General features: G+C 31.7%; 2 protein-coding genes across 2 annotated transcripts; one reads left to right on the top strand and one right to left on the bottom strand.

The window, feature by feature from the left end:
• Window positions 1-542: 542 nt before the first annotated feature.
• Window positions 543-11,620, bottom strand: LOC123293092 (facilitated trehalose transporter Tret1-like). The gene is made up of 2 exons (XM_044873807.1): window positions 11,452-11,620; window positions 543-1,971 (listed from the first exon to the last, which is right to left on the bottom strand). The coding sequence occupies exons 1-2, from the start codon at window positions 11,501-11,503 to the stop codon at window positions 611-613; spliced, it is 1,413 nt and encodes a 470-aa protein (XP_044729742.1). The 5' UTR covers window positions 11,504-11,620; the 3' UTR covers window positions 543-610.
• Window positions 11,621-26,880: 15,260 nt separating this feature from the next.
• LOC123293091 (zinc finger protein 184-like) lies at window positions 26,881-35,886 on the top strand. The gene is made up of 3 exons (XM_044873806.1): window positions 26,881-27,532; window positions 30,109-30,744; window positions 35,055-35,886. Exons 1-3 carry the CDS (start codon window positions 26,881-26,883, stop codon window positions 35,624-35,626), a joined length of 1,860 nt encoding a protein of 619 aa, XP_044729741.1. The 3' UTR covers window positions 35,627-35,886.
• Window positions 35,887-60,948: the final 25,062 nt, after the last annotated feature.

The raw sequence follows: 60,948 nt of genomic DNA, 5'->3' as shown, positions 1-60,948 counted from the left end.
AAAAAGTTATTTATCAATTTTGGATCTGAGGCCTACTTTGCGAGATAATCAACAAAATAAATTAATATAATATTAATAAAAAGTAAATAACTTTATCGAATCACAGTTCAATAAGATATTCAAGCCTGGTAGGAGGTTGTTTTACATTTTTATTTGCATACATAAAATAAAAACACTCAAGAAATACATAATATTGTATATCTGTATAAATACATATATAAAATAAAACAATACATGTCTGAATCAGTTGACTGAGTCACCATCAGTGGGAATGCTTGTATTTATTATTATTATTATTATTTCTTAGTTTATGTAACAACACAATACCAGCCTTCAATATCTTCTTAAACTGTAATTCGATAAACTTATTTACTTTTTATTAATATTATATTAATTTATTTTGTTAATTATCTCGCAAAGTAGGCCTCAGATCCATAATTAGTAAATAGCTTTTTCTTCGTCTTTATGAGCTTATTCTGTAGGCCTACGTTAGGCCTAGTCAATAACAGAACACCCTGTATAGTGTTAGTGTAAAAGGCGGAGAATATTTTTTTTACCCGGAGCGTCAAAATACCTAGATTGGGCCCTACCTTTAGTTATTGCACAATACCTATAACTTAGAGCTTATAGTGTTCACACCTAAACCATCTAATGCAATGTTTTTATTTTTGGATGTACTTTTATTCATCATTACTTGAATTTCACTTAAAGATTTACAATTTGTTTCTGGTAAAACGAAATAAATATAACATACACCTAAAAGAGTGGCACCACTATAAAACCAAAATACAAAATATAATCCAACAAGATCGACCATTGTTTGATACAATTTATTTGCAATGAATCCAAATAATCCATACGTTAAACAACCCATAGCGGCCCCATATGTTTTAATATAAGTGGGAAAGAGTTCACCTGATAGAATTAAACCAATATCTGCTAATCCCGAATTGAAAAAGAACGAATACAGGTAGATACTTGGTAATGGTATCCAATAAAGTTGCTCTCGATTCTTTTCAAAATAAAAATATATTCCCAAAGAGATTAACGTCAGTATACATCCAAAACACGAAAATAACAATAGTTTTCGGCGCCCAACTTTATCAATAATAAAAACTGATACAATCGATGTAAATAATTGTACGAATGGAAAAATTGTTGCTGTCACTTCAATATTAATATCCAAATTAGTTTCTTCTAAAATTAAATGTAGATAAGATCCAATGGTTTGTCCACCAGAAATTTGTTGAATCATTGTAACAGAAATAATAATGATCAATGCACTACGATTTAATGAATTCGTAAATAATTTATGCCAACTAATCTCATGAGATTTTTGCTCATCTAAATTACGTTTGATAATCTCAAACTCAATATCAATATTTTCTTTACCACGTAATTGTTGAAGAACTTGTTTGCCCTCATCGAAACGATTTTGAAAAATTAAGTAGTAAGGACTTTCTGGTAGTTTAATCATTAGTAACGCGTTAATTAACGGTATTGATAAAGAAATTAAAGCAAATGTTTGTATTGATAATAAGTATCCGAAAAAATAAGAATAAATGGAGCCAGCACAACACATTAAAGGAATCACGCACATTAATGCTCCACGAATATTTGGATTTGATATTTCACTTAAATAAACTGGTATTGATAGAAAATCGAAAACGTCTACGAATCCAACCAGCACACGTGATATGTAAAAATAATAAACGTTAGTTCCAAAAGCAATTAGAAGCCATCCAGTTATCGAAGGAATCACTTGCAAGATACACACAGTTCTTGCACTTATGTATTTTGAGATGTTCACACATATTATGGACGATATTGCTAATGTGACCATTTCAATGGATGCTAGCCAAGATGATTCTGCTTCTGTGATTTGTATTGTGGATTCGTTTGATAGTAATTTTGCTATGGCAGGTGCAGTCCAACCATGTTGAACGCCATATGAGAATATTGAAAATGTTGCTGAAACAAAAAAAAAACACAATTACGAGTTTGTAGGACTTAAGTCAAAATGCTATAAAACTTAATGGTCCAAGAGGCCACTGCAAAATTTCAAGAGTATCTGTTATATTGTTGAAAGTTATCAGGCAGGAATGATAGATGGTATTCATGTTTGTAAAGAATATATACTATGTCATGATTGCTTGGATTCCGTATGACTCCAAGAGCGCTGGAAAATCGGCCAAATGCAAATCAGAGTATGAACTCGCTCATGATCGATACAGTGCAAATCCATAGGCAAAGTACAAAGGATATGTTTACAAAATTATATGGCACCCTTACCAAGATCTTTTACAGTGTATTTGTCCTCGTGGGCAAAGCCGTGGGGCGGACACTAGTAAATTAATAAACCTGTAACATCGTAGTTTGTTCGCTCACAAATTACGAAAGTAAATGTTTGAACAACACAATGTCGTCACATTTAAACTCTAAACTACTGAACAAATTTTGATGAAATTTCTTCAAATTAAATTCTTCTCTACTATACATTTTACATAAAATAATTTTATTTAGGTGCTTACTTATAACAAATTCAAGCTTTTTTTTCACGATATCCAGATGTTTAGAAGAGCTAGCCCGAATATACTTTCCTGGAATTGAGGCATGCAACCAAGATTTTATCCCGCGAAGTACAGAAAACGATCTTTCTGCGATAGTTAGACTCATCGGAAGAGTTATCAATATTTGTAAGAACATTTTTATATTAGGGTACAAATATTGGTCGCATGCTTCGATAAGATGAGCTACCGACTCTGGTACGGCGGAATTGTTTTCACATTCAGTTTTTCATTTGGCCATCCAGAGTCAGTATTCATTCAATAATTGATTCACTACCTATCATTAATGAATCGCCGGTACATCTGAATCACTTTCTTCACTGCCTGTATATCGTGTATATCGATATTCAAGTCTTTGACACCAATATTTGGTTCAGGTAGTAAAACTACAAACTAAAATTGGTCGAATACCTCCGGAGACAATCTTTGCTATTTCGAATTTTCTTACTATTTCGAATAATTTTTGTTTTCATTCATTAATGTGGGAACTCTTTGTAAAAAGATTGTAAAGTCTTGAATCAAATAAAAAATTTATTATTTATTTATTATCTAAAATCCCAACATTTTTTGATAGCTGATATTTTTTACCTAAGCTCACCGTTTTCGAGATATAAGCATTTGGAAAAAAAATGCGGATTTTCGCCGAAAACTCGTTATTGTAGAAAATAAAGATTATTTTCTGGTTTTGGTAAAACTTTAATCTGAAAGCCATTTGAAATTATATTTTGGACAATTGTAAGTAATTTTTGACTTATGACAATTTTCATCAAACCTCACAATTTTCGATTATTTGCGTTAAAAAAAAGACCAAATTTTTGTCGAAAAATCGTTATTGACGAAAATAAAGATTATTTTTTGGCTTTGGTCAAAAATTTGATTTGAAAACTATATGACTTTTTATTTTGAACGATTCTTGTTTTTGACTAGGGTTTCTCATTTCTCGACTTCTTCCATTTCTCGAGGCACGAGAATTCTTGAACCGGATTTCTCGAGTTTCTTGAATATCGCGAAAAATTTTGAAATTTTTAATAAAACGCGAGATTTTTTTCCAATAAGTGCTTCGTTCCAAAATTAGACTGATTACCGAGATCAGTTAATAGTGTAAGCGTACTACTTTTTTTAACAAAAAAATTCGTTACAGGGCAAACTCAACGGGAAAGGATCGATAAAGGGGTTACAAATGTAGGGTAAAAAATCTAATAGCTGAATGTTTGTCGGTGAGGAGAGGTGACGATTTAAAGGTTACATGTAATAGTTCTCCACAATAATAAAATCTAGAACTTTTATTTTTATCATTTTGTAACATAACCTCAAAATTTTCCAGTAAAACGCAAAAAACCTATTTCTTGGTTTTTATTTTTTTTCTGCGAAAAAATGCAATCGTTATGTAATTTGGTACAATTGAGTCTATTTAAATTGCTAATAGCGTGGTTCCTAAAAACATTTTATAAGCTTTTATGCAGTACAAATTACATATTTGATGTAATATTGTGTAGAAGTTCATATCGTTAAAAAAATAAATCTTTTTGAACGACTTTAAAAAAAGGTCTTTTTTACCAATTTCTCAGAAACTACTTAACTTCGAAAAAAAAAATACCAAGCTATTAGGAATTCAAATAGACTCAATTGTACCAAATTACATAACGATTGCATTTTTTTCGCGGAATAAAAAAGAACCAAGGAAATTGTTTTTTGCGTTTTACTCGAAAATTTTGAGGTTATATTAAAACATGATAAAAATAAAATTTCTAGATTTTTTTACTGTCTAGAACTATTACATGTTAATTTTTTTGAAACGAGTATTTACGCCGCAAATCGCAAAAAACCGTTTTCTATCCCTTTAAACCTCCACTCCCCTTCACCGCCAAACATTCAGCTGTTAGTTTTTTTACCCAACATTTGTAACCCCTTTATCGACCCCTTCGTGTTGAGTTTGCCCTGCAACGAAATATTTTGTAAATTGACTACTTGTTCTAGTCGGACGCTTAGTCCAAGTATCAAATGGTAAATTTTTAGATACCATAAATTGAATTTATTAATTAACAAATTAAAAATAAACAATAAATTAAATTACTCGCACAGCTATTATTATGTCTTTAATTTAATAAAAAATAATTAGAAAAATTAAATGAAAAAAAATTCCAATACGCTTATAAATAACTATGTTAATACTTAATAACATCACAGTCTTTCCATTAAACAAATCATAATTCAAAAATTTAAAAAAAAAAAAATATTGGTAAAATTAATCAATAAAATTACTAGTACATATTCAGATAACTATTTGAATAAAATCACAGTATTTCGATGAAATAAACCATAATTCAAGAATTAACTAATTCAAACAAATCAATCAAATGTTAATTCAAAGCTTTTTTCTTATAAACTAGACTTTCAACGAGTAATAGGCGCTCATTCTCCGTTGTTGTTGGCTTAATTGTCATTGCAGTTTTGTATATTTTTTTCTAGAGTAGGCGTTCGTTGCCCAGTATACTGAAATAACTGAAATTCTTTTTTTATTTTAAAGTTATTAATTTTTTTATAAGGAACTTTCAGGCCCGGATTTACCATGCAGGCATTGTAGGCAGTCGTCTTCAGCGGCAAGAATTGAGGGGCGGCAAATTTTAGCGAAAACTTCGAAAACTTGTTCAATTGGCGGGAATTGAATTTCCCGTCTGGTTTGTTGGCACGCGTACGAACATCAAAAGTGGAAAATGTCTGTATCGAGAAAAAAATCGATTTATAAAGTCATCTCGACACTGACTTAATATCGAATATTCGATAAGTTTCTATATAATAATGTTCCGAACTTTTACATTTAAACTTTTGTTCTTTCTCGAATGGTCTACAAGATGGGTAGTTTTTAATTTGATTGAATGAGCAAAAAAGTTCCATTTTAAAATTATCATACCTTGGTCAAGGTTGAAGCTAGAGAGTTGAAAAAAAAAACTTTTTTTTATTTAATGCAAATTTTTTTGTTATTTGTAAAAAACTGATTCAAACTGCCAATTACCCCACAAAAAGGGAGTTGGGTACGCCTTTAAGAGGTCGACTTTTTTGGGAAGTGTTTACACTCTAATAAACAACTGTGGAAAATTTCAAAGATGCATTAATTTTTTATTTTAAATATGTAGTTTAATTATACTTATTTATATTAACTTAATTGATTTCTCGAGTTCTCGAATTATTGAGTTTTCTTCCTGTCTCGACTGAAGACAAATATCTCGAGATTGCTCGATGTGAGAAATATCGAAGAGATACCCTGCTTACCTCACCGTTTTCGATATATAAACGTTTGAACAAATAAATAAAATAATAAAAAAAATATTTTTTTTACGTATAGACGAAATTAAAACTTCAGGGAATATGGTTATGCACTTGAAGAAGGTGGAGCGAGGAGAAGCATCCAATGTATGGAGCTTCTTTGCCACTACCATCTTTAGGAAAAAAAATTTCATCCAGGGAAATTTTAATAATAATTGTCAATCAAGCATAAAAACCCTTTAATATTATGAAAAAAGTTTATATTGCGTGTTAATTGATTTATATTTATTTGATTTTCTTGAAGTCCTTTTTATGATAAACAAGTGAAAACAAACAATTGACTGAGTTAATTGTTGAAATACCATGCATAGTCAGTGTTGATTTCTTTATCACATTACACATACAAACATGTGACACATACATAACTGATAATCAAGTATAGTTCATATTATAAAATTTCCGCCTAATTGGGGCCCTCACGGGTAAACAGTGATGTTTACGAAAAAATGTTTCAAACAAAAGTTGTTTAAATTTTGATAATAAACATTTTTTACATTTAAACTTTTGTTCTATCTCTAACGGACCCAAGACCCAATTGACCCATGATGCTCATTTACGAACTTGACCTCACTTTTTACGACCTGAGTACGCTGTAAAAATTTCAGCTCGATATCTCTTTCGTTTTCGAGTTATCGTGTCCAAAGACGGACGGACGGACGGACAACCGGAAATGGACTAATTAGGTGATTTTGTGAACACCTATGACAAAATTTTTTTCCTAGCATCATTATTTTTAAGCGTTACAAACTTGGGACTAAACTTAATATACTACATTTACATGTGAATGTATGTAAATAAACAAAATAAAGGAATGAATCTTTGTATATCGACAACGGTGAGGTTTGTTGGAAACTGTATTGAATAAAAAATACCTAGAATTGTCCAAAACATATTAACTAATGACTTTCAAATTAAATTTTTGATCGGAAACACAAAATAATCTTAATTTTCAACACAAACGAGTGACTTTAAGTAAGAAATATCAAGAATCAAAAAATGCTGGGAATTGTCCATAATATAAAATACAATAGTTTTTAAAATGTATAAGTAAAATAGGGTATTATCGTTAATCAAAAATAAATCATGAAATTTGAAAAAAGTTTAAATTTATGTAAAAATATACTTAAATATTCTCATTTCGAGTCATAAAAGCACATTTTTCTTTTAAAATAGTAAAATTAAAAATAGTAATTTTTAAACTGTATATCACGTGACCTAAAACCCGGGTAAGCCCTGCTGTGATGTCATATCGGTATGAGCCATAGACCATCAATTAGTTCAGTGTAGACAGTTGGGTATAATATATCCATAGATAATAAATATTTATATTTATTATAATCAGATGTCTATGAATATATCAGTCAAACTTATCTGTGTTATTTCGTGTAGGTAATGATACCGATATTACGTCTTCAAATTGGATGCCCGTGTTTTGGACAGTTTAAAAAAGGTTTAAAATTTAATTTAAGTTTTTGGCAAGAAAGCGTGTGTATTTTTCGGAAATAAATTATTGGTGGCTTTTTATTGGCAAAATCAACATTTTGAAGTACTTTTTCAAAAATAGTAGAATACACTATTTACAAAATTTAAAAAACTTCCGACAAATTTTTTGGGTATGGAACTCAGGAACACTTTTCATTAAATTGCCTTTTCCAAACTGAGTCGATTTGGAAGATAATCACCAATTTTTTTTGGGTGCGGAACCCTAAATTCGCACTGGATAGCTAAGAACACTCTCTATTAAATTACTTTTCAAACAAAACCAAGAAAATCAAAATCGGTTCATTCGTTTAGGCGCTACGATGCTACAGACAGACAGGCAGACAGCCACACATAGCGATCACTTATAACACCCCTTTTTTAGTTCGGGGTTTAAAAATAACGCGAATATGGTGTTTGGAAGTAAGTTACTTCCGTACTTGTGTCCCACCATATGGGTGTTCATCGAGAAAACATAAGTTCGGATAAATATGACTTTGTTTTAAGTACACTCAGACAAACATTTTCAATAAAAATTAGCTTCGATAAAAATATACTAATTAGCAGTCGATTCCTCGATCAAATGCTTCCTTTTCTTTTACTCCAATAATCGAGGAGAAAAAAGACTAAATTTCAAAATTTTAACCTATAGCACCGATGTCGATGAAATTCGCTTTTGTTCACCCTCAACACCAAGTTATTTGATGCCTATAGTGGTGCTTTGTCCAGGGGATGGTAACCACCCCTTCTACGGGATAGAAATATATGTTTAATATGGAAACGGGAATCGATAGAACGATGAAATCTAAGCAAAAAGTAGTCAGAATATTGGCGATTGAAATTCAGAATATTTAACGTTAAATGACTGAAAAATTTGAATTTTTCTTATGAAGGTATATACTTTTGAAAGTACTATAAAAAACCTTGAAATGGAAAAAGTATTAAGTCACGAACAAAAATTAACCGAGTTGTAATGAAAAGTAAATTCTTTTTTCGTACCTTTTTTATGTCTCATTCATCACAAAAACTGATTTCCGTTACCACGGGACCTAAAATTAATGCTTGCCACTTTCCAATTTACTTTATTTATTTAGGTACTGACAACAAGCTCAAAAGTTCTAGCAGTTTCGGATATATACTTTTTGAAATATTGAAATTTGAATGCAAAAATTATTTCGAAAAAAAAAATGTCTTTATTGTTAAACTTACAAAACAAGTTTGTAAGGGAAAATATTCTTCGGAAAAATTTTTTTTTTCTAAACTTTTTTTGTAACTTTATTCGTTTTCGAGTTATTTTACAATAAAGACAATTTTTTCGTTTTTTTCAAAAAAAAATTTTTTTTTATTTAAATTGCAATATTTCGAAAACTATTTATCCGAAACTGTTATATCTTTTTGAGCATGTTTTGAGTATCTTAATACAGTAAATTGGAAATACAGTAATAATACAGTGGCAAGTATTAATTTTAGTTGCCGCGCCGTGGTAAATTCATCAGTTTTTGAGCTGACTAAATGTACGAGAAACTATGAAACTATGTTCATTTTCAAGGTTTTTATAATACTTTCAAAAGTATACGGCATACTTTTTTCAAAAAACGTCAAATTTTTCAGTCATTTAACGTTAACAACTCTGAATTTCAATAGAGTAAGAGCCAGCGAATGCCAGACAAACGTTAAAGTATAAAAGCTGAAATTTTTTTTGCGTATCCTCACTTTTGTATGGAACAATGTTTGGGGGTTACAAACCTTGACTAACGGTGCTTTCGGTAAGTATCAGAGTGTTCAAATGCCAATTCAAAGTCAATATTGAAAAGGCCAAACGTATCCGAAGGGTCTAACACTCCCCCAGATGCGGTAGAAGGTCATATGCACAAAATACACAATCTACATTTTCTTCCATGATTATGAACTTATTTCACTGCAATTTGTCTTCTAAAATTTTCTTTCGAAACACAACCTTCGACTTGTGTTATATTAACTAAATTATTCGAAATCTTTTAGGTTATGTATGTCATGATTATTGAATAATACATATTTATTTATGTTTATTTTATATTATTTTAAAATTACTAATAAATTCAAAAATACTGATAAATATTTATTTCCATTTATTCACGTACATAAGTAACGACCTATCGATGCATTCGACTTTATACCATTAATTAATATTAAGCTAAATTTATTTACTTATTTTAATAAATAAACAATCTAAATTAAATTACTATGTACTCTGATTAAATAATTTTTTTTGCATCAAATTCACTTAACAGTTTTCTCATGCTCTCTCATGTATAGTTCTAGCTAGCCTTTATTCACTAGGGTGTTCAACCTTTCGAACATGTCGGGTTATTTAAAAATTATTATATTTTCTTTAATTATAAAATTTGAACTGCACGAATACTCTCTTAAATGCATTCATGTACCTAAGCAATGCTTCCTCAGAGCATTTGACCTTCTACCGCGTCTGGGGGAGTGTTAGACCCTTCGGATACGTTTGGCCTTTTCAATATTGACTTAATTAGAATGGTCATTTGAACACTCTGTGTAAATTTCAGCTTTTATAATTTAACGCTGCGTCCCTAGATTACCTGATACCTACCGAAGACACCGTTAGTTAAGGTTTGTAACCTCCAAACATTGTTACCTACACCAGTGAGAATACGCAAAAAAATTTTCAGCTTTTATACTTTAACATATGTCTAGTAGGCGCTGGCTCTTAGTCCAAATAGCCAATAACTCAAATATACTTAAATGATACTTCTTGCTTAGATTTCATCGCTTTATCGATTTCCTTTGCACATTTTCTGAGCAAAAGCACCACTAGGTACCATACAACTTTTGATCTAGAAGATGAACAAAAGTTAATCCCAAATTTCCAGGTCAATCGGAGCAATAGGAAAGAATTTAGAGATTTTAGCCTCGTTTACTGGAGTATACAGTAAATGCATATACACGATTTAAAGATAATTATCCGAAAATGTGATTTTTTGGGAACGTCCTTAAGATCAACCCTTTTGGGAAAAATGTAAAAATTTATATTAAACATGTAGTCTTATAAAATAAAATAGAATATCATGGTAATAAAGAAAAAATTAATGCATCTTTGAAATTTTATTTATTATTTGTTTATTAGAGTGTAAAAAAAGTCTCGACCTCTCAGGGGCGCACCTAACCCCCATTGTTGGGGGGTAATCGGGGATTTAATAAAAAAACTATGCATCAAATAAAAAAAAGTTCAATTGAAAGTTCTGGCTAAAGTATTTCTGCAAATTTTCATTTTTTTTGCGACACTCTAGCTTCAAAATTGACCGTGATACGCCAATTTTAAAATGGAATTTTTTTGCTCATTCAATCAAATTAAAAACTATCCATCTTGTAAACCGTTAGAGATAGAACAAAAGTTTAAATGTAAAAGTTATTTTTTATAAAAAAATAAACAACTTTTGTTTGGATTATTTTTTTTTTTTTAAAACTTCCCTTGTTACCCTTGGGGGCGTCTCCAAAATACTTTCAAAAATTTCGAAAATTTCCAAATTTTTGCAAGTACCTATATTCTGGAATTTTTTTGTTTTTTTTTTTGTTTTCTAGATTATTTCACAAAACCACTAGTTGAAGTTAAACGAAAAAAATTCAACACACTTTTTTTATAATTTTGGAGAAAATGAACACTTTGAAGCAAGAAAGTCGCAAAAAAAAAAACGACAATGTTCACAAATACTTCAGCTAGAACTTTTAATTAAAGTTTTTTTTTTATTTGATGCATAGTTTTTTTGTAATTTGTAAAAAAATGATTAAACCCCCAACTACCTCGTAAAAAAGGGGGTTAGGTACACCCGTGAGAGGTCTACTTTTTTTTACGAAGTGTTTACACCCTAATAATCAATTTAGTTATGTGGAAAATTTCAAAGATGCATTAATTTTTTTTCTTTTAGATACTTACTTTACTTGTACTAATATTGAAAGAAATTTTTAAACATAAATAATAAATCGAAATTAATCCTGAATTACTTAGAACTTAGTATAAATTTACAACATCTTATTACTAAAAATTTGTATAAATTAATAAAAATATTTTAAATACCTGCAAACGTTGCATAAAACTGCAATAATTGTCCTTGACAAATTGTAAACATTTTTTTTTTTTAAATAATTAATTATCAAAATTCACTTTGAATTTATTTACGATCATATTTATAGTTGTTTCAACAATTAACTAATCGTCACGTCGCGTCGATCATGACTCTGTAGTAGTAGCTAGCAATGAAGTTCAATTATAAGTGATAACAATGGAATGAGTGACTAGTGATTATGATTTATATAAAATAAAATTTTTGAATTGTTGCAATATTTATCTATATTAAAATATTTACTACATTCAATGTCAATAAATTAACGTTTATATTGTTGTGTAATTTAACTCAATAGCTATATAGCTAAATAAATGTGAACAATTACAGTGTGTTTCATAATTATTTTAATAAATTGTACGCAGACTAGTGATGGGACAAATGTTGAATTTTGTACATGTTAACCTTCAAATGAAGCGCTCACAAATTCTAATATATTTACTGGATTAATTAATCCTTCTATTTTATTTTTCCAGCATATTTTTTTTATGTCCATTTTATGTTTATTTTCCTTATTCCTTCATCAAATTTCATGGTTCACGTCTCATTTTCAAGCTTATCATGTTGGCTTCTGGCGAAGAATATACTCACGAGTAAAATTTTACCGCTTAAGAAAAAACAGTCTAGACAAATAATAAATAAATTTAACGAAAGAATATAGGTATCTCTATAATTTAAATGAGTTGAATAATAAGTGTATCAGGCAAACATGATTCGAATGTAACAATTTTTATAGATGTTTTCCTAATACTGAAGACATTATTAAGAAGTGAATCAGCAACTGTAAAGATATTTCAAATGAAACTATTTTTAAAACATATTCCCCTAATATTAATTTAATAACTTTTGATATTTTCACCACTTTTCTACGAAAGTTGTTGTTTTTTAGTCACAGGTACAGGGTAGCCATTGGTTATGGTAGCCACGGGAAGCGAAATTCCGCACGGATCGAGCTAATACCTATAATTTTTCATTATAATCCAATAATCCTGCATATAATCCGTCGTATAAGTCTATCAAAAGCAATTTTTTTTTATTTGAAGTTAGTTTACTATAATAGGGTATTATCGTTAGTCAAAAATGAATCATAAAATTTGAAAAAAAATAAAATTTATATAAAAATATACGTAAACATTCTGATTTCGAGTGATAAAAGCACTTTTTTCTTTAATAATATTAAAATTAAAAATAGTAATTTTTAAACTGTATATCACGTGACCTAAAGCGCGGGTAAGCCCTGCTGTAATGTCATAGCGGTATAAGTCATAGATCATCAGTTAGTCAAGTGTAGACAGCTGGGTATGATATATATCCATGGATAATAAATATTTATATTATAATCTGATGTCTATGAATATATCTGTCAAAATTATTTGTGTTATTTCGTATAGTGATACCCATATTATGTCATCAAATTGGATGCCAGCGTTTTTGACAGTTTAAAAAAGGTTTAAAATTAAAGGTTTTTAATTTAAGTTTTTGGCAAGAAAGCGTGTGTATTTTTCCGAAAAAAATTTTTGGTGGCTTTTTATTAGCAAAATCAACATTTTGAAGTACTTTTTCAAAAATAGTGGAATACCCTATTGCATTTGTCCAACATTCAAATTTAACAGGATTAAAAAGTGATCTAAAAATATGAGTACAGTACATATTAGTGAAGTTTGGGGTTATTTTGCAATTTATGATACAAAATGGCGATGATTTTTTGTCAAAAGCATTCGCAAAACATTCGCATCATTTTTTGTGAATGTGAATTTTAAAAAATTCGGGAATGCGAACATTCGTCCCATCACTAATGCAGACTACAAAACCACACTGATTTTTATTCTCCAACTAGTAAACGAGGATTAAATCTCTAAATTCTTTCCTATAGCTCTGATTGATTTGAAAATTCAACGGTAAGTAGATAACTAAGAAACAAAAGTAATATACCAACTTGCACATTTCCCCAGCGGGTGGTAGCCACCCCGCCTAGGAGGGTAGAAAAATATACATTTAAAATTACAACGGGAATCGATAGTGAAAAATTCGAAGCAAAAAGTGTGATTGAAACATATTTCGAAAAGTCAATACTGTCCGAGCTATTGGCGATTGAAATTCGAAGTATTTAACGTTAAATAACTGAAAAATTTGACGTTTTTTGAAAAAATATTTCAAACGCTTTTTAAAGTACTATCAAAGTGCTTTGAAAATGAAAAAAACAATTTCTTGTAATTTGCGCACGAAAATTAACGGCGTTATAATGAAAAAAAACTTAATCGTATCTTTTTTTATGTTTTATTCAGCAGAAAAACTGATGAATTTACGACGGGAACTAAAATTATAATTAATAATAATTGCTTGCCGCTGTCCAATAGACTTTATGTAGATACTGAAAACAGTTTTAGATGCTCAAAAATTTTTAGCAGTTTTAGAAATATAGTGTTTAAAATTTTTCAATTTAAATGTAAAAAAAAATTTCTCGAAAAAAACAAAAAAATTTCTTTTTTGTTAAAAAACTTGAAAAATAAGAAAATTACAAAAAAAGTTTAAAGAGCAAAAATTTAGCTCTCATTCCGCAGAATATTTTACTTTCAAAACTGTTTTTTGTTTAACTTTATTATTTTTCGAGTTATTTAACGATAAAGACAATTTTTTCGAAAGTATTTTTTTCATTTAAATTGCAAATTTTCAGAAACTATTTATCCGAAACTGCTAAAACTTTATGAGTGTTGTCAATACCTAAATAAAGTAAATTGGAAAGCGACAAGCATTAGTTCCCGTGGTAAACTTATCAGTTTTTGTGCTGCATAAAACATAAAAAAATGGTACGAGCAACTTCCTTTTCATATTAATTCCGTTAATTTTCGTGCTAATGACTTACAATTTCATTTTCAAGAGTTTTTAGAGTAGGTATTTTCAAAAGTGTTTAAAAAAAATGTCCAATTTTTCAGTTATTTAACGTTAAATACTCCGAATTTCAATCGCCAATAACTCAGAAATTGACTTTTCGAAATATACTTGAGTGACACTTTTTACATAGAATTCATTATTTTATCGATTCTCGTTGAACCGGTGGTTACCACCCCCTGGACCAAAAGTGCTATATGTCAAAATTTAGAGATTTCGTCTTTTTTTCTCCTCGTTTACTGGAGTATTTAGCCTCATTAGAATTATCAATTTTTGGCCAAATCAATTTTTTGAAAAACAAGGGAAAATAATCAATTGACTTAATTAATTGTTGTAATATCCTAGACAGTGTTAAATCCCAGTGTTTACATTATTTTTAATAAATTAGAAAAGTTTAAAAAACCAACACAATTATGGCAGCCTTTCGGCCGTCATTTGTTTCGTTTTTCGAAAATTTTATAGAAATATGTTTCCTGTTATTCCAAAATTATTCACAATGTTAGTTCTCTATTTTTTATAGTTTAGGAGAAGACATCAAAATTTTTTCTCTAATTGGCGCCCTTGCGGGAAAACAATGACATTTACGGAAAACTGTTTCAAACAAAAATTGTTAAATTTTTTATAAGGAACAACTTTTATGTTTAAACTTTTCTTCTATCTGTTACGGTTTACAAGAATGTCTCATGTTGCACATTTATGAACTCTAATTCAGTTTTTACGTCCTGAGAACACTATAAAAATTTCGGGCGACCGGATAAACTGAAATAGACTTAAATTGGTGTTTTTTTTTTTTCGTGTTTATTTAAAGTCGCTCTGACTTAACCCAAGTCCTTGGCGACTGTACTTAAATACAATGTTTGGATGAACTTAGTAGCTCTGTAGGTCTGTTTCGGATTGGGATCCAGAAGATAGGCCGGTTTTTTCAACGGGCGGAAGGTTAAACTCCTCGGTAATTCGGTTTGTTAACTTTGTGAATTTGATTTTGGACCCTCTATTAGGTAAGTTGTTGTAGAGATTAGCCAGCATGGACCTGGTCACGATTGGATCGAGACTGCATTCCTCAAACACCTCCTTTAGAAGAGTCTGCGGTGACACTTTTGTCGAAAAGGTTTTGGAGATGGTCGAAGTCGTATTTGTTGTTGCAGGACTACGATCTCTAGGTGATTTTATGTACATCTATTCCAAAATTTTGTTTGTAGCATCAATATTTCTAAGTGTTACAAACTTGAAAATAACATGATTATACTCTGATATTATTTGGTTTTCTTGGGAATTATGGTTTTAAATTTTTTATTTGGTAACATTTCGACCCAATTGGGTCTTTTCAAGACTCTACAACAAATTTAACAATCAATAATCTGTTTTAATAATTATAACAGATAATAAAATTTAGATTTTTGTTTTAATTTTTTTAAATAAATATATATGTTCTTAAATATTTATTTATGTAATTCATTGTTCAAAGTGTAAACAATCTTTTTAGGTAAGACTTTAAAACAGAAAAAACTTATTGATTGCTAAATTTGTTCTAGAGACTTGAAAAAGAGCCAATTGAGGTCGAAACGTTTAAATAAAAAATTGAAAACCAAATACACTAGTGTCCTACATTACCAAAAAAAAAATTATTACTACTAAAACTAAGGACAAGGACAAGGACAACGTTATTCATACTCTGATATATTTCATAAGAAGGTTTAAAAACTTATTGCTGTATCAATGTATAATACACAGTCGGGAATACCACAGATTATAATTTTTTATTTAAAACAGATGTGCAACTCCCTGAGATATTTGTACTATTTTTAGGTCTAAGAAGGTGCCTTACTCTAGATAGCTCTACAAGATTAAATGATTGGACCATCTATTAGTTTGGAGAATCATTTTCCTATTTAAATGGTTGTTGGGAAAACAATATTTTATATACAGCCGTTTATTATTTTTTTATGCCGTTTTTGTACCATCTAGGCATACAAATATCATTAGTATGACAGAATACATGCGTTATGCAATGCATCTAAGTGAGAGGTATTATATACATATCTTATTATATATTTAAACGAGCAATTCTTGTATATATATATATATATATATATATATATATCAACGATCTTGGAAATGGCTCCAACGATTTTTATGAAAATGAGTATGCAGGGGTTTTTTGGGGCGAAAAGTCGATCTAGCAAGGTTTCATTTTTAAAAAACGTCGTTTTATCCGTCTTTTCATGAAAAACTGAAACCGGCAATGCAAATTATAACTCTTCCTGACATCCATTGGTGTATATCGTAGTTAATGAAATACAATGCAAATTATAACTCTTCCTGACATCTATTGGTGTATATCGTAGTTAATGAAATAAAATACATTACCGGGACATTCAAATTGGTATTTGTGTGGAGACATTTAAAACTGTCTTCTATTAGTGATAAAATTTGTGTCTTTTTAAGAACACCGAGCAAAGCTCGGTCATCCAGATATTGTATATCAATTAATAATACTTGTATGCAACAAAACTCCCACTCTCTGCATGCATACAACAGAAGATCTGTTGTATCGTATTTGTAGAGACAATTACATGCTAAACACAAATATATAATTCCTCTCACTTAGATGCATCGCTTAACGCATGTATTCTGTCATACTAATGATATTGGTATGCCTAGATGGTACAAAAACGGTAGAGTTGCCTATCTATTTATGTAATAAACTATAAGCTCTGGGTAATACCTCCACTTATGCTATCCCGACCAATAAGATAGAGGAGAAAGTCACGTATGTACAGGCACGGATGCCATCTGGTATTTGGCTTCTGTAAATACTAATTACTATATTTACAATATAATCGGTACATATTGTTATTGCGATATTATTGCAAAGAGCAGAATGGCACATTGGAAGCGTGCTGGGATCCATAACCCAGAGGTACTTCGAACGAACGAAGGAACTACGCTCTGCTAATAGAATTTATTTTAAACAAATATGGTGGTGAAAAGTTTATGACTGGACCCAATCTAGCGGCGTTGAAACTCGTATACTCTTTTTTATCATTGCCACCCTGGTGAAAATATTTTCTGCCAATAGTCTAATTTAGTCTTGCAGTGTTCTGAAAAACATTTTCGAAAAAATTTTGAAATATTCTGAAAAAGTGTGAAAAAATCTATGTAATGCTCACTAAGCAGCTTAAAGACTGCATTTTTACGAGTTTTTAGACTTTTCTAGAAGATTTTTTCAGAATTAATCAGAGATTTCATGGAAATTTAGCTAAAGTAAGAGTAAGACTTTTCAGAATTAATAAGATATTTCATGAAAATGTATAACAGAGGCCACCCACATCATTATTTGTTAATCTTTATTTATTTTAACTACATCTATATAATATACATTTACAATTTTGATGTGAATGGAGTCGGTTACTTCGTTCTTATCTAAGCGACAACAATGTGATCAATTCTAACGCCCCCATTAATTTTAATTTTTCCGACTGCCGCTGCCTGAATTCGAACCCGCATCGAAGTCTTAGTAGACGAACGTAGCCTCTTTCATGACAACGTACACAGTTAGCTAAAGTAAATTGATGGTATTTGATAGTTAACAGTTACAATTTAAAACTTTTTCGTTTAAAACTTTTACAAACAACTTATTATCATTTAAAACTTTTAACTCTTAAGTCATAATTTTGGAACAGGCTGTATTCGTAATTCAATTATTCACAGTTGTGACAAGAATCTCACACGATTAGTAGACTCCAAGTTAAATTTGGTTTGAAAAACTGATATAACCTTTGAGAAATTAATTATACGTTAAAATTGCTACTATAATTTCAGAAAATACAGAATATTTCGAAAACCGTTAAGTTATATAGAGTGAGGTAAACCTTAATGAAAAACACATATATTTATTTTGATCGTAAAAAAATACAACTTTGATACATTTCGCGTTTCCGGTCATCCTGTATATTACGAAAATAATTTAAAAATGTACAGCAAGTAACCGTTCATGTATTCCTGAAAGAACAAAATCTAGCCGTTTAGCCTGTCGAATAGCGTGAGCAACCCTGTATATGTCAATGATTTGTTGGATATCAAGTTTTCAAAAATAACCAACTCGTTTCAACAAATTTAAATATTGTCGTGCTCATCAATTTTTTTTCTTTGATAATATCAGGGGCATCGTTAACAATTATTTATTGTAGTGCAGGCTATTTATGTAAAATCAGGGTCGAGTATCTAATTTTTTTGAGAATAGTCTGATTAAAATGTAACGCGGCTTATTTTTTTCGTAATTTAATTTAGAAAAAACCATACTTTTAGAATTTTCCCCATCGACCCCCCTTTCTTTGGAAACCTCCGTTAAGCCTCCGAAATGGTTAGTATTTTGCAAACAGTAAAAAATAGAAAATATATCGAAACCGAGCTCAAAAAAATATGAAAATTCAATATGCGGCTGAAAAATGCCGCTTTTCGCTGAAAATAGTCATTTTTACCACCAAAATGTGGCAGCATTAAATATAAAGATAAAAGAGATTTTGTTATTTTTCAAAGGTAATTTATTGGAGAGTGTTCTTAGCTATGGCTAAATGCGAGTTTATATAGGGTTCTGTACCCGGAAGAACTAAAAAATAAGCTATGATCCTCAAAATCGTTTCAGTTTGGAGAAGGTTCTAAGGAAAAAAGTAATTTAATGGAGACTGTTCTTAGCTATGTTTCAATTGCGAGTTTAGAGTTCCGCACCCGATAAATTTGTCGGAGGTTTCTTAAACTATGTATGTATGTATGGCTGCAGAAAGAAAAAAGTTCATTGTCCAGTAGATTGCATAAATTGCCAAGGAAATTGTTCAAATTACGTACCGATTCCAGAAGCAGCAGAAGAAGAGGAAGGCATTGAATGTAAAGATGAAATTAAAACAAAAAAAATTACTTTACCTATTCCTGCTGAAGAATATAATACAATCTTAACAAAAGATGGAGATAATCCAAAATTTAAAGCTCAAGTGGCAGTGAAAATTTTGTATAATAAATCAATAAATGCTTGAAACAACAACTTGCATACATCGTATAAAATTTTTCACTTTTCCAAATTGTTTTTTTTTTCTGCTCTAATGGATTTACCCATTTTCCGGCTGTAGATTTGAATTCAGTGACCTCGAAAACCTCCTGGTTAGCGTATATTTTGCATCAAATTTTTATTAGAATTAACTATATTATTTTGAAGCATCGACAAGTGCATTTTTGGATAGAAATAAAATTTCCCAGTCATCATTTTAAATGTTCACATTTTTTGACTTAAGATTTGAATTCAGCGACCTCAAAATCCCCTTAAAGGCACTATTTTCTATTAATTTTTCAGCGAAAAACGACATTTTCCGGCTACCTTATTGAATTTTTACAGTTTATTAAGCTTGGGTTTGGATTTAGCGATCCCAAACCGACCTACGTAGGTTTATTTTCTATTTTTATGTTTTACAATAAGTTTTTGGGGGATTTACAATGAAAGGGGGGCCGTAGGGAAAATTCTAAAAGTATGTCCTTTTTTTTAATTAAATTGCGAACAAAATAAGCCGTGTTACATCTTAATCAGACTGTTCTCAAAAAAATTTCGATTTAAAAACTCTATTTACCTGTACTAATAGGCTGTGCTTGTTTATTCATTAACAATATCATGGTGACTAAAATGAACCGGTTATTTGAAAGTCGTCATTCATGGCCAACCACGGGTCAACTTTGTTTTTAAATAAAACTTGATATTTTTTGAAGTTCTTGTTCTATTAGGAACTGACAAATCGAGGCACGCAGTCTGGTGGTAGAAAAAACAAACTATTAATGGGTTACAACTGTCGAGTGAATACATAATGTTTATATTAGCAATAAATTGTTTATAATAAATTATCGATAAATAAAATTAAAATTGGAAGTTGGAATTTTTACAGAACGTGTTAAATAAAAAAATAGAGTAATTTGTGTAGTTAGAGATAGTAAGATAATAAAAATTGCAAAGTAGTTTTCCATAAATTTTCAAAGGCAGGCGATCGTACAGTGTTAAAAGTGTTATTCTTTAAATAATAATAACTTTTAATTAAAATATTATTTATATATCCATTTGTAAAATTTATAAAAATCTTTGTTTTTCCCGTTTATAGACTTCAAACACTTTAATTTGTGATAAGATCATAAAATTATATTTTATTTCGCAACTAATTCTGTCTGCCGCTTCCATAACATTCAATGTGACTGCCAGGTATTATCTGGTTATTGTAATTATTCTGAAGTTGATCGATCTCTGTTTTTGAGTAAACACGCCAGCTTTAAAGCTTTGAGCATAATTTTTACCTAATTTTCATACCTAAGTCCACATTAATTATAAATAAATTTTCACCAACCGACGAATAGAAAAAGAAAAATGTTTTTTTAACTATCACATGCGTTAAACATTTAAAAGTGTAAGTTACTTTCCGGCATGTTTTTTAAGCTACGCCTCCATGTCAGTTCCCAATACCCAAAATAGCTTTTATTTGAAAAAACTTTCTCTAGATTTTCGATACCGTCTGCTAATTTTCGCGATTAAGATATGCAGAAAAATGCTTACGGCGGCGTGATTTAATGGAGTTTTGTTGCAAAACGCAAGTTAGAACGGTATCTTCGACTGGTATTAAAATCTTGAAGCATTGCATCTTTTGTGGAAATAAATCTGTTCCGGAACTCTAGAATCCGAAAGAATATTTTGTTTAAAATTCAGAAAAAGAATATGTGAAGTGAAACCATCTCTGAAAAAGGCTGAAAATATCAAATAAATTATTAATCAATCATTTAATGACAGAAAATGGTAACAGATTGAGACTGTTTAGGAAGAAATATTATATAAGTACTTAATATACAATCATTCTGAGTTCTCTTCAGAGCAAATAAACAAGTCAGAAAAACTCTAAATAATTTCCTGGCGAATTATCATATTCCTTAAGAACTGAGAAGTATTCAATATGATAACACCTAAAGTCATTAATTTATTCGAAAATGTGAAACGTTTAAATTTTTACTGATAAATTCTGAAAAGTCTTACTGTTAGGTACTTTATTTAGCTAACTAAATTTTCACAAAATCTCTAATTAATTCTGGAAAAATTTTCTCTGGCAGACAGAACTGAGAATATTTCTTCCGAAAGAGTCTCAATTTATTACCGCTGCTTAAATGATTGATTAATAATTTAATTCATATTTTCAGACTTTTTCAGAGATAGTTTTACCTCACATTTTTTTTCTGAATTTCAAACTGTGTATTTTGAGTTCCAGAACAGATTTATTTCCACAAGGGATTTCGTACGGATTTTTCCCATGCACTTCGCGGATCGTTACAATTAAATAATTTTTAAATTAAATAAAATTCAAAAAATAAAACCCCAGCTTTTACAAAATCACGCCCTTAAAAGTATAAAAACAAGAAAGTATTTTCATCTAAAATTGTTATGGTAAATAAAATCGTCATTATAGTCGGGGGACCTCTAAGATAAAAAATTTTTCCACGGGGCGAAAAAGAAGTCCCCCGACTGTAATGCTGATTTTACTTATCATAACCATTTCAGATGAAAATATTTTATTGTTTTCATACTTTTAAGAGCGTGATTCTGTAGTCGCCGGAGTTTTAGTTTTTGAACTGTATTTTATTTAAACTATTTTGCAGTTATAATTTCGTGAGAAAGTATACGTCTGTAGGACTCATCTTGTAAACCGTTATAGTTAGAACAAAAGTTTAAATGTAAAAAATGTTCCTTATAAAAAAATAAACAGCTTTTGATAGAAACATTTTTTCGTAAACATCACTGTTTACCCGTGAGAGCGCAAATTAGGTTTAAATAGGTTTGCCACATCTCTTATTACTTTGTGTGTAAGAGTGGCTCTTTCTTAACTTACATGACGTACAAAATAAACGATTGCATAATCAACACTTTTACTACGTGATATTTCAACAATTAACTCAATCAATAGTTTGTTTTCGCTTGTTGAATATTTAAATTGTCAACAAAAAAAAAGCCACACAGTGTTGAAGAACAATAGACACTTCCAGTAAATTTTTTGATGTACCAAAAATACGTCGAATCGATTGTAGAGACCAGAAAAATGATTCCTATAAGAAATATGATATTTACATTTAAGTGTTTTGCAATAAATATACTCGCTTAAAAAAATTGTGACATTAAAACACATCAGAATCGTGCGCCATGATACATGACGCCGTCTGTTATGACAATTCATAGTATACTAAATAGTTTATACAACTAGAGAATGTCAGGGCTTAAAACTTGCGATATGATGAATGAGAAAGAAGACTGCCAGTGAGATCCCCTGTGTCTTTGTCTAATCTATATGTCATTGGCTACATATTGTTTACATTATTAAGTAAATAGTTAAAAAAAGATTCATGGAATATAATTTAATACATTAAAAGTTATTCAAAAAATACAAACGTGAAAAGAAACTTTATTTACAAAACATACACAGTATAAACAGTTGAACTTTTAATAAAATTAACGAAAAGTTTTATTAAGTTTAATTATTATTTAACTTTAAGTGCACTTTCATCTATCAATATTTCAACTATAATATTTGTGAAAAAGAAATTCTGTACTTAGTATGCATATTAAACACTTTTTCATTTTTCAGAAAAAAATAATACAAAACTGTATATAACCTCTTTGTACAAAACAAATATAAGAACAGACACAAAATCTCTAGGCATCATATGATTATGACATATGACTATGACATGGGATAAGGAGAACTCACTTGCACTCTTCTCTCTCATTCATCATATCGCATCCACTTACAGGTTAGCATATCCCTCTAGTTCTCTTTGTATATAAACTCTTTGGATTCAAAACCATACATAAAAGATGTTTATATTACCTTTTGTAAAAATTTGAACATTTACATTAAATTTTTAATTAAATGAATGATTAAAAAACGGTTTCGATAACTTAGATAACATTTTTTGGACTTTATCTAATGAGACAAAAAAAAAGCGGGAAAAATTTTATTTTGGAAATGTCTAGAGTGCTAATTAGAAAAAATTAACAGAAAAAATTTCCGTTTCCAAAAAAAATAAAAAAATAAATGTAAATTTTGATTCTAGGTACTACACCTGCCCCTATAAGTAAATAAAAAAAACAATAATTTAAAATTATTTATATTTATTTTATTTGATGCCTTTTTATTGCATACTTAAACTTATTAGAAACGATTTAAAAATATTTTTCAAATATTAATAATTGTTAAACAAAGTTTAACAACTTTTATTTTATGTAAATAAATAAAACTAATTCACAATTGATTTTTTAATAAACACTTGTTGTTACCATATGTACATTTACAAATATATGTTAAAGCAACACTATACATACAAGTACAGACTCGGTTTATGGCTTGGTACATACTGAGAATCTATATTTGAGATTAATATAAATGAGAAAAATGATGTTGGTACATGATGACATCACCGATATCGAAAATTCTATGTCACAAACATTTATGTAAAAAGTTAGATCGCTGAATTCATGTATTTGAGAACTTTGGTTAAAAATACGTGTTGTTATAAACACAAGCTCGGATCTAGAGAGGGGAAATCGGGGCAATTACACTCTCCAATAAATTATTTTTAAAAAATCCTTAAAAATGCCTCACGTAATTAATGCACGCATCAAAGATACTTTTCTATCTACCAACCCAATAAAAGAATTTTAAAACTGGTCGAAAATATAAGAGATCAACAAAAAATTTACATAAACTTCGCTCCTTTTATATCGTTTTGTCATGACGAAAGTATTGACCTGACTAAATCTATGCGTTTAGCTGTTATTACTCGATATTGCGGAAATACGTCATTATTTAAGGGCACATTAATTTTATTAAAAATTAAACTGTTTACATTGTGTTTGTTATGTAAATAAAGTTTCTTTTGACGTTTCTATAATACTAATAACTTTTAATGTATTAAATAATATTCCATAAGTCGTTTTTTAACTATTTACTTAATAGCAATAATGTAAACAATATGTAGCCAATAGGGCTTTTCATTTACAAAATGAAATTCAATCAAGTAAAGACATATCTTATATCTTCTATCCTTGTCAAAAAGCGCTGCTTGAAAAAGATAAAATATATTTAACTTTCTTAGATTGAATAGTTTTTTGACAATTGTCCGAAACAAAAGCAAATCGATGAAAAGGTCTATGGCATATAAATTAGACACAGGCAAACTCACTGGCAGTCTTCTCTCATTCATCATATCGCAAGTTTTGGGCCTGCGGTGTTCTAGTTGTATAAATTTTTTGGGCTGCGTTCCGATATACACTGCGAGCACTGTCCAGTAGTCTCACTGGAGACAAATTTTTAGGGGTAAGATACTCTCAATGCTTTGGTCACGTGATCAAATTCAAATAATGCCAGTTTTATAATATTTCGCGTCAATTATTAATATATAAATTAATTATTCATTATAAATATAAAATGTTAAGTATAATTGTTTTATTAATAAAAATTATAGACATGTCCAGCATAATAGGTTGGCTGATAAGTCCCCGGTCTGACACATAGATGGCGTCGCTAGTATTAAATGCATATTATTTTTATATAGTACCAACCTTCAAATGATTCGTGTCAAAATTTGACGTCTGTAAGTCAATTAGTTTGTGAGATAGAGCGTCTTTTGTGAAGCAACTTTTGTTATTGTGAAAAAAATGGAAAAAAAGGAATTTCGTGTTTTGATAAAATACTGTTTTCTGAAGGGAAAAAATACAGTGGAAGCAAAAACTTGGCTTGATAATGAGTTTCCGGACTCTGTATTTTTTCCCTTCAGAAAACAGTATTTTATCAAAACACGAAATTCCATTTTTTCCATTTTTTTCACAATAACAAAAGTTGCTTCACAAAAGACGCTCTATCTCACAAACTAATTGACTTACAGACGTCAAATTTTGACACGAATCATTTGAAGGTTGGTACTATATAAAAATAATATGCATTTAATACTAGCGACGCCATCTATGTGTCAGACCGGGGACTTATCAGCCAACCCTAACTGATTTTCAAACTACTCCCATAATAATTAATATATTTTTATACTATGTATATATGAAATATACATAGTATATTAAGTTTAGTCCAAAGTTTGTAACGCCTAAAAATATTCATGCTACGAAAAAAATTTTGGTATAGGTGTTCATAGAATCACCTAGTTAGTCCATTTCCGGTTGTCCGTCCGTCCGACCATCCGTCTGTGGACACGATAACTCAAAAACGAAAAGAGATATCAAGATGAAATTTTTATAGCGTACTCAGGACCTAAAAACTGAGGTCAAGTTCGTAAATGAGCAATATGGGTTAATTGGGTCTTGGGTCTTGGGTCCGTAGGACCCATCTTGTAAACCGTTAGAGATAGAACAAAGAGATTAGAACAAAAGTTTAAATGTAAAAAATGTTCTTTATAAAAAAATAAACAACTTTTGTTTGAAAAATTTTTTTGTAAACTTCACTGTTTACCCACGAGGGCGCTTATTAGGTGCAAATTTTATAGTATGCGTTAATATGGGAATATCAGTGTGTGTGTAGCTATTTAAAAGTGGATATCTTTTTTTATTAACGTGACGTCAAAAAACAAACGATTGCTTCATCAACACTGTCTATACATGGTATTTCAACAATTAACTCAGTCAATTGTTTGTTTTCACTTGTTTAATAATTAATTAGCGACGAAAAAAATAAACATTATATTGATAAACTGAAATTCTAATGTTCGAATATATATAATAAAAACATGATTAATGTTCATGTAATTAATGTTGTAGTTTCATTGTTACGAATGTTGTATTTTGTACGATTCCCAAATGAATGGAAAGGGTAATAATTTTTTGAGGGTATTTTTTGGGATAAAATTTTAATTGTGTGGTTGTGTGTATGTGTGTTTTTATACCATGCATATATGTAATATGCAAGGTATAGTAAGTTTAGTCCCAAGTTTGTAACGCTTTAAAATATTGATGCTACGAACAAAATTTTGCTATAGGTTTTCATAGAGTCACCTAATTAGTCCATTTCCTGTTGTCCGGCCGTCCGTCTGTGGACACGATAAATCAAAAACGAAAAAAGATATCGAGCTACTGTCATTGATGGTTACTTGATGGTGCTGATGCATATGTCTAATAGACATATTATAAATTTATATAAACATTTACATCTCATTGTTTGGAGGAATTAAAAATACAATTGTTTTATTTAATGTTACTAAATATCTATTCTAAATTCTAATTTGTTTGATTATTTTGAATTTAGGGGGTTTTGAAATTGCTTTAGGGGGAAATTTTACCAAACAGTTGGCAACACTGCTGAAACGCTGGACATATTTGCCATCATGCATTGCAGGATTTGAATACCTGTCAACCTGTCTTTTATTATTTTATCTTAAAAAAGCATAGATAAAATAAATAAGTTAGGCTCATAAATAAAAAGGGTAAAATGGAACGGATATTACTTATAGAAGCGGAATTACTAAAGGAAGAAACTGTTTCAATAGAATCTGAAAAAATTCATAATAAAAATGAAATTTTTTCATGTAAAAACGATAAATCCTCTAAGGAGAAAATCAATTCAGTTAATCATAAAAAAATTACTAACCAGAAAAAAAGAATCTCTGGTAAAAGATGTGATAAAAAATTTACGCAAAAAGGCAGTTTAAAACGACAAAGACAACAATTGCATGCTGACAAGTCTGAAGAAGAAGAAGAAGTCAATTATTCGTGTGATATTTGTGGCAAAAAATGTTCAAGTCAAAGCGGTTTAAGTCGACATAAACAAAAACTACATGCAGTAGCAAAATCGTCAGATGTTGAAAAAAGTGTTTTTAATTCTGAGCATAAGCAAACTCATACAAATGGATCGTTTTCATGCGATATTTGTGAACAAATGTTTGAATCAGAATTTTATTTTGTTACACATAAACGATTTCACACTGATGAGTCTTTTTCATGTGAAGTTTGTGAAAAAGCGTTTACACATTTATTAGAACATGCAATTTTGAAAGTTGAGGATAAGCCGTTGTATATTAAAATTGAAAAACAATTACATACAGAATTAATACTTAAAGATGAAGAAATACAAGATGAAAGAAGTGTTCTTGTGGAAGAATCTTACGAAAATTATCTGTCGTACGAATCAGATGGAAATGTTTCAGTTGAAGAAAAATTAATTGAAGAGGAAAAAAAGCCATTTTCTTACGAATTAGAGAAAAAAATTCCACTGGAAAAAGGAGAAATTGATAACGCAGAAAATCATTTTTCTTACGAATCAGAGGAAAAGCTTCCAGAAGAAATTAAAAACAAAGAAAAATACGGTAAGTACAATGAAACAAAATATCTAAAAGGAAAAAAGTGTTGCATTTTTAAAATTTTTCACAGTTGTTTATTAGGTTGAAACAAGTGAAAACAAACAATTGACTGAGTTAATTGTTGAAATACCATGTATAGTCAGTGTTGATTTCTTTATCACATTACACATACAAACATGTGACACATACATAACTGATATTCAAGTATAGTACATATTATAAAATTTCCGCCTAATTGGGGCCCCGACGGATAAACAGTGATGTTTACGAAAAAATGTTTCAAACAAAAGTTGTTTAATTTTGAAAAGGGACATTTTTTACATTTAAACTTTTGTTATATCTCTAACGGTTTACAAGATGGGTCCTACGGTCAAGACCCAATTGACCTATGATGCTCATTTACGAACTTGACCTCACTTTTTACGTCCTGAGTACGCTGTAAAAATTTCAGCTCGATATCTTTTTTCGTTCTTGATTTATCGTGTCCACGGACGGACGGACGGACAGCATTTCCTAGCATCATTTTTAAGCGTTACAAACTTGGGACTAAACTTAATATACTATGTATATTTTATATATACATGGTATAAAAATTTGTACCAAAATCGAACTCTCAAGGAGGGTGCTTAACCCTCTATTGAGGGTGTAGTTGGCAGTTTTAATCAGTTTTTTACAAATTACAAAAAACTATACATTAAATAAAAAAACAAGTTTTTATTAAAAGTTCTAACTGATTTAATTGTGCATATTTTTTTTTTTTTTTACTTTCTAGCTTCGAAATTGGCCGAAATATGTCAATCTTAAAATGGAATTTTTTTTTTCTTATTCAATCAAATGAAACAGGGTTAATCTTGCAAACCGTTAGAGATAGAACAACAGTTCAAATGTAAAAGTTATTTCTTTAAACAACTTTTCTTAAAAATTTGTTATTTCACTGTTTATCCGTGAGGGCGTCTCAAAAATATTTTTTAGACTTTCAAAAATTTCAAAAGTATTTTCTAGATTGTTTTTTCGTTTTTCGAAGATGCTTCACAAAACCATTAGTTGAAGCTGCTTGCAAATTTTCTTCTTATTTAGAGAAAACGGACACTAAACAGTGATGTTTACGAAAAAATGATTCAAATAAAAGTTGTTTATTTTTTTATAAGGAATAACTTTTACTAATTGTATCCAGCGTTAAATTTTGGAAGTCCATTATATAGCAACCACTAATATTTTTTATAAATTATTTATTTAAAAATGCTGGCGATCGTTTCGGCTTGTTTAGCCTTTTTAAAACAATATAATTCCAATGGCGTCTAAATTGGTCAAACTTTGGAATAAGAAAACGTGAACATCTTCGATCCTATAGAATCGGCACAGATGACTCCACCTTTGCCAAACATCTAAGAGAAACGAGTCACACTTCTGGGCAAGAATTAGAGATTCTTCATATAGCTAATAAGGGTTTCAAATTAAATTTTTTGGAGGCCTTAGAGGTACACAAAACTCAGAACCAGTGCATAGTACTTAACATCCAAATTGACGTTCAGGTCAACATTATTTGCGGCCATTTGTACAATAATTAAAAAAATTTTATACTATACATATATGTAATATGCAAGGTATACTAAGTTTGGTCCCAAGTTTGTAACGCTTAAAAATATTGATGCTAAGCAAAAAATTTTGGTATAGGGGTTTATAAAATCACCTAATTAGTCCATTTCGGGTTGTCTGTATGTCGTCTGTCGTCCGTCTGTCATCACGATTACTCAAAAACGAAAGATATCAAGCTGAAATTTTTATCGCGTGATCAGGACGTAAAAAGTGAGGCCGAGTTCGTAAATGAGCAACATAGATCAATTGGATCTTGGGTCCGTAGGACCCATCTTGTAAACCGTTAGAGATAGAACAAAAGTTTAAATGTAAAAAATATTCCTTATAAAAAAATAACCAACTTTTGTTTGAAACATTTTTTTCGTAAATATCACTGTTTACCCGTGAGGGCGCAAATTAGGCGTACATTGTATAGTATGTAATTATGGGAATATCAGTTACGTATGTATGTTTAATTTGATAGAATCATCAACACTATTTATGCATGGTATTTCAGCAATTAACTCTGTCAATTGTTTGTTTTCACTTAAGAACTTTTATTTCAAGTTTTTTTTTATTTGATGTATAGCTTTTTTTTTAATTTGTCAAAAACTGATTAAAACTGCTAACTACTCCTCAAAAAAGGGGGCTAGGCACTCCACTGAGAAACCAATTTTGTATTTTTTTACAACCTAATAAACAAATGTGAAAAATTTTAAAGATGCAACACTTTTTTCTGTTTTATCAATGATTTTTTTATTTAATTTTTTTGTGTTACGGATTAGAAGAAAAAATTCCAGTTGAAAAAGTACAAAACGAAGAAAAACATATTCCTAACAAACTAGAGAAAATAATCCCACTGGAACAAGAAAACATTAATCATGAAGAAAAACATTATTCTAACGAATCTGACAAAGAAATTCCTGTGAAACAAGAACAAATTAAAGAACAATTTATGGAAGAAACTGTTACTGAAGAAAACAATTTTGCATGTGATGTTTGTGATAAAACATTTAGCAAGGAAATGTATTTAAATCAACATAAACTTGGACACAAAAACTTCACATGTGACGTATGTGCGAAAACATTCACCGGACAAATATCATTTAATAGACATCAACGTGCGGTACATTTAATGCCAATTGTTTATTCGTGTGAAATTTGTGGAAAAAGATACCGTTCAAAATGGTTTTTGGATCGCCACAAACGAATACATACGGGAGAAAAACCATTTTCATGTGAGTTTTGTAGTAAAGAATTTCATACTCAGTCAACTTTAGGTAAACATCGTAAAATTCATACTGAAAATGTAAAAAAATTTTCGTGTGATGTTTGTAATAAAGCTTTTACCCAACAAGATCGTTTAAAGGCACATCAAAAAATTCACGTTGTAGAAAAAAAGTTTATCTGTCATGTTTGTGGTAAGTAGTACAATATGAAACTAAATTTGGTAAATTTTCACTTTAGCGGGCTCCTACAAAACACACCAGCAAAAAATTTTTTACGTAGATTACGAATCCCATTGTCGAAGTTGGTGAAAAATTAATAGTTTTGGAACTATGTTCATTATAGTGTAGGCGCTGAGTGCGTTTCATATGCATTTACAGATCCCACCGAACAAGGAGTGTATCTCGACGTATTTTGACCCGCTGAATCCGAATTTTCAACTTGTTCATTGTTGAGAATTGGGGGAAATTTTTTTAAAACAAATTAATTGTTTATAACTTCTAAACTATTGAAATTTTAGAAAAAAAATTTGTACCATTTTATTCTACATGTAAAAATAAATATTTTTTATTTATTCGTCTTGATACGACCAATAGAACCGAGATATGGCTTAAATTGTAAAGAAAAAAGATATTGCATAAAGCCGGCGAGCACCGCTTGGTTTGAAACGTCTGTAAATTGGCCAATAAATAATATTTCTGTACTTTGAGGTACTAATTTTAAAGGTATGAGTCTATATTTTAATGTTATGAAAATAAAAATAAACGTTTTATGCAATAGCAACGAAGCTAGCACGATTGTAAGTATTAAGTTTTATCATTTTACCTCGCTGCTATTAGTTTAAGTCGAAAGTGAGACCTTAGCGAAAGAAAACCCCACATAATTATATGTTCTAGTATAAGAATCTTTTTTTATTTTTTCAAATAATTAATATTAAAACTTGAGTTATTGCAACCGAACGCGAATGTATGAAATTTTGCGTAAAATCATGTAACTGAAAAAAACAGCCAAATTTTGAAAAGCTGTTTCTCCGAAACTTTGGGTTGCATAATGGACTAAGAGCCAGCGCCTGCCATACATACGTAAAAGCATAAGAGCTGAAATTTTTTTTGCGTACTATCACTGGTGTAGGGAACAATCTTTGGGAGTTACAAAACTTGACTAACGGTGCTTTCGGTAGGTATCAGGTAATCAGGTGGGTATCAGGTAAGCGCACGATTATGGAGATATAGCTTAAATCGGTTTTCCTTAAAATGGACTCACTTCCCCCGCCTATTTTTGTAATGTTTTTGTGCATTTACATTCAGTTCGTGATACTGAACATATTTAAATAATATTTAAATAATAAAATAACTTTTGCAGTGAAATAAGTTCATAATCATGGAAGAAAATGTAGATTGTGTATTTTGTGCATTTGACCTTCTACCGCGTCTGGGGAAGTGTTAGCCCCTTCGGATTGGTCTGTCTTTTTCAATATTGACTTTAAATGGTCATTTGAACACTCTAGGTAAATTTCAGTTTACTTTAACGTGAGAGAGCTCGGGTTCTGCGCCCCTCATTACCTGATACCTACCGAAGGCACCGTTAGTCAAGGTTTGTAACCCCCCAAAGATTGTTCCCTACATCAGTGAGAATACGCAAAAAAAAAATCAGCTTTTATACTTTAACGTATGTCTGGCAGGCGCTGGCTCTTACTCTATAAAAACCGACATGATATCAAATTATTGAAAAATTATTAAAAATAAATAGTATAATTTTTTTATGAAAAACCAGTCCTTCCGGGTCAAAATCGGCAAAAACTGAAATAACAGCTAGTTTAATAATAAATAAGGTAATGAATAACCTATTTTAATAAAAGAAAAACTGTTAATTTAACACCAGCTCCGACCACGGATTCGTAATCCATGTACAAAATGCTTTAATTCACCTGATATTCTAGATGTTTTTTAGGAAAGGCGCTAAAATGCAAATTTACTTATCCACAGTGGTTTATTAGGTTGTAAAAACTTTGTACCAAAAAATCGGAAACTCAGGAAAAGGCCTAGCCCCTTTTTTAGGGCTAGCTGGGGGTTTTAATTAGTTTTTTACAAATTAAAAAAAAAAAAAATATGCATCAAATTAAAAAAAAAGTTTAATAGTTCTAGCTGATTTAATTTTGCACATTTCTGTTTTTTTTTTTTCGACTTTCTAATCCAATTAATCTATGAAGCGGATGAAAAAATTGCTATCAGAAAACAAAAAATACGTTGTTATAGAAGAAACCAAGCCAAGAAACATACTGTTTTTTGTTTACGACTAATTAATGATTAAGTTAACGAAAAAATTCTCAAAAGTAAAATAAACGGTTTTCTTGCGATTAAACGCAAATATTTTTGGACGTCCAATCCACAAAAATTAAATGGAAAAGTTCTAGTCTCAAAAAAACCTATCGATTGACTTCTGGTAATTCCGATTTGGATGCGTAGGGGCCGAGAAAACTTAAAAAAATGAACGAAAATAGTCGTTTTTACATTTATTTATAAGTATTTTTCTTTTTCGATTTTAAAAATAATATTTGATGAAGTTATGAGTAGTAATAGGTTCACAAATCTTCAGTTTTTGTTTTAGTAAAAATTTTTTTTTGTTTTTTGTCCTCTTGGTCGACGGAATATGGAAGGACAGTTTTTCGGGGTTTAATATCTTCGTCTAGACTTCGAGTATGATATTTTAGCAACAAATGAAATTTTTTTCCGTAAGGTATAAATATATTAAAATTTCGGAATCCAAAGAAAGTCAATAAATCTTTATTAAAACTATGCGACTCATTGCCCAGGGAGTGGGAGCTACCTCTTCTTGGGAGTGGAAAAAGATAACGAAAATCGATATAGTAATGAATTCTAAGCAAAAAAAGCCATTAAAATATATTTCGAAAAGTCAATACTTTCCGAGTTATTGGCGATTGAAATTCGGAATATTTAAAAATTTGACATTTTTTGAAAAAAGTATATCGTACACTTTTTAGAGTACTATTTCCTTGAAAATGAAATTAAAATCCTTATAATTTTCAAGTCATTTGCAGAAAAATTGACGGAGCTATGATTAAAACAAAGTTTATCGGACCTTTCTTTTTAAGTTTAATTCAGTACAAAAAGTGATTAAATTACTAGGGGAACTAAAATTAATGGTTGCCGCTTTCCTATTAACTTTATTTAGGTACTGGCAACAGGCTCACGTTCTAGCAGTTTCGAATAAATATTTTTTGAAATATTGCTATATAAATGCAAAATTTTTTTTCGAAAAATACAAAAGAATGTCTTTATTGTTAAATAACTCGAGAAATAATAAAGTTATAAAAGAAAGTTTGGATGGTAAAACATTTTGCTGAAAAAAGCTAAATTTTTTCCCCCGAAACTTTTTTCTGTAACTATCATTTTTCGAGTTATTTAACGATAAGGACATTTTTTTTTTGTATTTTTCGAACAAAATTTTAGCATTTAAATTGCAATATTTCAAAAAACATTTATCCGAAACTGCCAGAACTTCTTGCATCTGTTGCTAGTACCTTAATAAAGTTAATTGGAAAGCGGCAAGCATTAATTTTAGTTCCCCTGATAAATTCATCACTTTTTGCACTGAATAAAACATAGGAAGATCCGATAAACTTTGTTTTCATAATAACTTCGTCAATTTTTCTGCAAACAACTTGAAAATTTTTTTTAATGCGCAAAGTAAGTATTTATTAATAACTTGTGTTAGTTGCAGAGCTCTACGAGTTTTACTTTTTACCGCAAAAAATTGTAATATCCATCCCAAAAAAATTGCGCTTTTTCGTTATCCGATTTCGGCACCAAAAATTAAAAAATTTCACTGCACTAAACATGGCACTAAAAAATTAAAATATCATGCGCGAAAAAGTTCAAACGAAGAGATTAAACCCCAAAAAACCACACTACATTACTCATAACTTCAATAAATATCAACTTTAATGTAAAAATGACTATTTTTGCTCACTTTTTCAAGTTTTCTCGTCACCTACGCATCCAAACCGTACTTAGCAGACGTCAATCGATAGGTTCTTTTTTGAGATCTAGAACTTTCCCATTTAATTTTTTTGCTTTGTGCGCCAACTTTTTTGAATATTTCGGTTAATTTAGCCATTGATTAGTCGTAAACAAAATAGGCTATATTTCTTGACTTGTTTTCTTCTATAAAAACGTATTTTTGTTTTCTGATAGCAATTTTGTCTAATTTAACATTGGGCCTCCGTAGATTCATTGGATTATAAATCAGCCAGAATTTTTATTTAAACTTTTTTATTTATTTAATGCATTGTTTTTTTGTAATTTGTAAAAAACTGATGAAAATTCCCAATTATCCCTCAAAAAAGAGGGTTAGGCCTCCTCCCTTGAGTGGCCGATTTTTTGGTACGAAATTTTACAACCTTATAAAAAACTGTGGAAAATTTCAAAGATGCAACACTATTTTCTTGATTCCTATGATTGATTATTTAATTTTGTTGTGCTAGGTAAACCTTACGGAGTGCAAGATTATCTAGCTAAACATTTAAAAACTCATACCGGAATCAAATCACTTGTCAAAAGTCATGAACAAAGTCGTCACAGTGATATTATGCATACATATAAGTGTTTTACCTGTGATGTTTGTGGAAAATCATATGGAAAAAATGGTCATTTAAAGGCTCATCAACGAAGTCATACCGGAGAAAAAAATTATTCATGTAATCATTGTGATAAAAAATATAGTCATCGTCACAATTTAAACTATCATATTAAATCAACTCATTTGGGCTTAAGACCGTTTTCATGTGACATTTGTAATAGAAGCTTCGCCGTAAAAGACCATTTAAACAATCATAAAAAAACTCATGTGGAAAAATCTTATTCCTGTGATGTTTGTAATAAAAAATTTGCACTTAAATTTTATCTAACTTGTCATAAAAAGACTCATACCAAACAAAATTACCGTTTTAAATGTGACGTATGTGATAAAGCGTTTGATCGAAGAAAATATTTACAAACACATCAACAGAAATATCACAAAGAGCATAAAATTTCGCCTGTAAAGAGTTCTGAGTAAATTATCTAGTCGACAAGTAATATACAGGTTATATAGAAGATTGTTGCTCTTGTCCAAAATTACAGGAATTATTTTTTTTATTTAAATAGGTCCAGTATCACGTACTGAATGTAAATGCACAAAATCCTTACAAAAATAGGCGGGGGGAGTGCCTCCATTTTAAGGAAAACCGTTTCAGGCTATATTTCCATAACCGTATACTGTAGACCAAAATAACCTTTATTGGAGATGATAATTAAATTATCTATCTGTTTTGTAAAGGAATTTTTTTTTTGTATCACTAACCGTTTATGACTTATATGATTATGACGTTTTACTTTTTGAATATTTAACTGATATCTCTTCTAATATTTGTTTAAACAAGAAAATGAGAATAACCTAACTTTTAAATCTAAAAATTTCCTAAAACTTTTACTCTAAACTTTTTTTTCTAAAATTAATATTTATGAAGTTATAACGCGTTTAATGTTGCAAGCACCGCCGGGTGCAAGATTAATAAAAAACAAGTGAAAACAAACAATTGACTGAGTTAATTGTTGAAATACCATTTATAGACAGTGTTGATTACTCTATCACATTACGCATATCGTAACTGATATCCCCATATATAATACATACTATAAAATTTACGCCTAATTTGCGCCCTCACGAGTAAACAGTGATGTTTACGAAAAAATGTTTCAAACAAAAGTTGCTTATTTTTTTATAGGGAACATTTTTTACATTTTAACTTTTGTTCTATCTCTAACGGTTTACAACAATTTACCTATGTTGCTAATTTACGAACTTGACCTCACTTTTTTCATCCTGAGTACGCTGTGAAAATTTCAGCTTGATATATTTTTTCGTTTTTGAGTTATCAAGTTGACAGACGCACGGACGGACAACCGGAAATGGATTAATTACGTGATTTTATGAACCCCTATACCAAAATTTTGTGCGTAGCCTCAATATTTTTAAGCTTTACAGACTTGGGACTAAACTTAGTATACCTTGCATATTACATATATGCATGATATAAAAAGAAAAAAGTAACACTAATAGTCTAAATCAAGCTGTAATAATATATTCCTAATACAAATGGCACGTCTTTTCTACTGGCAGGACTCGACCTGTGTCTGTCAGCCTTATGGCATCTACAAAGTCTGGTTACATAAAATTATTTCCTTTCTCGATTTGTCAGATAAAATAATATGTTAGATATAATCTTGAATTATTAGCGACTGAACTAGCCGAAATTCGTGATAAGGTCTGTGAAGAAAAGCAAAGCCTCTTTGTGAAAAATGGGATAGACAATTGGCTAGAGATAAATAAATCGGTATGTTTTGAACTAATTCTAGATGATCATATACATTTCAAAATCTAGCCTTTTTTTTCAATTACATTTTTTGTCTAAAATTTGAAGCCAAGCTTGAGCCTATGACTTTATTTATTTTACTTTATTTATTAATTAATTTGCGAGTATATTTTTGATAGAATACGCCACTGAACAAAATTGGCTATTAATGAAACCCGAAAAACTAGGTCCAATCTGATGTCAGAACATGATGTCATCCATCAACTTTTGTTTAAGGCATTTTTCACAACTTTTGTTTTAGTTAACCTCCTTCCTCCCGCCGAGAATCTCCACATAAATAACTAACAATATAGTCTTGTAAATGCAGCCATTTATGAAACGCATTTCCGAGCTCTTCAAATAGAAAACCAGTGCCTTGACGAGGCTATCGAACTGCCTGATTCTGTGAAACTGATTTTGATCGAAAGAAGAGGAAATCTAATGGTCGTAATTAGAATAGTACATTTAAATATTTTGATAAAAGTGTAAATAAAAAATTAATTTTGTTGAACGATTGTTATTTTACTATTTGTTGATATTTCTTTTAGATGCAATTCAAATGCAATTAAACACAATAAGTACATAACTGTAGATTATCTATTATTATTGTTGAAATGATGGTAAGTTTAAAATAATAATCTTTCAAAATTACTTATGAGCGGGGAAACCGTGACACTAAAACTGCACTTACACAGATTTTGAAATTTCGCATATGAATCAATACTATTTAACGACGATAGGTACAATATGTACTAGGTGTGCCAGGGTTTATTCTGACAGAAATACTTATTCAAATAAATATTTTTAATAATTACAAGTATTTTGCACTTTCGTAGAAATTAATTTGTAAGAGACCATTTTATTGCAGATTTTATCTATTTTAGGAAAATTTGGTGTGACAGCTCTTATCGTGGCAGAAAGGTCTGTCATACCAATTTTTTTTATATAAAGCCAAAAAAATTTTATCCTTATCGCGGAATTACTTTTTTTTTTAATTTGTTCGTTTTGAGTTCTACTTTCGAAATATCTCGATGTGACACCTCAAAACTTGACCAAAATATCTGTCACACCAGTAAAAAATAAAAAATCCTGACAAAAAATATTTGTGCCACGATAAACCCTGTTCACCTAGCAAACCTAGTTAGTATTGTATCGTTAAATAGTATTGATTCATATGCGAAATTTCATAATCCGTGTAAGTGTACTTTTACTGTCACGGGCTCCAGGGCTATTAGAAGGATTTAAGAGTGCTAATGCATTATTTTTACAAAATCATACTGGTCAAACTTATTAAAAATATATATGCGGATACTTGAATAAATATGATTCATCATCATGTTTTTACAAGATTTTCTAACATATTATTATTTAAAATATTTAAATAATTAATTTTTATTTTTGAAGATTGATAATAAATATTCAATAATTATATTACACATGTGGTCCGCTCAAAATAATGTTTTTACGTGAACTTATTCAAAGGCAAAAAAAACTAATAAAAAAAGGTTTCGGCATCTAGTTTGAGACCCTACTAACGTGCAGTCTCGGAAGTGCTGAGGTTGCGATAATTAACGCTATGTATACTTAATAAAACGATTTTTGCCAATACCTCGAAAACCATCAACTGTTTGATAAAAAGTTAGACAAAAATTATCGGAAATTTTGTTCCTAAAAAAATGTAGAATCCAAAATTGTGAAATCTTCAGCCATTTTCCGGAAAATCGGGAAAAACGGCCAGATAAATATATTTATATACTAATTGGCTTTTGTCCTAAATTTGAAAAATTGGTTTATATATTACCTGAACATTTGATTTAATTTACCTTTGATTTGATTTACACCAAAAAAGTATTATTTATAAAAAAAAAAGTGACTTCAAGTTTTTTTTTTTAAACTGGCTTTAGCTACTGCTATACAGCCATTAACAATGGTAGATACATTTAATTTACAATGCAAAAAAAAATTAAAAATACATAAATTGAAACAAAAAGAAAATTATTTTCGGTAATTGTCCTAAAAAAAAAAACAATAAAATAAAAATGCATTAATTTGTAAAAAGGAAGTAAAAAATTAGTTTTTTTTTCAAAGTTTAGGACAGATTAGTTTCCAGTTTTGACACACAACAAAAAAAAAGACGAAAAATGAAAAAAAAAGGGGTGGTATAAAAAAAAACGCAATTCTTATTCGATACTTATAAATAGTTAAACGAGGACACATAAGGAATTAGAAGGATTTTCGTCGTTGGGACCCGTCGAGACTTTTAACAAAGGTATATGACAATAAAAACATACTCTGGGGGCCGCGGAAATGTTTACAATAGGGAAGTGTATGGTGGCATTACAGTCGAAATGTTTGGAAATTACTTGTTTGTATTTAAATTGGGAGCTGGGTCTTGTTAAGGAATGTGCAAATTGCAGAGAGGATTTCAAAATTGTTTAAGGATAGGAGATGGGGCATATAATAAGGACCAAAAACACCCATACGGGCTAAGGAGCTTAGAAGTATACAGTAGAACTCCAATTATCCGAATTAATGGGGACCGGGACCCATTCGGATAATCAAATATTCGGATAATCGGAGTTTTTTTAAAAAAAATTGCCATTGGAGAGAAAAAAAGCTACGTTTTGATATTGCACTATTTTTTTATTGAATTAAATGAAAGAAACATGATATTTTCACATGTATTAAATATAAATAAAATGTACTTATGTACAAGTTTAGAAATAAAAATGCCCAAGTAGGCAGACAGACAGATACACACACAAGAGTAGCGTCCTCGAGCAAGGTCAATAGCACACTGACTACAATCAAAACAAACAATGACATAATTCATACCACGTGTTGTGCCTACACTGACTTCGCGGAGGGAAGGACAATAGTGAGCGAACGCGCAAACACTGGCTTCGCGGGGGGAAGAATAATAGCGCACTTAGACTTTTTTTGGACAAATTTTTTTCTGAAAGTGATTCGGATAATCGGCGCTTCGGATAGTCGGAGTACGGATAATTGGAGTTCTACTGTAGATCTATGCTGACTAAAGAGTGGGCAGGCGAAGGTAATATGATTGATGTCACAATATTCATAGCCACATCTACAATTAGCGTGATAGACTGGTCAATCTACATTTTTTAAGCCAAAGCCAAGATACAGCAAATCAATACATGTAAAAAGTGTGAAATTTTCCGTAGAATTCAATGCAATATTTTTTTACACTTTTAAAGTACGGGATCACATTCAAAATGGCCGCCAAAGTTGATCGAAAACAGTTTTAGGTTTTTTTAAAAAATACGCTTTGTATCAAAAAAAGTTTCGAACAAAAAATGCGTAACTTTTTATTTCGAATCGATCTAGCTCAGTTAGATGTCAAAAAATTATCAAAGAAAAAATTTATTGAAAAAAAACTGTTAAAAATTGCATTTTTTTTAAACGCCCATATCTCTTTGAAAGAAATATATTTTTAAGCGACCCTTTGTGAAAAGTTAGTCCTTAATATGCTCAAAAAGAGCATTTTTGCAAATTTGAAAAATATTGAAAAGTCTGGGCAAAAATCTCTTTTATCGACAAAAATTTGTTTTTAAAAACATTCAATAACGCATATACACGTGCTTTTTTATTAACGTTTCTGTGCTTAAAATCTTCTTTAAGGATGTATGAGCATGACAACAAGGCTATTCGAGTTCTAGACACGAATGCAATTTTTTCAACTCAATGAATTTTTACTTTGTTTATCCACTTATTTATTATTATTACTAAAGTAAAAATTCATTGAGTTGAAAAAATTGCATTCGTGTCTAGAACTCGAATAGCCTAATTGGTAGGGCGCTTGACATGAATCCAAGAAGTCCGGGTTCGAGTCCTGGTTCGAGTGTATTTTTTTCAATTCTCTCTTTAATTAAAAATTACTAGACAAGTATTTGTCAATAATTAGTTTACGAATGTATGTAACATATTATATATCAAAATTAGTCGAACAGACCATGATGTAAATATTGTGTGCATGATTAAATGTGAACAACAATAATAAGTAATTTAAATAATAATTTGAAAAAACGATTATTGGTTGCTGTAAGCAAAAATAATCTGGACATTCGCTACCATACTTACTGCTTCAATGCTTTTTATCGTTATAAACCATCTAATCTTTCAGATAATATGTCTGATTGCTTAGTATTTATCATCAATTATATACTGAACAACGCGTATGATTCGCAACTTTCTTTAAACGACATATTGGATCAATACGACGGAGAAGTACCACGCACTTTAAGTATGCAAACCAAGATTCAAACACAATTAAAGGAGCATTTTTTATCGTATACCAAATGATATTGTAATTTGTTTTCGAAATTATCGAGCATTACATGAAAGTTATGAGAAAAATAACAAAAATAAAAATAAAGGTGAAGAAAGTCTGAAAATCGTTCTGCAGGCTGCAAATATTAATCTGGAGGATGTACGGTCGAAGAAATACGAAACTTCTACATATAAATCTCCAAGTACTTTTCTAGAAAATATAGAAGCTGACATTTCGGAGACGTTGAAAATATTATTAGATATTTTAATTTTATCGTACAAAAGTAATAATGATATACAGCCGGAAAAGTGGAGCAACCGTGTCTTGACAGTGGCTCATATTTTAATATCTAGCATGCGTCCTTCGATTGTTAATGATCCAGAAAAATTTACAATCACTGGTGACTCGTTTATTCAGTTCAGTTTTGACAATGCCGATCACCATGTAAACACACTGGACGGTCACAATACATTCCACTCGATGGGGGGTATAATGATGATTACGCCAGCAGATGCTTTCTGCTCGGAGTTTCGGAAAATTTGGGTTTATAGATGTTAAACATTTTGAAAAAAAAAAGTCATAGTGGACTAAACAATGTTATTGTTGAAAATTTAAGCATCAGCGGCAATTTAGAGATCACGTCTTCGGATATTTTATGGATATACGGTAAAAATAAACGCCTAGACGCCATGCCGGGTTGGAACGGCTTCATGCAAACACTTAATAATTCCGAAGACAATTATTCAACGTCTAAAATTATTCCCCTTCCTTTTGTAAATGCACCTCCAAGTGATTACGACACGGTTTTCACTGCTTTAATTGAAGCAAGTTCTAGATCGAAGGCTCACGGCCAAGAAATATGTGTCGTCACTTTTGACCAGCCTTTATATTATAAGGCAAAAGACATTGTAACGCCAATCGATCCTGCAAATGATCCGTTTAACTTAAATTCTATTTTCGTGAGGCTTGGTGGGTTCCACATGTTGATGAGTTTCTTAGGATCGATTGGATCTATAATGGAATGCAGCGGACTGAAAGAAGCATTTGTTACTATTTATGCCGAAAAGTCAGCTGAAAAGGCGCTTACTGGTCACGCTTTTTCAAGAGCATAATGTTATTTTATCGTACATCCATGTTGATGCTAATGACGCAGTAATTTTAGAAAATTTGTTGAAACAGTTAGATACTGAAACCTTTGATAACGATGTTCCAAGAAACGAAGTGTGTACACGTTTAACCCAAAAATTTAACGAGCAATTGGAAACAATAAACAAATTTGGACCTACTGCTCAATTATTGATGTGGTAATTGGGAGTTACACTTACGATGTGTTCGCGAAATCATTCTTTATTTTCACGCTTCAGGCCATTATCTGTATGCAAAATCAAGCCATCTTTATTTACAAGATTGTCTGAAATGGAAGGAACGATTAAATACTGTAGAATACAATAAATTTTGTAAAAATGGATGTTTCACAATTCGTCGCAGTGATAGATTTTGGTCGGGTATTTGGTCTGACATGAACATAGAGCAGGTGCTCATGAGATCTATGGCATGTAGTGGTGGGCTAACTCATGGAAGAGGCGTTACTGAGAGCGTTTTGGCGAAGTGGATTCTTTCTAGTATTATTTTATCTGAAGTATCTAATGAAGTCGAAAAGTTCTGCAATATAACGTATTCAACTTCAGAGCAGCATAAAGATACTAGTAATGCTAGAATTAAGCGAAATGCAGTGCACTTGGGTAAACTCGAATCATTTTTTTCAGCATATGATCCGTTTCCTAACACTGTTTTTATTTCGTCCATCTACTCTGGCATAGTTGGCGACCATTCCATCAACTGTCACGAAGCACTCGAAGTGGGAACAAAGTTTGCTAAAAAATACTATTGGCAAATCATATGCTTCACTAAAAGCAGTAAAAAGAAACCAAGTACAAACGCTTCATTCAATTCATTCATACGTAAAGGTTCACGATACAAGAGTACCAATTAATCCTTTACTGGTATTCCAAAGGATCACGTTAAATATTCAATCAAAGGATGATATGAAAAAAATATTTAAAATATGAACTTTCCCCATTTCCTCTTTCGCTGTTTGACGAATCAGGTATGAGGAAAATCCAGAAATCAACATTTTATGACAGCTTTAGAAGCATAGAAATTCCTATAAATAATCCAAATACAGTAAACGTTATTGATGGAGGTTTTATTCTTCATAAAGTTGTTTGGACATCCAACAAAACTGTGCTAGAAATTTTGAAATTATATATTACCTACGCGCTAAATCATTTTTGTGAAAAATCAGTTTTCGTTTTTGATGGTTATCCGGATGATGCTCGTACTAAGTCAGTAGAACGTATGCGTAGACAACTTAAAAAACCCGCTATTGAAATAGAATTTTACTTAAACACCATAATTATGTATCCGAAAGAAAAATCCCTTTGTAATGAAAAAAATAAAAATAAAAATAAATTTATATTTATGTTATGTACAGAGTTTTACAGAAAATAAACTTTTTTACGAAAATTGCTGTTGAAGATGCCGATAGACTGATACTAACAACTGTCTTGGAATTACAAAAGGAAGAGGGAATTGTAAAAATATACGGCCAAGACACAGATTTATTAGTATTATTAATACAGCTAGCGCCATCGAATACCAAAATATTGTTTTGTAAAGCGGGAAAAGGAAAAGAAAACGAAAAAATGTATGACTGTAACAGTTTCAAATTTCCACGTTTAAAACAATACGTTGGACTACTTTATATCATATCTGGCTGCGACACAACATCCTCTTTATTTAAACAAGGAAAAAACAAAATTTGTAAAGTATTGGACAAACGACGGCTTCCAAATTTTCAAGCTTTTTATACGAAAAATACCACACAGAAAGTTATTGCTGAAGTCGGATGCAAAATACTTAAAATTTTGTACTCCAAAAAATGCACCAGTACTCTGAGTGATTTAAGATTTGAACAGTTTAAAAGTTCAACATTTAGGTCAGCATTTAACTTGGCGAATCAATTATTTGCAATTGCAAGCATGGCTTGGAAACCCATTTGACTCAGAGCAATGGGGTTGGAAAATTGATGGCACCAATCTTCTCCCAAATTGTAGCTCTGATCAAATGATACCTACAGAAATTATCAAAATAATAGATGCAGAGAGAATAGTGCAGATGTGGAAGCGGATGTAAAACCAAAACTTGCAGTTGCAGAAAGCACGGATTAAAATGTTCAAGTATGTGCTTGGCATGTGAAAAAGAAAGCTGTTCAAATCATGAAGTAATGCCGGTTGTCACAGATATTCTCGACGATGAAATAGACGGTCCAAATAATGCTCAGACAAATGAAGAAATCGAAGAATGTGTTAGTGACAGTAATCGTCTTAGTGACAGTAAGACGAGCCATTGATAAAAACAAAGAAGAAATAAGTAATATAGTATTTAGCAATGTTTCAAAATTTACACATATTTCAACCGATATTTCGCATATTACCGATCAACTAATTAAGTGCGCAATACTCGCACATAACCAGGAACTATTTAAGAAGATTTTAAGCACAGAAACGTTCATAAAAAAGCACGCGTATATGAGCTATTGAATGTTTTTAAAAACAATTTTTTGTCGATAAAAGCGATTTTTTCCAAACTTTTCAATATTTTTCAAATTTGCAAAAATGTTCTTTTTGAGCATATTAAGGACTAACTTTTCACAAAGGGTCGCTTAAAAATATATTTCTTTCAAAGAGATGGGCGTTTAAAAAAAATGCAATTTTTAACAGTTTTTTTTCAATAAATTTTTTATTTGATAATTTTTTGACATCTGAGCTTGATCGATTCGAAATAAAAAGTTACGCATTTTTTGTTCGAAACTTTTTTTGATACAAAGCGTATTTTTTAAAAAAACCTAAAAAAACTGTTTTCGATCAACTTTGGCGGCCATTTTGAATGTGATCCCGTACTTTAAAGGTGTAAAAAAATATTGCATTGAATTCTACGGAAAATTTCACACTTTTTACATGTATTGATTTGCTGTATCTCGGTTACAAAAATTTAACATTGTGCTCAAAATAGATAGACTAGACTATGAGGAACAATATGTATTCTTTGTAGATTGGCGGGTAAACTATTGTGCCCCGTTCTTAGGCGACCAATTATTGTGATATTTTTCCTGCGCACATTCCATTCATGGAACCATGTTTGGAGTGCTGGCGTGGGCTGTAGATCAAACAATTTGCGCCCTTTTGCCGATGTGCTCCATATTCGGTTCCAGTCATTCAACATAGACTTCTTACAGACAGCCCAGAGATCTTGTACTGGTGGTGGTGAGCTGTCATGTACACCATTTTGGGCTGCATCCCTAGCCAACATATCAACAAATTCGTTGCCACGTATACCAATGTGTGATGGACACCACACAAAGGCAACGGAGAAACGATTTTGAATTAGATTAAGTACGGTGTTTTTAATCAATACTATAATAGATGGAGTTTTAGAAGAGATGGAATTTTGTTTAAGAAGGGAAAGTGAGCTCAGTGAGTCCGATACTATAGCTGCTTTTTTGATGTTATTCGACTCCACGTATGAGAGAGCTTCTAAAATAGCGACACATTCTGCTGAAAAGATGGAAAAAAATTTAGATATACTAAAAGAAGCAGAATGTGCGTTGGTAGTACAATGAAATGCAACTCCCACACGTGAATCTGCAGTCAACTTGGAGGCGTCTGTAAAGATGTAGGTGTAATTAAGGAGGATGGCGTTAAGGTAATTATTAAATGTGGAATTGGCAAAAAATGAACCATAAACAGCATCCTTCTTGCCAAGCCCACAATCAATAAACACCGGGATTTTTGTGTATCGGGATATAAACTCAAAGGAGAAAAAGAGTGGTAACAGCGATTGGTAAATGGGAATTATTATCGCAAAGACACGATAAGCCTCCACAAGGAATGGAAGTTCTTTGTTTCTCCAATAGGGGGAGTTTAGATATAGGTTGTTAAACTGGATAAGTTTAGGAATTAAAGGGTGGGATAAGGAAGAATATTGGTTGAGGAAATATTTTTTTGCTAAATACAGACGACGGACAATTAATAGAGCGCTGCCTCAATTAGTAGGGAATTAGTGGGGCAGGAGCGCATTTGTCCAAGAGCAATGCGTAAGGATTGGTATTGGACTTTATCTAGCTTTGAAGATCGGGAGTTAGATAATCGGCATAAAAGAAAGGAACCATAATCGATGAAACTCCGAATGGTTTGTCTATATATTGCAAGCAATGTACTTTGGTCGGCTCCCCACCAAACTTTGGTGAGAGCACGAAGGATAATTCGTGGAGTGCATTTACTTACAATATGGTCGACATATGAACTCCATTTCAGTTTTTCATCAAAAATGACTCCTAGGAATTTTGAGGATGCTTGACAGGTGATAAATGAATTGAGAAAAGGAATGGATTCAACATTGCATCTATGCCCAGTGAAAACGATGGCTGAACATTTTGAGCAGATATTTCCAAATTGATAGCTGTTTGTAGGGATTTTGAAGACGAATAAAGGACAAAATCATCTGCGTATTGCAGGAGCTGGATGGGAGGCTGATTTACAGTTTGTAAACCAGTGGTATATATATTGAAAAAGAGGGGACTTAAAACTGCACCCTGTGGCAAGCCTAAGAATGCAGTTCTAGGGCCGGATAAATGATTTTGGGACTTAACAGTGAGATAACGAGCTTTTAGAAAATTGTATATATATGATGTTAGTTTAGAATTGAGTATGTTGATAAGCATATTTATGTCAACATTGTCAAACGCTCCTTTCACGTCTATAAAGCGACAAACCAGGTATCCATTTTCGGAAAGAGCAATCTGAACATCAGTCAAGAGCATAGAGAGGTTATCTAGGGTAGACGATTTCTTACGAAAGCCTCGTGAGTACGGTGGGATTATGTTGTTGTATTCACACCACCACTCTAACCTGTTTTTTATCAGGTGTTCCATAACTTTTGATACACACGAGGCTAACGCAATTGGTCGATAGAATTGATGTGTATTAGGATCTTTATTGGGTTTCAGGATTGGATCGATCATTGTGTGTCTCCATTCGTTTGGAACAGATGAATGCAAAGCAGTTGATTAAGTGCTGACAGAAATGATGTTTTGGCGTTGTCAGATATGTCAACGTGCTATAGGAAATATTATCTGGACCAGGGGACGAATCAACCAGACCAGATAAGACTTCCTCCAATTCATAGGTTTCAAACGGACAATCCAATGGATGATCGTTCTGGATCAACGGAATTTCTCGGAATAGGGATTGGAACAAAATCCGGAGTTAAGTTTTGTAGGAAAACTAGGGGCCAAGTTTGATTATCAGCAGTAGGGGGATAAGGGTTAATGGCCTTTCTATACATCTTGACCTTATTCCAAATCTCTTTGATAGGCGTGTTTCTGGATAGACTTTCACAGAAAATCTTCCAGGAATTTCGTTTTTTCTCTTTAAATAGACGCCTGGTTAGTGCTTGGAGCCTTCTAAATGTGGAGAATCTCTCCGGAGTAAAATTACCTTAAAGAGATTTCAAGGCCTCCTTCCTTGCTTGAACTTGAGTCTTGCACTCGTTATCCCACCAGGGTGTGGGAGAAATAGGTTTTTTTGGAGGTTTGGAATATGGAATGGCCTGATCACCAGCAGAAGTAATAGTTTGGTGAAAAACGGAATACCATTCCAAGGGATTATTTTCAGTTGTGAAAATTGGAAGGGAATCGTCGACAGTATGAGAGTACAAATCCCAATCTGCCCTCTCACACTGTCTTCGCGGAAAATGTTTGGGTAGGGGAATATTGTGTTGATGATTTATGGTTATCAAGATAGGAAAGATCACTACCATAGCTATCATTTAGGATATTCCAATAGGAAATTAAACTTAGGTGAGGGGAGCAAAAAGTAATGTCAATAGCCGATGATCTTTGTTGAGGTGAAGGAATAGTTGTCGGCGATCCGTCATTCATGCAAACAAAATTTTTGGAATTCATGAATTCCGTCAGAATATCACCTCCCCTATCGGATGCATTGCAGCCCATAGAGGATGATGGTAATTTAGATCACCGGCAATTATTATAGGTTCGGGAACATTCTGAAACAAGTTGAGTTCTTCAGAGGGTAAAATATTTTGAGAGGAATTATTATAGATGGAAACTATAGATATGCCAGCAACTCTCACCGCGTATACTTGGAACAAAGGGTTACCCGAATCAATCGGAATGGACTGAGCCGAAACACCCCTCCTCACAAGAATCGCAGTGCCACCATAACCATCATATCTATCATTTCGGAAAATCTGATATCCACGAAACTTTTATGGTAAATTTGGTTTTAACCATGTTTCACCAAGCAATACAACATCAATGGAATAGGAATATAAAATAAGGGCTAAATTGGGTTTATTATGATTGAGCTCTTTGGACACCTGATCCTTAATTGAATTTATTGATTATGGTTTGGACGATATTAGTTTTAATAGCTGGGTCTAGTTCAAAAGAGTTTAATACAGAAATAAGTGTAGCGAAAAATGGATTATTGGGTGACGGTAAATTAGAAGTAGAGGATGATGGGAAATTGTAAGATATGGGTGAGTTGGACCTACCATTGGGGCTATTCAGAAGGTTGTTAATTTGGGCCGCCATAGGGCTTGTAGGGGGGGAAGCTTCTTTACGTCTCTTGAGGATAGGAGCAGCAGATGTCGTGTTAGCAGCTTTGGAGTACGTCCGTCGGATTGTAGATTTAGTCGTGGTGATTGTAGGTGTGCTACTTGATAGCAAGGGAAATTGTTGAGGTCTTGAAGAGACATTGATAGAATTGGAGGGGTTGGCGTTGCTTAAAATTTTTGGGACTTGACCACTGGCTTCAAAGTAAGTAAGGCCATTTGAAGCCATTATTTGTTTAATGGCAAGTTGCCTTTTATATTCAGGACAGTTTTTGTACGTTGCTGAATGGTCTCCGTTGCAACTAATGCACACTTTGGGGAGAGAAGGATCTGTTGTGCAGTCAGCGGATTTGTGGGGATTGGAACATTTGGCACAACGTGGAGAACTCTTACAATTTTTCGTAATATGTCCAAATCGACAACAATTATAACATTGGGTCACGGGAAAGGTGTACATTTCTACAGAGCGGGAACAGTAAAACAGGGTGATATAGTCGGGGAGTATTGTGCCTTCAAAGGTAACTTGGATGGTAGTAGAGGGTTTGTAGGATGTTTCGCCTTCAGAAGACGTCATTTTCCTTGACATCCGATGAATTTTTAGTATGTTAGTATTTTTATTGTTTTTTATATTTTCAAGCAATGTTTGTTCATCTATATTTTCATCGATATCTTTGACAACACCCACTCGAGTGACACAGTGGGTGGGAACATATACGCGAAGGTTTTCTTTTTGTAGCACGGGATTGTCTAGTAATTGATTTGTGGATGTGCGGGAATTAAATTGGACGCAAATCCTATTGCGGCCCAAATTATCAACCTTCACAATATCGGGTATATTATTATTAAATAATATACGCCCAACTGCTAATGGGTGTAATCTGCCCAAATTTTGGTCATTTGATTCTACAAAGATTTTAAAAGGCCCAAATGAGTTGGCCGCATATTTATAAGTGGGTTTTTCTTTCGTAGGGGTATCTTTGCTGGATGGGATGTGTAGCTTATCTGTTTCTACGGGGATTACAGGATCGAGAGGAGGGTTATCCAGAACCCTCCGAGAAGGGTCTGGAGAAGGATCATCCTCAGCCACCTCCTATCAGTTGATGATTATAATGTTGAAAATGTATTATATTAAAAAATACAAAATTATATTTTTGAATTAAAAATGAAAAAAAAAAAGAACAAAAATTGATAATTACTAAATAACAGCTAAAATAAGTATCGATTCACCCGGTATATAAGAAGGTGTCAATTTTAACACAAACAAAATTTTTTTTTATTTTTTTTAAATAACTATCGTATACAATTTTGTTTTGTTTTTTTGATAAAATTTGTATGTTTAATTTAAGAATAAATATATATCTTGTTATTGTTGTAGAGCAGAAATAAATACGTCTGTACTCAAGAATCCAACTTCAAGTTATACATTTGAAAATTAACAATAGAAAAAAAAAAAAAATTTAATTCTTTAACCTAATTCTTTACATTAGGACTTCTAAATTTTGTATCAATTAACATTAACTTTCTACAAATCAAGTCTTTGAGGTTGTTTTATTACTCGGGACGACTTTCTTATTTGAATTGCGAGTTTTTTCTTCAATTTTACAATCAGTGTTAGAATTATCGGTTTGAGTAGGCAAACAATACGATATTCGAGAATCTTGAATTTCATGGAGTGATATCATTCCACACGTCATTATAGTATTGAGTGTTAATCCGTGGTATTTATCGTACATTTCTTCGGTGAGACTAAAATAGGTTTGTTTGGTTGTGAGATCTTTGCCAAATGAATTCTTGTATATATGGAAGTCGATTTGAGGCTCAGATAGCTCCCATGGTGGAATAGGATGTGTTATGCTCTTGTGGACTTTTATTTTGATGAACACTGGATCGTTGATGATTTTGTTTTTCAGTCGGTCGCTTATTTGGAGGTAGTTTTTCTTTGTTTGCTTGCTTTCTGTGTGTGTTGTTGGTGAATTTGTAGTATGAAATAGATTATTTAAGTGACAGGGGCTGTTGGCTGTTGGATTGTTGCTGCGTAGTCCAATTTGGAGCGGATCACTGCTTTGTATGTTGTAATTAATATCTCTTAGGATGCTCCACGGTTTTTTGCTGCTAGAGCTTTTAAAATATTTAGCCTTTTTTACATTGGATATAGAGCTCTTGCACATAAGGTTTCCATGTAAGTTTGGTATCAAATCTAAGTCCAGGCAGTTTCAATCTGGTCGTTTTTGAGAGTTCTGTGTTGCCCAGCACTAGTTTCGTTGTTGAAGTTTTTCTTAATCTCGAGAATATCATGTATTCAGATGTAGAGGGTGAGAATTTGAATCCTGTTAGTTTACAGAAATTAGTTATTTTGTTGAGACCGCTTTGAAGGGTTGCCATACTTGAATTGATCCCACCGTCGCATAGAAGCGAGATGCTTTGGTCGTCAGCGAATGCTCTTTGGTTTTGATAGGTATAGGCATAATTGATATTATGGGTTTAATAGCAATTAAGAAGAGTGTCTCACTTAGGACTGATCCTTGTGGGAAACCATTGGTTAGTTAGTTGGAAGAGAGTTTCTCCAATGCGTACTACAAAAAATTTTTCTTTTGGGCGTATTATCAGTCAAATTCTGTTTTAAGAGCGAGTTTTTTTCAATTTTCAATGCATACGTTCTACTGACTTAGTACTCTAGCATCATCAAGATGACCGTAAAAAAAAACGTTTTTGCTCGCAGTTTGGAAACAATTTTAAAACTTCTAGCACAGTTTTACGAGATGCCCAAACAAATTTGTGAAGAAAAAAACCTCCATCCATAACTAAGACCTCACTAATAGTATAAAATATCTACTAGAAGCAATTATATTACATAAAAAATTGAAAAAATAATTAATATAGTGTTTCAAAATGTTTCACAACTGATTTTTCGACCGATATTTCGCATGTTATCGATCAATTAATCAAGCGCGCAATATCCGCACATATTCAGACAACTATTAAAGAAAATTTTAAGCACAGAAACGTTTATAAAAAAGCACGCGTATATGAGCTATTGGAATTTAAAGAAACATGGCTTTTGGTCAATAATAGCGATTTTTGCCCAAACTTTTCAATATTTTTCAAATTTGCAAAAACCATCTTCTTGGGCATATTAAGGACAAACTTTTCACCAAGGGTCGTTTAAAAATATATTTTTTTCAAAGAGATATGGGCGTTTCAAAAAAATGCAATTTTTAACAGTTTTTTTTCAATAAATTTTTTATTTTATAATTTTTTGACATCTAACTGGGCTAGATCGATTCGAAATTAATAGTTACGCATTTTTTGTTCGAAACTTTTTTTTATACAAAGCGTACTTTTTAAAAAAAACCTAAAAAAACTGTTTTCGAGCAACTTTGGCAGCTATTTTGAATGTCATCCCGTAATTTAAAAGTGTAAAAAAATAGTGCATTGAATTTTACGACTTTTTACATGTATTGGTTTGCTGTATCTCGATTACTAAAATTTAACATTGTACTCAAAATAGATAGACTAGACTATATGTAGAGCCAATAATATACAGTGTATTAATGTTATAATTTGTTAATTAATTTTGTGCCTTTAAGGTAATGATTACTCAATTAGTAGGGAATTAGTGGGGTAGGAGTGCATTTGTCCAAAGGCAATGCGTAAGGATTGGAATTGGACTTTATCTAGCTTTGAAGACCGTGAGTTAGATGATGGGCATAATAGAAAGGAACCATAATCGATGAAACTCCCAATGGTTTGTCTATATATTGTAACCAGTGTACTTTGGCCGGCTCCCAAACTTTGTTGAGAACACGAAGGATATTGATTCGTGGAGTACATTTACTTACAATATGGTCGACATGTGAACTCCATTTCAGTTTTTCATCCAAAATGACTCCTAGGAATTTCGAGAATGCTTGACAGGTGATAAATGAATTGAGAAAAGGAATGGATTCAACATTGCACCTATGCCCAGTGAAAACAATGGCTGAACTTTTTGAAATTGTAAACCAGTGGTATAGGTATTGAAAAGGAGGGGGCTTAAAACTACACCCTGTGGCAAGCCTAAGAATGCAGTTCTAGGGCCGGACAAATGATTTTGGGACTTAACAGTGAGATAACGATATTTTAGAAAATTATATATATATGATGTTAGTTTAGAAGGAGCAGACAAAGACATGAGTATGTTGATAAGTATATTTATGTCAACATTGTCAAACGCTCCTTTCACGTCTATAAAGCGACAAACTAGGTATCCATTTTCGGAAAGAGCAATCTGAACATCAGTCATGAGTATAGAGAGGTTATCTAGGGTAGACGATTTCCTACGAAAGCCTCGTGAGTACGGTAGGATTATGTTGTTGTATTCACACCACCACTCTAACCTATTTTTTACCAGGTGTTCCATAATTCTCGATACACACGAGGCTAACGCAATTGGTCGATAGGATTGATGTGTATTAGGATCTTTATTAGGTATCAGGATTGGAACGATCATTGCGTGTCTCCATTTGTTTGGAATAGATGAATGCATAAACAGTTGATTAAGTGCTGACAGAAATGATGTTTTGGCGTTGTCAGATATGTTTATCAACATGCTATAAGAAATATAAGGGCCAGGGGACGAATCCAGCATACCAGACAAGACTTCCTCTAATTCATAGGTTTCAAACGGACAATCCAATGGATGATCTTTCTGGATCAATGGGATTTCTATAGGGATTGGAACAAAATCCGCAGTTAAGTTTTGTAGGGAGACTAGGGGCCAGGTTTGATTATCAGGAGTAAGGGGATAAGGGTTATTGCGCTTCTATACATCTTGACCTTATTCCAGATCTCTTTGGATTGATTCCTGGATAGACTTTCACATAAAATCTTCTAGGAATTTCACTTTTTCTCTTCAAATAGACGCCTGATTATTGCTTGAAGTCTTCTAAAAGTGTAGAATCTCTCCGGGGTAAAAATACCCTTAAGAGATTTCGGTGAGGGTAAATTAGAAGTAGAGGATGATGGGAAATTATAAGATATGAGTGAGTTAGACCTACCATTAGGGCTATTCAGATGGTTGTTAATTTAGGCCGCAATAGGGCTTGTACTGGAGGCGGAAACTTCTTTACGTCTCTTGAGAATAGGAGCGGCAGATGTTGTGTTAGCAGTTTTAGAGTACGTCCGTCACGGGAAAGGTGTACATTTCTACAGAGCGGGAACAGTAAAACAGGGTGATATAGTCGGGGAGTATTGTGCCGTCAAAGGTGACTTTGATAGTCGTAGATGGTTTGTAGGATGTTTCGCCTTCGGAAGTTGTAATTTTCCTTGACATACGATGAATTTTTAGGATGTTAGTATTTTTATTGTTCTTAATATGTTCAAGCAATGTTTGTTCATCAATATTCTCATCGATATCTTTGACAACACCCACTCGAGTGACACAGTGGGTGGGACATATACGCGAAGGTTTTCGTTTTTTAGCACTTGATTGTCGAGGAATTGATTTGTGTCAAGACTTTTCAGTTTTTTTACAACGCCACCAGTCGCATCTATACACTTGAATATTGTCGGTGAGTTCGCTGATATTCAGGGTATGTATGGAATTGTGTAGGCGTTGCATAAAAAACATAGAGTGGCATTTCAACAAAAGCCAAAATAGAGTTGACAAAGGACGGATCTATATTCATTTTTCTTATCGCTAGTATAATATCACGTCTATCATCCAAATTAATGCTAAATGTTTTATCACTCGCTTCCTTTTTTGCTTGATGAAGAATATTTGAATCGTATAAAAGCGGTGATCTAGAATCTCCCGGTTCCAAAATAATTTTTGCTTTTTTTTTTTCTCCAAGCAGAAGCTCTTATATAATAATAATAATTCTTCTTGTGATGCATGCCTTTCAACCCCTTTGAGTGGTCTTTCAACGTCATGATGGAATCCAAACCGAGTATCACGACAATACATTTGAATAAATACTTTACCTGCATCTCCGGGGTGATCTTTAATGATTCCCTTCACGAAATTCTTGCAAGTATTAGCTTTATAGTGGCCTTCCATTACCGCATAGTTTTTACCATTTTCCATTATTTTTCCTCTTTTGAAAACAAAAGCAGTGAAATTTTGTTCGACCAAATATGCGCATTTAATCCAACGTACTTACGGCCTTTGTAAATAAGCGATTCTTTACTCGTGATATCATTCCATAGTGCTCTGGAAATCTTTATTACAAAAATTTCACATGTATCATCACACTTTTGATTTTCGATATAAGTTGTTTCTCCTTTATTTTCACCATCTTCATCATTTGAATCGCTATCACTAATTGAATCATTCTTTGTTATGTCGGAGATGTGATCATTATTTTCCATACAATTTAATTGAATTTTTACGCTGATATGTAATCCATATTCTTCACGTGCAATGGTTAGGATATTTCTTCGGTTTTCTCTTACGTTAGTCCGTACACAATTTATATTCCATTTTCCTTAAAGTTCCGAATCCTTTTCTATTTGTCCCCAAACTTCCGAACTCCATGGTTGTAATCCATTTGTGAAATATTGGATATATTTTTTTAGAACTCGAACAGCTAACTCAACAGATACTTTTGATACCGGTGCCAATAAAAAAAATTGAATTAAAATTTCCTATAATAAAATAAAATAATAAATAAACGTTTATCAGTTTAAATAAAACAAACAATGAATATTATTATATACTTTAATCTTGCCAAATAATGAATTTTCAGACTTAATTTTTAATTTTACTAATTTTCCACCACAACAAGTATTTATTTCAAATAATTATCTCAATTATAATATTTTTCAGAGAAAGTATAAATACGTTAATGAATTCTTGGAAATATAACAATGAGACATAAAGACAAATAATACGTTAATAAACTATTAAACAACTTGCGCGTGTGCAACAAAAAGGAGGAAAGCGTTCGCAATTGAATTGATGAAAAAATTACATAATTAATTAAAAATTGAAGTGGAAAATTTGTGATCCAACAATTGCAAATATTGAACGAACAATCAAAAACTCGTTAAAATACATTGATTAAAGAGGTAACAAGTGGAAATCAATAGTATGGGGGGGGGCTAACTTAATGACAAATAATTGATAAATAATAAATAAACAACGATCGAACAAATAATTTTAATGATCAAACAATGACGAACAAACGACGAAAAATGGATTAAAAAGGATTATAATTAATTAATAAGAATTTAAAAGTCCAGTTTTTAAATTTCTCCTTGATTTTATGAGAGAAGGACCTATCTGTTATCTGTGTATAGCCCAATAAAACGGTAGTTTGAAGTGGAAAGTTTGGGTGTAATTGTTTTGATTGGTTTATTCTATGTTTTTTGATGTGCTGAACACGAATCTGAAGTTGTCCGACAAAAATTTGCTCGACAAACATGAGAAATCATCAAAAAAACACTAAAAATCATGTTTTTTAGGGGTTTTCAGCTCATAACTTGCAAAGCAAGCAATTTATGCAAAAAGTGTTTATGCAGTAAAATAAAGAAGATTTCCTATAATTATGTCTCTTAACATTTTTTCGTTCGTCGTATGGTTTCCACGCAAAAGATGCGTAATATGCGAGGAATTAGTATTTTAAAAAAATAGCAGAAATCATCATTAGTATTTTATGTAGGTGAATATTATTTGATAGGTTAATTAGGCAAATTTCAGCAAAATTCAGTATTTATGACCTAATATGTAATAGATTTTTGCTATTGACAAAGAACTATAAAATATGTATTTAGTTTAATAATTATTTATTTAAAATTACAAAAAGAAAACAAAACGTTACATAAAAGCATGTCTTTTCTTACTGACTACTGACTACTTGAAAATTTTAACACACATAAAAAAACTTTAACTTTTGTGCTGAAGGTGGCAGCACTCATGTAGTGTTTTTACTACAACACTTCCTCCAAAACACTACATGCTAGACTTTAGCTGATAATTCCAGCACTCCAATACTGGAACGAAGATAGTTAAATCTATTTTTATCCAATGGCTTGGTGAACAAGTCTGCAAGCTGCTTTTGTCCATCGATATGCTCCAATTTTAGCTCTCCATTTAGATATTTTTCTCGTACATAAAAATATCTTATGTCAATATACTTTGATCTTTTATGATATTCAGGGTTCTTTGCAAGTTTTATTGCACTTGCATTATCCACATACAGTGTTGGAAGTTGACTAAGACACAATAGTCCTGTTAATAATCGTTTCTCCATATTTTTCTCCATATTAATTCTTTTGCTCCTTTACTTGCAGCTATCATTTCAGCTTCAGTAGTCGAAAGAGAAACTGTTCTTTGAAGTTGACTAGTACAGGAAATTGCTCCTCCAGCTAATACTACAACAACTCCAGTTGTTGATCTACGTGACGCGGTATCACCTTCAAAATCAGCATCATTGTATATTTTTAGTGATTTTTCATCATTTCTGTACCTTATGCAATAACTACTAGTTCCTTTCAAATATTTAAAAATACGTTTTACATTACTCCAATCTTTTTCAGTAGGATTTTCCATTGCACGTGCTGCTTTATTGACACTAAATGCGATGTCTGGGCGAGTTGCAGTAGTTAGATACATAAGACTTCCGACTGCTTCACGATAAGGAACTTTTCCTTTTACATTCGGACTATCTTCCACTTCTTCTTTACCAATGGCAGTTGATACTGCGTTGGCCTCATACATCCCAAAACGTTTCAATATTTTATTTTTATATTCTTCTTGGTTAATACTGATTGATCCATCACCATCGTATCGAATTTGCATACCTAGAAAGTTTTCCAAAGAACCAGTCGTAATCTTGAATTCAGTCTCTAAAAGTTTAAAGAAACTTTTGATTTCTTGTTCATCAGTTCCAAATAGTAAGCCGTCATCAACGTAAATAGCAGCATATAGAGTTTTTCCTTGATTAATTCTATAAAAAACACAAGGATCAGCTGTACTAGTTTTAAAACCTGTTTCTTTCATAAATTTTATAAAGCGCTTATTCCAACAACGTGAGGCCTGCTTTAAACCATAGAGACTCTTCTTCAATTGGCACACTCGATCAGTACCATCCTCAAATCCTTCAGGCTGTTCCAAATAGACTTCCTCCTGAAGCGTACCATACAAAAAACTGTTTTAACGTCAAATTGCTTCATTTTCATTCCTTTTATTGCAGCAATAGCCAAAAGTGTTCTTATGGAGTCATAGCGAGCAACTGGACTAAAAGTTTCATCATAGTCAATTCCATATTTTTGTACATAGCCCTTTGCTACTAATCTTGCTTTGTACCGACTTTCTCCATTGATTGGAGGCTTTACTCTGAAAACCCAACGATTTTTAATTACATTTACATTTGCAGGTCGCTGTACAAGATCCCAGGTTTCATTTTCTTGTAAGATTCATAGCTTCGTTGTACGGTTTTGGGTTATCATCATTTTCTTTAGGTAAATTCGATAACATCACGATAAAATCACCTGACTTCATCCAATCTGGTTGTTTTCTCTCACGAGTACTTCGTCGTGTTTCATTGACTGCTTCTTCTGGAAAATTATTGACTTCATTGTTGTCGTTTATATCAATCTCTTCATTGATGCTTTCATTCAGTGAATTAGTGTCTTTATCTGGTGTGTCGAATTGATTTTCAATTACACTTTCATCATCTTTTTCATCTACATAGCTAACAACTTCTGCATTTGGTTGTATATTGCACATTTTGTCAGACTTAAACAATACATCATGACTACAAATTATTTTTCCTTTTGATGGAATCCATACTCTATACCCATCTTTGTCATTAACATATCCAACCATATGCCCAAAAACTGATTTATTATCAAACTTTGATCTAAATTGCTTCGGAATATGTACATAACAACCGGTACCAAATACTCGTAGATGGTTTAGATTCCTAACTTTTCGTTTATACCAGAGCTCATGTGGAAACTTATTTGCAACTTTAGTTCTTCCTGTACGATTTAAAATGTATATCGCGGTGTTACACGCTTCAGCCCATAAGTATTGTGGTAGTTTGCTTGCACTAAGCATAGATCGAGCAGCTTCTACTGTAGTCCTATTTTCTCGTTCCGCTGTGCCATTTTGCTTGGGAGTGTAAGGTGGTGAGATGATGTGTTCAATTCCTCTTCGACTTAACAGATTAACAACTTCTTTATTTATAAATTCACCTCCACCATCGCATCGAAATTTTTTTACTGTATGTCCATTTGTTGCAGCTTCATTTAGAAATTGTTCAAGAGCGAGAATTCTTCTTTTTCAGAAAAAATATTCTTCTATATTTACTGAAGTCATCTTTAAAACATACATAATATCGCGATCCACCTAAAGATGTTGTTTTCATCGGTTCATTAACATCAGCATGAATCAATTCTGCCGTTTCTTCAGATTGACTAGGCCTCTTCTTAAAGGGTAGCCGGTGCATTTTTCCCAGAGCAAATCCATCACAAAGATCTTCTTTCTCATCAGCAATATCAATATTCATACGTCGTAGTATTTGTTTAACGTATCGTTTATTCTGATGAGCAAAACGTTCATGAAACAGCTGTAAGGTATCATTTGTTTTGAAAGATTTACTTGTGCAGCCGATGTTAAGTCTACCGAATGCATGTTCGGGATATACAATTCTTTACTTAAATACCCTGTTGCAACTAATTTTTGATTTTTCTTTCTTACTATCTCAACTGTTTCTTCATCTAGTATTGTTTTGAAACCCTTACTGGCCGCTGCTTTCACTGAGAATAGATTAATACTTGCATCAGGTACATACCAAACATCTTCTAATTTTGCATTTTCCCATTCATTATTGATGTATATTTCAACATTTACAGTACCATGGCCATATGCTAACATTACAGCATCTTTTTTACCAAGACATATTTTCTCAGAAGTACAAAAATTAGTAAATGATACAAAATGATGTTTATTTGGAGAAATGTGCTTTGAAGCACCGCTATCACAGCACCAATAATCAGCTGCAATGCTATTTTCACAATTGGCTTTCAAACTATAGGCTATAAAAGCAGTAGTTTTACCTTTGGATTCAGTTTTAGACCTTTCATTACCATTTGTACTCATTTTGAAAGTTTTTGAAGAACATTCTGCTGCCCAGTGACCAATTTTTCCACATTTGTTGCAGGGAAACTTTTGTTTTGCACGAGCAAGTTTTTCAGAATTTACATTCTTCTTAACACCTGATTCATTCTTAACTTTAGTGTCTTTTGCCAAAAAAGCTACTTCATTTACTTCAGTTTTATTCGATAATTCACGTGCTTCGATAGAACAAAGTTTTTCAATAAGTAGATTTAATTTCTGCTGATCTGTAGGGATTCTATCTCACAAGTCCTTGAAATTATTGTACTATTTTCCTAAGGTTGACAATATTCTTCCATTCAATATCCTTTCAGATAGTTTATTTTCATTATGATTTTCTAATTCAGTATTTAAGCCGACAAATAACTTCTGCAGTTTAGCTACATGAACAGTAATATCTTCTTTGTCGTCCCGTCTGGCTTGGAAAAATGATTCAATTAACATATTCAAACGGGCTTAAAGAAATTTCATTTTCCCGACTTTGAACGAGGCTGATGTTGTGTCACATCCCCATGGCATGCAAAAACAATATGTTGTCACTGATGGATTGGTCTGGATGGCAGTCATGAGAAAAAATGAGTTGTGAAACTGCCCCTTTACCTGGCTTCAGAAATCATGATCACCAGCAGATCTACATCTTCATCCACAAAAACTACACAGTTATGCCGCTGTGCGTGATCCATTGCTATGGTGACAATAATAGTATCCGCATCCTCTTGGGCCTGCTTTGTGTGAATACCAGCTGCAGCAAAGTTGTCCTTTAGCATTGAGATGAGATGGATTTTGAAGTATTGAATCCATAGCTTTGAAGTTGCACCACGGTTAGCTATAGCTTGAAGCTTTTCAGAAAACTTGGTTTTTAATTTTTCTACACACACTTTTTCGTTTGCTAACAA

This window comes from Chrysoperla carnea, chromosome 2, assembly GCF_905475395.1.
Source record: "Chrysoperla carnea chromosome 2, inChrCarn1.1, whole genome shotgun sequence".
In the NCBI taxonomy this organism is placed as follows: Eukaryota; Metazoa; Arthropoda; class Insecta; order Neuroptera; family Chrysopidae; genus Chrysoperla; species Chrysoperla carnea.
The sequence above is the reverse complement of the archived record's forward strand: the minus strand, read 5'-3'. Positions and strand labels throughout refer to the sequence as shown.

Bases quoted from the DNA above. Each gene is read 5' to 3' on its own strand.
- LOC123293091 (XM_044873806.1), top strand. From the start codon at position 26,881: ATGGAACGGATATTACTTATAGAAGCGGAATTACTAAAGGAAGAAACT. The intron at 27,533-30,108 runs GTGTTCTTGTGG...GTTACGGATTAG, and splicing joins AGAAATACAAGATGAAAGAA to AAGAAAAAATTCCAGTTGAA. The intron at 30,745-35,054 runs GTAAGTAGTACA...TTGTTGTGCTAG, and splicing joins GTTTATCTGTCATGTTTGTG to GTAAACCTTACGGAGTGCAA.
- LOC123293092 (XM_044873807.1), bottom strand. From the start codon at position 11,503: ATGTTTACAATTTGTCAAGGACAATTATTGCAGTTTTATGCAACGTTT. The intron at 1,972-11,451 runs GTATTTAAAATA...TTTTTGTTTCAG, and splicing joins GTTTTATGCAACGTTTGCAG to CAACATTTTCAATATTCTCA.